The sequence below is a fragment of the Manis javanica genome, chromosome 12 (assembly GCF_040802235.1).
Source record: "Manis javanica isolate MJ-LG chromosome 12, MJ_LKY, whole genome shotgun sequence".
NCBI classification, from domain to species: domain Eukaryota; kingdom Metazoa; phylum Chordata; class Mammalia; order Pholidota; family Manidae; genus Manis; species Manis javanica.
Window position 1 is genome coordinate 60,747,422 of NC_133167.1, and position 72,089 is coordinate 60,819,510.

The following is a 72,089-nucleotide window of genomic DNA, read 5'->3' on the forward strand; positions in this document are numbered from 1 at the left end:
CCCAGATTTTGTTGTAATTTGCTGTGATCCCGTGAACTGCATTTGCAAAGGCACCATGGGCAAGAAAAAGAGTTTTAGGATGTAGCCCCCATTCTCATGAGGCTTACATCCTGGATAGGGATTCATAAGACACCACAGCAACAAGACAGGATATAACGAGGGCTAAACTGTGTGACCCCAAATATAACAGTTTAGCATTTAGCAGATATCAGGGAAGGCTCCAGAGAGAAGTCAGAACAGGAGCCAGAGCTTGGAAGAAAAGACTTTCCACTTGATGGGAGTAAGCACCTGGCACAGAGTAGGTGCTCAAACAATATTTGGTGGATTCGTGCAATATTTTTTTGAACACGGACATGCAAATGGGCATGAGCAAGGTGGATGTCTAGTAATGTCATTATACAAAACGCTGTTTCCGTGACTTCCTTCTGGTACGCCTGATCAACACCCTCAAGGAAAGGCATTCAAGGTAACAATTTCTACACACAAATGAAGAAGAGGCAGAGATTTGGGGAAAAAGCAGAAAAGCCCTTTTAGCACAGAGGAACTGATCACTCCTACCACGTCCTTTATAGTTACTTAGAAATAGACCTCCAGTTGTACACTTTCCAACTTGCACCATTTCATTAATGTTGGTCCCTAACTTCCACCAGCAGGCACTCTGGTTCATGCTGTTGCTCAGAGGAGCCTGTAAATCCTTAAAGTCCGTGGAATCTTTGTTAAAATTCTGGACAAATGTCCTCAACAATTAAAATGCAATCATTACATGAATTAAAAACAAAACAAACCCCTTGCAATCTTGCACATGAAAAGCAAAGAGAATGATGTGCACAGCTATTCCACAGATTAAGCAAAGCAGACAAAGATACAGAAGTATCCACAGGACTAGTGCGGTTTATAAACCAAATACAAAGACAGAGGAATATTGCCTCGTCTTCCTATGATTTTGGCTGTTCTAAGACAAAAGTCTGCAACATAAATGTGTGCTCATTTTCCCATCTTCAGAGCACACTTTTTTTAGGAACTCTGTATGTATTCCAATGGCTGCCATTTTCCTTCCAGCCGGGAACCACACAGATGTGTAGAACTGGAGGAATCATCACTTCACAGAAGAGGAAACTAAGGCCCAGAGAGGCTAGGTGACTCGTTAAAAATCACAGCATCAGTTAGATCCAGAGCCTCACTTCTGGAACATTGCTGCTTTACCCACGCTCAGCATTTCTCAAAATGTGCTTCCACAAAACACAAGCGCCTGTAATATAGGTGTACTCTAGAGAGGGGAAAATGTTCATGGTCAGATAAATTAAGGAAATGCTGGATTAAAGAGATTAAGTAGACTTTTCATTTGTTCACTTGCACTGCAGAATTCCTAGAGCTTGTAACAAATTTGCTTGCCACAAAGGGGGTGCGGGGTCGCATAGACAGTGTGTATCTCTCTTTCTCAAACCATGTGACTGCAGAACCTTTTGCCCCTACCATACCTGAGAGCTCCCTGGAAACAGCAATGTTCCACGCTAATCAGCCAGGAGAATGGTGCTCCAAGCCATGGTGCTCCTTGGATATTTTGTGACTGGAATGATTTTTATACTATCTATCTGCATTTGGTGGGGTTTCCTTCCTCTCTCTGTGGCAACTTCTGCACCAAGGACAGAGAACAGGGTAAGTGAAGTCTCTTGGCCCTCATACAGCTGCAGTGTAAGGGTTTTCTGTTTCTCCCTCCTAGGATCGCAGATCGAGAGCAGCAGGGACCCAGCAGTGACCCAGCGCTGATTGATGGCATGGAGAAAGCCAGTGCCTCCCCACCACAGGCAGCTTGTGCAACCTGGGGTGGTTCTCCCACTAAATGTACCTTGGAAGTGGCATATCAGACAGAAGTCCCTCCCAGAGGAGCAGAGCTGTGCCTGGGGACGGGGGAAGGGGAAAGAGGAGGTAGGAAGGGGCTTTTTCTTCGGTGTCCTCAGAGGACTTCAGTCACTTCCTCCTAATATGCCGCATTTATCCTGCCAGGGAGTCAGTTCCGTTTCTGTAAAGGGATGAACACTTTCCCTGTCCAGGGACGGTGTAAAGGTAGACCTCTGTCTCTGGTCCAGCGATATCACCTGTGGGTCTTGGCGGGCCTGCGTGACCGCACAGTGCTGAACCATCCGGCTTGGAAAGGTCTGCACCCGGGCAAAAGCTTTCTGCGCCCACTGCCAGGTTTCCGGAGTTAGAGCTCCCCCTGCCGGCCTCCGGAGCAGAGCTGACCCTGCCGGGAATGACTTCATTCCTGAAGAGTGCCTGAAACCCCTGATTGAGAGAGCCTTCAGTCAGCCACTTTATTCTCATACAGTGGCTTTTTCCAAGGATTTGAGGTGACATCACTTCTCAGCCATTTGAGATTTTCACTTCCCCGTGGCTATTTCCCCTTTACTGAAAGATATTCCAGATTGAATCAGACTCCTCCGGGCTGGGAATTTCCCAAATTAAAACATGGAGGTCCAAGCTTCTCACTAATAAAATTACATTTCTCAAATTCAGACCCTTTCCATTGCCCATGTAGATCAAAGAAAGAAGAAGAAAGGAAGGAGAGGGGGAAGGAACGAGGGAGGATGGGAGGAAGAAAGGAGGGAGAAGCTCTGCTCTCCTATCATGAGAAAAAGACATGTCTAAAAAACTGTTTCCCTTAATTGGGATCCAGGGAATGGAGGGTGGAAAAATACGTCAAGAAAGTTTCCCTTTGGAGTGAGGTCTGCGGCACAAACGTTGGGAATCTGGTTTCACTCTGCTCTGATTGCTAAGCCCTTCCTTACTCTAAGACCCTGCGGTTTCTGCCATGAAGGAGAATAAACAGCAAACCTTCCCTCACTTCCAGCTTCATCTTCAGAGCCCAAACTCTACAGGATCCCTGGTGGCTGAGCAATTTCATGTCCATCGCTTTGAGGAATTCCTGGTAGATAAAGCTTTAATCGACACCATCCTATTTAAAACTGACAACTCTGTGCATCTTTTTATTTTCCAAAGGGGAAGATGAAGGGACAGAACTGAGGCACTCTGAGATGATCATCCGGCCTTACAGTGCAGGATGGGGCAAGGTTTTCTGCTGGCTTTTTCCATCTGCCAATGACTCATTATGATCCTCTGGCACAGACTTTGAAGGCTCTTACCATCTTAAAATCAGAGAGCATGTTTGCTGAGTTTCCTTCATCTAAAGGTGGAACATGTGCCCATTTGGGAGCTCACTGAAAATAAGACATAGGAAGTCACCAAATGCAAAAATCTAAATAAAGGTATACCTCCTTCAACCCAGTGAAAAATTATTCAGACCTGGAAAAATGAATAATAAGAGCAAATCTTTATTTTACAGAAGAATACACCATGGGATTCTTTTACATTCCAAGTTCTCCTGATGCATAAAACATATGATTAGATTTACAAAAACTTGATTTACACTGTTTTTTAGGAAAACATCTTTGCAGAAAGATTAGGTATGATTAGATGCAAGAGCTCTTCTCTTGGGAAGGAAAACAAATGAGCTTAGCTAACAGGAGATGGTAGAGTTAATAACTAAAAACTCTTCATGCCATTTGGGAGAGTTGATTTCAATGCTGTGGAGTTCTTACAGAGATTTTTTAGGTAGCTCAAATGAAGACATACAGGAATGGGAATAGAACTCCTCTAAGAACTGCCTCATGTACCGGGTGGTATAGTTCCCTGAACTAATGAGTTTTAGAAAAGTCTGACCATGGCAGCTGGCAATGGTGGAGTCTGGCCCCCTGAGAGGCAAAGGGAATCTGCACATTGTCCTTGATGGCTGACATACTCCCCTGTCCTTCTGAAATGTTATCCTGCCATTGCTGTGAGGCAGCATACTGTCAGGAGAGAGAGAGGGAGAGAAAGCCTTTGGTGAAGGCTAAAAGAAGTGATCTGTTATTCCAAATTCATCAATCTGTTCCAGGGAGGTCTAAGAAGACTCTCAGAACTGGCAGAATAAAGCTGGTTTTTGTAGTTGTGATTTCCACTATTTGCACAGACCTGTGTTCCCATTAAGTCCTGCCAAGTAACGGGCCCTTGACAGTATGGCCAGGTAGATACTGTGTAGGATGATCCCTCATCCAGCTCCCTGAGTGACCTGGAGCCACTTTATTTTTTAATTTAAATTAAGGGTGATTAGCCATTCTAACCTTAAAGGGGAAAAAAGTCTCAGTTCACATACTGTCTTTTCTGATAAAGAAATACTACCCAGATTCATTCTGCAATGTCTAGGAATTTCTGTCACTTCATGGTATAATCTCTGGTCTGTTTTCCACCTTCTGATCTGGGCAGGAGCTGTGAGAATCTACATCCAGGTTTCTTTCTCACCTTTTATTCTGCTGTGGGCGGCACTTTAGGAAGGTTCAGAAAGGGAGTGTTATCTTTCTCTTTTCTCTCTCATGGACTCAAATCCACCATAATGTTGCAAACCAATGCAGATGTCCACTTCTGTTTAGCTTCCATTTCTGTTCCTGTGACGGTATTTGTTTATGGTTTTGCACCCGTTCTGGTGATGCAGCACATTTACAGCTCATGAATATTTGATACTGAATTAAACCATTTGTCATTCTATTACATAAATAACACAATTTAGTTCAGAGCAAACCATTTGTAAGAGAACTCATTATTATGATACCACTATTTGATTTTATTTTATTGGAGTGTTTTGATTGTTAAATAGACAATACATGTCTGTCTTTCTCTCTCTCTTCTAATTTTTTTTTTGTCTAAAAGATGAAACCCTGCCTTTTACTTTGCAAACTACATTGCTTGTTTTCATTTAAATAAGGGAAAGTGTTTTTCTAAAATATTAAATGGTTTAATTTGGGACAAATAGAATAATAATGTTTTGCCATGAGACAGTGCTTCAAAAATTAGAGAGGAATTATATGTCCTCTTAAAAACAAAAGAAGGCCATGTTTGCATTCAATAACAATTCAGCTAAAAGACAGTTCAGAGGACCAGCAGAAGCCCAGTTAGAATGTTTGTCAATGGAGAATCCGTAATCGCGTTCTGTGCACGATGTTTTAATGATTCAGATTCATTTAGGCACGCACTGGTGCATTATAAATGTTGGGTCGTGACCAGCGTGAGTGCTACAACGGAATCATTTGCTTGTGCATCTGACCAGGGCGCCCACCTCAAGCAATGATGAAAATACCTGGATTTGATAGGTGAGCTGGGCAGGCAACATGCTCTCGCTCTCCCCACTTTGTTTTGCGGTGGCTTCTCTCCTGCGTTTCTAGGGCTGAACTAGGTGCCAGGAGGAAAACTGCCTCAGGAGGGCCTGACTCTGCATGGCCTGTGCCCTAAGATAGAGACTGCCTGCCTGCCGGTGACTTCGGTTGTAACCAGTTCTCTGGTGTGGGTACTCATTGGTGAGGGGGTGTCCCCAATGGGTGGTAAATACAGGGAGATGCTCAAAGAGAAAGGTCCCTAACCACAGGGATGGGAAATCGTTCACGAAAGTGTCAAAGAGCTTGTGTTCCTCAGTGTGGCCATTGATTCCACTCCTATGGCTATTTTCCTATTTGATTTTTCTTTTCCCTCTAATTTGACCAAAGCAAGGCAATAAATTCAGCTTAAAAAAAAATAGCCAATAAAACAAACCAAGCTACATAAACCACTCTTTGAGATCCTGAAGACTTTGCCTTTATTTTCCATAATTTGTAAGACTTAGCCATGTAAGAAATTTTGTTTAAGGTAGAGAACCAGCTCTCAATACACCATATCAGTTGTAAATATTCCCAGATATTTTTATTTCTTCATTTTCCTCCCTATAAGAATGGTTTTTGCTGCCTTCTAAGAGTCAACTTTCTTTATAAAGGTCCCGGGCAATTCCATGTAATATTTGCTTATTCATATTCTAATATTGAGCATGGCTCTTTTTTTTCATCCAAATGCTTCATATTGTGTATAATTAGATGAAAGTATATTCAGGTACAATTTGGACAAATAGATTCTTGCATTCTAATTTGCCATATAAAAAACACCAAAAATATGTAGAATTCCTGTGTTTTCTTTATATTTGATGACTTCACTGCTTAATATTCTTTAAAAATTGCCAAAAGCATGGTCTATATCTGATATTTCCCCTAGAATAGCAGGTGGGTCTCTGTAACTTTCCAGAATCTAAAACAATCTTAGTCAAATTGTGCTTTCTCTTGATCTGTTTTAAATCAAAAGGCAAAAAGGCACTGTACATGTATTTGTGATGACTTTTCCTCACGATTAACTTTGTACGTGACAACATTATAGTAATCCCCTGTACACATCTACTTGGATCACATATAATGCCCAGAACATCACAATTTGTGTTTTTCTTTTAGTTGCCCATTGTTGACTAAAAGGTAGATTCTATTTCTTAAAGATCAGTGATGCTCAAGCTGAAGTCATGGAGCTGGCGGAGTGAAGCACTGTGTCTGCACCGCGGGGCTGTGGTTTTGGCTGGTTGCTCAGTGGGCCAGTTGTGACCCTCTGAGGCCCCAGGGTTCCCAGCTGCAAAGTCAGGACCTGGGTTATGTGATCTCCAGGTTTCTTACAATTCTGTTCCAATTTAAGTGTGGTTTATAAAACAAAACTTGGCTTTTTAGGGTAAAATAATTGAAACTCGTGCCTCTGTGTGGTGCCACCGGCCACCTGGTGTCACTGTCAGCTCACCTGGTGTGCATCACCGACCTTGGGAAGTAGGAGATGGACTCTGTTCTCTGGGTTTTGATGTTGTCTGGTTTTGGTTGTTGCTCTTTTGTTGTTTTTTGCTCAAGTAATTTGACTTCTTTCCTTGGCCTTCTTATTATTCTCTCTCTTTCTCTCTGTTTCACACATAGAATCTCTCTCCTTTTTCCCTCCACTATCCCTGATTGCTCTTTCTAGTTTGCTTGCCTCCTTAAATCACTTCAGATCTAGGCCCTCCTGAGAATTTCCTGGTTTGCCTCAATACTGCCAGGAGTCAGAGGGTTCCATAACCTATAATGGAATCAGGAAGCTGCCTAGGGTAGAAAAGGTAGACTTGGATTTTGTTTAAAGAATGTGGTTGGCCATGGTTGTTGAAGATAAAGAAGATCAAGAGAAGACAAGAAGATAAAATTGCTATATGGCTAGGGGCTCACACAGGTCCAGGAAGCCTTCTAAGTATAAAGATGTGCCCCAGGGAAAAGGAGTGAGTTTCTCTCCCGGAGGTCACCTGAGGGTGGAAAGACTCATACCTATGTCTGGCCTTGTTTGTGGGCCAGGTGAGGGCTTCCCAATGTCTTTGAAGGCACTAAATAAGTCACTGGCATACCCTGACATGGTTCCATTCCCACCGACCAGAAACGACACGCTGCTGGAGCTTGTCTTACTGCTCATGTGGCCCCCCCACCTCTGTGGAGGGAAGGGTCACGGCAGCCTCCCAGTCAGTCATCCTTAAAGGACAACTTTAAATGAAATCTCAACTATACAGGGATTAAAAGCTAATCACACCAAGATTCAAACTGCTTTAGGTCTCAGGAGAACATATGGCATTTAAAAAATACAGTGAAATAGGTCATCAAATAGAATGTCATATTAGAGGCCAGCACCCCCAGAGTAGCAAGAAACACTTTGTAAGAAATCAGAAAAACTTTCTCCATCGTTATATTGATTTTTAATACTGGCCATGTTTTCTACCAACACCAAATTGTGAACTGAATATTATTTTCCACCTAGTCGTGTTTACATAGCTGACAGGGCACAAATCTCAGAAGTCCTTCTTCTCCATCCCTACTGATACCTGGCCTTTCAGCTGCACATACAAGAACCTGTCTTGATTCACTGGGTAGTCTCCATCATGAAGCCCAAAAGCCAAGGTGAACTTGTGTGAGTGGAAAGCCATGGCAGAGATACTTGGCCTTGACTTGGGCATATAGAGCAAAGATCCAGGCTCAGTCAAAATCCTGTTCTTGAGATCCATGCTGAACAGAAGTCTCCAGAGCCCTCAGCTCCTCTGGACCAGCCAAGCTCAGCAAGCATTTGTTGAGGACCCACTCCAGGCCCAGACCCTGAGGACCCCAGAGGGTACAACCTGACCCAAGGATGAGCTCTTGAGGAGCCCCTTAGATCCAGAACTACCTCTTCCCAAGCCAGAGGAGACGCCCCAGCTGCTAGGCACGGCAGGAACCCCTCTGACAGCACTGTGGGGCTGGGAATGCTGATAGAATACATGATCAGCAAGGAGAAAAATAGCTGCTCCCTGCAGGCACCATGTGGTCCCTTAGGCTGTCAGAGCATGTTCCTCTCCAGATGCAACCTGTTCACGGCACTTCAATTCCCACATATTAGCCCTGGAAGCAATCCTGCCAAGACAACCTGAAAACACTGGCAGTAGGTGCCATCCCCATAATTAATGAGGGGTAACAGGGGCTACAGGTCTGGGTAAAGCCTCTCCAGGGGATAATTTCCTATTTGGATACACTCAAGTTCGTCTGGTTTGTTTTAGAACCATGATAAACGCTCTCCATGAATCCAGTATACAGTCCCCTGTTCTTGGGGCTGTGCTAGACTCCATGGTACCCTGTGTCTTCTTCCGCAAGCTGTCAGTGATCATAGTAAAGCAGCTAGGGACAAGGTGTATAATACTTAAGATTTCCCTCGAAGCTGTTGACACACTGGTTAGAGAACTTGCGCTGACATCTAAGATATCTGCAGGCACTTTTGTGGTTCAAACCAGCTCACTTTTTTAAAATAAACAAGCCTCAACAATTGTGGAACAGAGAGGTTTTCTTTGCACTTCACGATTTAACTACCTTATGGTGTTTTTATGGTGCCCTCCCTCCCATCCCCAGCCCACCATTTATCACGTCATCTTATCACAGTCTCGTTGGGAGACACAAATAGCACACTAATGTTTCCTTTTGTTAGGGTGAGTCGTCAATCTCTTCAGAAAGGGGCCAACTACAGATAGCTCTTTCTTTTGATAATCTTTCTAACACTTGCCTGAGCTGCGGATCCATCACACAGAGGCTGGCTCAGTAGAGAGGCACACGCGATAGTCAGTGTGGATGTCACTTTGTGTCCATCAAGAAAATATGCAATGTGAATGATCATGTATTTTGTTCTAGTAAATAGCCTTCCTTTTCCCCCTAAATCCTGTCTGTTTGTCATGGGCAGACAGTGCAAACACAAGACACAGAACTCTGCCCTTGTAACATACAAGTCTGGAAGCTGTCCTCTTTATGCAGGTGTTGACTTATTGAGGTACTCTGCTATTTTCCACACAAAGGACGGGGAACACAAACATGAAGACTTGAAATGCCAAACGTTTGGCTCAAGAGCACCTTTTAGAATTAGAAATACTGGCTTTAGTGTGAAATTGCTACTAAGTTGCTTTAAGAGGAAATCCTCTCATAGACAACAGTTGTCCCTTCCCAAAGGTAGACCAAATCAGAGAATTTGCAGAAGAAAACTAGGAATATAGAGCCAAAAAAATGTAATGCAGTCATTTCTCTTAAGTTTGTATATATCAGCCTAGTTCAAGCACAAAATATTCTCTTTGGACCTCTCTGTCCCTATCTGATGTTGGGATGAGGGGGCATGTGGGAGGGAGGAGTTGGGGGAGGCTGGAATGGGAAAGGGAAGAAGAGATTTTATCTTTACACTTACGTACTGAGTAGGCAGGCCAGTCACTGGCTTTGGATTGCCACATGCCCTCTTTTCTCAGAATAGAAATGGATTAAAAAGAACACCAACCACCAATTGTGACCATCTCTGAGCCTGGCTAAGATCTATGGCTAGAATTATAACTGGACATGTGAGACATTTAAATTCAGTATGTAAGCTTTTAAATAGAAAAATCTGTAGAAAAACTAGATGTCCACTGATAGAAAATGGTTAAAAAATTGTAGGAACTTATACAAAAGAATCTGCGCTTTCACTTAAGAATGAGGTAGGACCTTGTGTTCTGCTACCGGGGTGGGAAAATGTTCCCCTCTTCCCTTCTAGGTTCTTTGGCTGGTCTAATAATTAAAGTGACATACAACAGATGAACAGGAAAAAAATTTATTTTTGTACATACAGGAGGCCCAAAGATATGAGACTCAAGGGTCAGTAGGCAATTGAGACTTATATGCCATCCTGAGCTTGGGAATAGGAGAGGGGCCTGGGCATTCACAGGGGAGGAGCGCAATTCACAGAACAGAAGACGAACAGATGCTTGGCGATTAGAAGTCTGTCCGGCCGTATGGACACGTCCAGATACAAAATGTTCTCTCTGATAATAGCTCTTCTGGTATCAGCCCTGTACCTACATTTGTTTAGGCAGTTAAGGGAGGAGAAGTTTTCCTAAGTCTACTGGGTCTTGATTGCTCTCAGCTCAAAATGATCTACATGCCAAAGCAGCGTACTTTGTGGGGACAGGTTCTGATCACTGTCACTGCCATGGCGTGGAAACAGCTTTTTGTGTTATGATGTGAAAAGTGCAATCTCATATTTTATTTCTAAAGCATGATGCCAATACCAGTTATCAACAGTGATTAACCCTAAGGCAATGGGACTATGAGAGAGACCAAATTTTATTTTTTACTTTCAGAGGTTTGTTTAAATGTTTTTAAACAAGTGTTTATTTGCTTGGCTATTTCTTTTCAGCCACTAAGAAAAATTTACTTTTGTTCACTCATACATAATCTGCTGGCAGGAAGGGTTTTAAGAGAGAAATTTCATGTACCTTCATTGCTTTGAAAAAGAGGATTGTTTTTTTTTTCTGGGTAAAAAAATATTAGGATGAAAGAAAAACTCCCAAGCAGATGTTGCTCTTTTCTTGGCTGGGAAAATTAAGATTTTGGTGTGCTTTGCCAGTGTAAGTGAATTGAATTGAATTTGTCTAAATGAAAAAGACACTGGTTCTTACAGGCCTCCCACAAAAATCTAGCAGTCCCATGACAAAGAAATAGTAATCCCTGGGGCTTCTAGACTAAAAAGAATTCTGTAGAGTCGACGTAAACAAACATCCTAATAAAAAATCCCTTTTACTTGAAACACATATCTCTGAGAATTATTTTTTCTTGTTTTTTTGACTGAAAATGAAAAATGTCCTTAAAAAATGAATTAATTTTAAAAAATGAACCCTTAATCTGAAAATTCAGTGAATGTGCCAACCCACAGCACTGGAGTTTTGTATGAAAGACTCCAACTCCTAATAAAAAGCATGAAGTGTTACACCAAAAACCTGTGGCTTGGGGCTGAGAAACAAGGGCAGCAATATTCATGGATTAGAGAAGAAGAAGTGCACTGTGTGGATTCATGGAGGTATTTTCCAGTCAAGTGGAAGGGGTGACATTGCACCAATTTGACTGCATCAGAGGACTTGAACCAGATACTTTTTTGGGGGCAGGGGACAGGGAACTGAACTGAAAGACTAGAATGATCTGTGAAGAAATGAAATGAAATCTAATGGGAAGTTTCAAATAACTTTTAAACCTTATGACACTGTGTGTGGACCCAAACATACTGGGACTCCTGAATAACAACTACATGGAACACGCACACACTGTCCATTTTAGTACATGCTAACAAATGATTACATCCTAGAGAAAGAACAAATGTGAAACAAAGAGAAGGACAATATAAAAATGTAGAAGCATGTAAGAATACTCCTACCTAATGAGAGTAAAATAGGATTACAAAACATCATTTGTTCATAGATATTGCCCTAATGGCAATTTTTAAATATAATCACAAGAGAACAAGGTTAAATGTCTATCTAGAGGAAAGTAGTTTATAAATTATGATACATCTAATAATGACATGTAGCCATTACAAATGATGGTTTAGTTTTTTATTTATTGACACAGACATGTGCTATATAAATTGATATAGTTAGATAAACTATAAATGTATGTAATGTTAATGTGAATTTTATTGATATTGAATAAAATGATACACATAAATATTTTATCATATAAATATTATATGATAAAAGTTGACATTTGATCATACTTTATCAAGTGAGAGAATCAGATTGCAATATTCCATGAAGAGTTTGAGACATATTTGTAAAAATGTCTGATACATGTAACACAAAACATAAAAAGTGAAACAGAGAGATAACACAGTGTACAGATGGGATATGTGTGTTATATGTGCTGGGGAGAGAATTCTAGGAGGTTATTGACCAGAAGGGGACATGACAGAGTTTGCTACAGTACAAGAAATGTTTTGATTTAGGTGGTGGTGATGTGGATGTGCACTATTTTTAAAGTTCTTTCAAATGTTGACATATGCACTTAAGATTTATGTCCTTTTTTATATATAGTTTATATCTCAATGTAAAAAAGAAAGAAAAGCATAGGACCAAGATACTAATAACACTATCTTTGGAAAACATAGTTGATTTTTATTTTTTCTTAGTCTATCTTTCTCCATTACTTAAATATTTTACAACAGTCACATATTTCTTTCATAATCTGAAAAAAGAATAAAGCAGTTACTAAGAAAAAAATGAAAACGTCAGATTACAGTGATTTCTCAGAATCAAGACAGTGTCCCTTTGCCAGACTCATTTCTCAATTTGTGGTGGACATATATTATCCATATCATGTTTACATACATTGTAAAATTTTCCCCCAATCTCAACTAAATCAACAGTTTTTCACTTATGGTTAAAAGGTGTAAGTAACATGGAGACCTAATCCTCCTGCCTCATTAGGAAAATATCCAGCCAAAAGAGGTCGTCAACCGGAGCAGCGTCCAGCCCTGGTGGGAGTGAGTGAGAGAGGAGATGAAGGAGGCCCTGTCTCGGATTCCTGCAGCTCTGGCCTACAAGCTGAAGGGCTCCGTTGAGGTGTGTTGCTAGGTACATGCCAGGTTATGTTTATTTCATGTTCTGAATGATTCCTTTTTAACCTACCAAGTATTTATAGCCCATAGAAACTCAGAGATGAAAGTTTCCCAATGAGCAAAAGCCACAAATGACAAAATCTTGTTAGAGTGGCCGAAGCCAGGAGGGCTCTCAAGCCCATGTGTGCATCTGTCCGTCTGAAGCCCCATTCATTACAACTGAGCTTTTCTGGGCTGGTCCTCAGTGGAGAATGGGTGACCCTAGGAAACCATTGCACCACTGTGCTGCAAGCTGAAGGAGAGCCATTGAACACAACACAAAGGATGCTTCAAGGACACATTGCAGCACGATCAGAACCATGCCACAGGCTCTGATGGCTAGGAGGTGACAGCAGGAGTGACACAATTAGGGACAGGAGTGGTTCAGTTTAGGGGGAAAAACCAACAGAAGTATGCTGTTTGTGGGACAAAGAGGCTGAGTTCTAAAGTACCCCCAATAAGCAGCTTCCACAAAGACCTGACCATATGCATGTAGCAGGCTCTGCAGATGGCTCTTTAAGCCACACTCAGACCTGGCACTCTAAAAAGAGTTCAGGGGCAGCAGGCTTGCAGGCAAGGGAGAGTGGAGCTGCATGAGAATGTGCGTGTGCCCTTGCCTACCAGAGACAGTCTGGGCCGAACAAAGCTGCACTTGGCAGGACTGGTGCGTCTCCAGCCTGTTTCCTGCTCTCCTCCTGCGTCTTCCCCATTCTCCCCTCCCCAGAACTCCCAAGTTTATGCATTTTGAAGTGATAAGCCAGTTTAGAATTCCCACATCTCATTTGTTCAGCCATTTTGCTTATAAAGCTCAGTTAACCCATCAGTGAATGAATTTCCTCTAGACAAAAATTCTCAGAAAATAACAGCTTTATAATCTTCTGGAAGTACAGGTTGGAAAAAGCTGTCTTGCCTAGCAGGAATACTAATGCTGAACATTATAACTCAACGGCAATGACCTAATATCAAGAATAACTAGGGGAAGAGATCGATGAGGAAGACAAGTGGAATAATATGTGTTTCGCCAAATCATTTTCCTGTAATTCCAACTTCCCCAACAAAATGAATCTCAACCAGACTTTGAGGTGCTGCTGGGGTAGAAATTCTCTCGTGCTTTACCTTATCATGCAGCTCCTGAACTGGGGAAATAGGGTTCAGGAGTGTTTAAGACGCAGCTCTACATACTCCAAGCATTCATATCTTTGAGTTCTGGGGGAACTCTGGGTACAAATTTTTAACTTCTCTTGTAGTCCTTGTGGGCAAATTCTGGTCTTCAAGTATGAGTGCAGTTTCCAATACCGTGAGTAAGAGAGATGTACAGGCATCTTTTAGAAAAGATAAACCCTGTAAATCCTATCAGTTTTAGGAAGCAGACTTTCTGTAACAGTAGGCACAAGAGCAGTCTGCCTTGGAAAACATATAGATGTCAAATTTATCATTTTGCAGGCAAGGAATGTATTGGATTCAGAGCTTCTGAGTAAGGTCAGGCAGCTTGTATACTGAGCATATCTAAGGGACACCACTCAAACGATAATGTGCAAGCTAATCTACCATATTTGAAAGTGTTGCTTAACGCTAAAGGAGATGGACATTTACTCTGGTACTGTTTTCTGAACCAGTGCAAGTACTGCTCTCCTGCTCTTGTCTGCCTTCGACCTCAGGTGCAGTGATGATGCCAGGCCTTCACATGCTTTTATCTGTCTACCCAACCCTACTGAAGTATGTCTACCATGAAACATGTAGTTGCATGTCTTCACCAGCCTGCCCCTCAGTATGATTGCTTCCATGTGCTGCATTTCTGCTGTGGGCCAGGGCCTGTGTGGAGGGCTGCACTGATGGTGTTATGTAGTCCTTTACAACTCAGAGCGGTCAACTGGCCCAACTTCAAACTCAGGTCTGTCTGACCCAGAGGCCACTGCTTCTCTCCCATCCCTCTGACTGGCTGTCAGTTCCCACCAGCTCTTGGCCCGCTCCTACCCAGAAGGGCAGCTCCCTGGGCTGCAAATGCTCCCTACCACCTTTCCCATCCTACCTTTTCCTCATCCTTTGAGTGCTCAGCTTCCATATTGCTTCCTCAATATAAATGAGGCCTCCCCAGCACTCACCCCGCACAGTTTGCAGATGGACTTGTTCAGTGTCTGCACTGCCTCACATTGAGGCTTCCAAGGCAGGCCTGTGCCTGTTCCCTGTTCCACTGGGTGCCTGGTGCCTGGCGCATAGGGAAGTTCAGTAATAGCTGAGGAATGATCGAATGGCCAAAGAGGGTTAAAGCAAAGCAGATACTGAAATAACACTCTCCTTCAAACTGCTGCTAGTTCAGCTGCTTGCGGTTCCAATTGTGAAGAGAACTCACAAGTGACATTTACTCTTTCCTTCAAAACCTATTTTCAGTCAGCCTTCCTGCAGATCGCCTGGATCCTTCTACACTGATCTCCCTGGCACAGCCTTTGGCTTGCCCTGCTGCATCTCCCGCTCCAGAGAGGGCCTCCTGACCTTCCCTAGCTGATAGAATCCTGGGCCGCATCCCCCAGGGTAGCTGTCTTTCCTAAAGTCTCTGGTAAGATGCAAGGCTAGTCACCGTCTTTAATGTTCATGTGACTCAGTCCCACTACCAAGTACAACATTACTCATTAGTTTCATGTACAATGATCATATGATGGTGATATAATACACTGTGACAATCTTGGTACTTTAGTCTGACAAGCCAACAAACCTGACAATCTCGTTTTAAGGCATCTACAATTTAAAGAAAAAAATGTACACCCTAATGTCATTGCACCCTCCGCATGAAAGGAGGGGTTGAGCCCACTTGGAGTATGACATTCTAAGATGCTGTCAGAATTCTTAAAGTTAAACAAAAACCCTCCTGGTGTTACGAGTGAGAAGACAATAGCAGCTACTAGCTGAATAGATAGCTGTCACTCCAGAAGACAGGCTGGCTGCTATTTAGAGATACTGCTTTTGAGGGGGACACTCTGCTGAGGCTTCGGTGGGCATTCCTGCTCATTACCAGGTTCCACCTGCTGGCGGTGGCGGCCCTCACCTGGTGGAGCTGCTTCCTGAGGGGCTGCGGGTGTGTGCCTGGGGAACAAAGGCTACCTTTGAGAACTACCATAGTAGCCTTGTTACTACGAGCAAGGCTAGCAGCCACCATCTATATTAATCCAGAAAACTGCAGCACAAAGCTGTGTTAAGCCCTATCTTGTCAAGGTTTAATGTTGTCATTTAAGGCTGTTAATGTATTTCTTTTAAACTCTGCCCTCAGATCAATGTATTTTCTGGCTTTTTACATGGAGGCTCGCAATCAAAATTCATCACTTGCATCCTTTATAAAGCAACTTAGCCCCATGCTATAAATAGAAGAGCAAAAATTCTAGCCAGTTCTGAGCCCTCAAGGGAGGAAGAAACCCCCAAGAGCTTCAGGAGCTTGTAAAAACCATCAGCTGAGGCAGGCGCCACACTCAGGGGCTGGTTTTGAAAGCTTGGAGCAGAACCTGCGCCTCAGTGAAGTCGAGCCTTGGACTTGAAGGGCGGCCTGTGTCTGGAAGCATTTCCCAGCCTTAATAAGAAGCTCTGTCCTTGGCATGCATCGGATTAGTGCTCCTCTGTGACCCCAGCATGCCGGCAACTGCAAGTCACTGAGCCAGGGCTCACCTTCGGGGAAAAAATGCTCTAATCTTGGTCCTGTTGGAGCTGCAGGAAACCCCCTGGTTGCTTGGCCTGGGTCTTGTTTGCTTTTGTGATCTGGCTGCACTGATCCTTTCCTGCCCGGGTGAGAGAGCAGCGCGGGCCTGCGGGACACCCTCCCTCTCAGCCTCATCCGGGTAGCCGGCTTTTCAACCCCCAGCCCTTCTTCACAGGTAGGAAGCACATCACAACTCATTAGTAATTTACTGCTACAGTAATTTTTATAATTACTGCCAGGAGGCCTCATTAAATTTGATCTAATGAATAAATATTGTATTTTTCAACGTGATTACCAGAACAGCTTAAGCTGAGTGCCATAAACAATTATTTTCCTCCCTACTCAGGATGTTGGTGACTATTGATTTTTATTTCATAAAGAATTTACTGTAGTAATACCGATATAAATGACTTCAGGAATAGGCAACTAGAGACATACAGCCCCAGAAACAACTGAAGGAGACGGCTGGAAATCAGAAGGGAAGAAAAATTTGTCCAGAATAGAGGTCTGCTGAGTGTTTGCGGCCAAGGAGAAGCCAGGGAGCCGTGGGCGGGTGCTGCTCTGACTTCTGATTTGAGTCAAGATTCAACATGTGATTCCTGACACATGCGTGGGGAGCTGCTGGGCTGAACAATAATGCTGGCAGTTGATTTTTGCATTTTATAAAATAAGAGTCAATAAATTCCACTCAGTTACAAATTTCAAAGTAAAACATGAAAACCATGCTATAATAGAGGAGACTCACAGCAAACCCATACGTTATTAGTGTTTTTTCACTTCCACTAAGTATTTTGTGTTGTCCTTCCTTCTGGTGGGGGATGGGGAGGCAGCTTCTAATGTCCTGCAATGGAATTTCACATCTTAACTGGTAGGATGGGTATTTCTCTACATTTTCTGCTTTTTGCTCCAATTAATACCACATCTTCTTCATACCTAAGCTACTGTGAAACATGAAGGGATCCTCTGTGATTTTTTAGCCAAAGCAGCAGTTGGCTGCCCAAGTGACCGTCATTTCTGACTGGCTCACTGCTCCCAGCTACCCCAGAGCGGTCAGTCATTCTCAGCCCTGGCTCCGCATTAGAATCACCAGGGGATTTTTAAAACATGCTGATGTCCAGGTCCTGCCCCACAGATTCTGATTTAATTGCTCTGGGGTAGGGCTCAGCTATAACTCTTCCTTTCTGAATACATTAGGTGGTTCTAATATGCAACTAGGGTCTAAAAATCACTGCCCTGGAAGGTAAACAGATGAAGGCAGGAAGTAGATCAGTGAGATAGGAGATAAAGCTCCGGGTGCAAGACAGTCAGAATGTCCTGAAAGCAGTTGCCCTGGGCTGAACTGTGTCCTCCCCAAATCCATATACTGAAGTTCTAACCTCCAGCACCTCAGCATAAGACTATATGTGGAGACAGGGCCTTTCCAGAGATGACGACGGTGAGCTGAGGTCACAGGAGAGGGTTCAAAAGCCAATATGGCTGCTGTACTCATAAGACGAGGAGATTAGGACCCAGATACACACAAAGACCACAAGAAGACACAGGGAGAAGATGGCCATCTGCAAGCCAAGGACAGTCTCCAGAGGAAACCAAACCTGCTAACACTTTGATCTGACTTCTAGTCCCTAGAATTGTGAGGGAATATACTTCTGTCATGTAAACCACCCAGTCTGTGGTACTTACTATGGCAGCCCTGGCAAACTAACACATTAGTCTTTACAGATTGTGGAACCAAGTGACTAAACGCAGGTTCTAAAGGTTTCAGACCCAAGGCCTGCCACTTACCAGGTGTATGTGCCTTGTCTGGTTATCTGTTTCCATGTATCAAAGTACCTCAGAACTGGGTGGCACAGAACAACTCTTTGTCACTAACCGGTTCTGTGTGTCAGTTATTTGGACAGGGCGTTAGGGGGCAATTTGTTTCTGTTCTAATGTCAGGGTCCTCAACTGGAAGACTGGGAGGATGAAGGCAACTCAACAACGGGAGTCTAGAATCATCTGAAAGCTTGCTTTCTCATGTCTGGCAATGGATGCCAATTGTTCGTCAAGCCCTAAGTTGGCACTATTAGCCAGGAAACCTCCATGTAGCCTCTTCATGGGGCCTGGACATATCACAACATGGTGGTTGGGACCCAAGGACAAGATTCCTCAGAGAGAGAGAGATATTAAGAAACTGTTCCACCTTTGAAAACCCAGCTTTGTAAGTCATACAGCAGCAATATTTCCATGGCATTCTACTCATCAAGGCAGTCACAAAGGCTTGCCCAGGTTCAAGAAGAGAGTAAATAGACTTCAAAGCAAGGGGAAATGGCAGTATTCCGCAAAAGCAGATTCTGCAAAAACAGAAATACTGTTGTGCCCATTTTTTGGAAAATGAAATGTGTCACACTTGGACAAGTTTTTTAACTTCTTTGAACCTCTCTGTTTCCTCATTCCTAAACTAAAATAATGAAAGCAGATTCATTTAGTTGTTGTAAGGATAAAAAATGGCAACTTTAGAGCAGTCTCTGGTACACAGTGTTTAGAAAATTCTAGTTGCTCTCAATATCCAGGTCAATGTTCTTATTCTGTTCAAGCCTTGAGCAATAATGAGGAAGTGGGGAAAAGAGGTCAACTGGTCAATGGATAGTGTCTAAAGTTGATAAATCAAGAAATACCAGGAAAGAAATATTATTTGAGATATGAAGTTTTGCTTCGAATGTTACAAAAAACTGGAATTAAAAGTGGTTTCCCCCAGAGAGTAGGACTGGGGCTCTAGAGAAGTGGGGAGAGTCATTGTTGCTTTTCATTATGAAGCCTTCAGAAGTATTTGTTTTGATCAAATGCATGTTACTTTTATCTTAAAAAAATAAAAGGATCTGTGACAAAAATGCCAAAAGAGTGGTCCCAAATAAATGTAAAAAAATTACTATTATTTCTTATTTCTCTAGTGTATTTAAAATGATGTCTCCTAACAGTGAGTCATTTTTACATAATTTAACTGTAAAAAAGGAACAATAAAAATTATATGAAAAGAGGATTCAAGATGGTGGCATGAGAGGTGAGACAGAGAATTCCTCCCAAAACCACAGATAGTATGAAAATATAGTTAATTGCTACAACTAACCCTAAAACAGCAACAAGAAAGAAGGCAGAACCAGACTGTATATAGACCTATGAACAGAGCAGATGTCATGAACACAGGTTAACGTTCGAAAGCCTTAATCAGGTGGGACCCAAGCCCTTCCCCCACCCCAGCTCACCAGCAGGAGGAAGAGAAACGGAGTGGGGGAGGGGTGGAAGCCTAGGACTGCTTAACACCCAGGCCTGGAGCTCTGCTTTGGGAGAAGAAACCTACACTGTGTGGTGCTCTGGATGTTGAGGAGTTCACACAGGTGGAGGGCTTAAAAGACAGATTCCGGCCGTTTGTGGAGGAGAGGATCCACACCTGGCAGCTCTGGAAGAAGGGAAAGGCAGGTGGTCTGAGAGGCTTCCTAGCAGCGAGAGGGCTGCTGAAGGGGTGGGGTTTGCACGGAGCTTGCTGCATGGGGGAGGGGAGAGCTGGACAAGGTTGTCTGGGTGTGCTCTGCTGGTTGGGAACTTTGAGGAGCTTCAGGTGCCCTATACCCCTGGCTGCCTACTCAGCTCCGAGGCCCCCCACTGTGACATGCAGCCTGCTGCACCTTCCTCCTAGCCAGCCGCACTGGTTCGCAAACCTGCAGTTCACTGTGCTGGCATCAGGCCAGCCAGAGGGAGGCCCCACCTACAACAGCTAGAGACACAAAGCACAGATGCTTACACCTGTGAGACAGGCACGGCAGACAGGAATCAGGAAACATATATTTCCTCCCACCAGGCACCAGCACCACTCCCCTATGACCCCCAGCCTCACTCTAGGGGCTGAGCAGCTCCAGAGACTGGAGCTTCTGGGCAATAGTGAGCACCACACATGAAATATGAAACATCAAAAGAACATGCTACAGACCAAAATCTCACAAACCCCAGGAAAAGGGCCTAATGAAACTGAACTCACCAATCCGCCTGAAAGAGAATTCAAAATAAAAATCATAAACAAGCTTATGGAGGTACAGAAAAATATTCAAAAACTCAAGAATGAATTTAAGTCAGAGAATAAATCATTAAGAAATTCCGTATCTGAAATGAAACATACAATGGAGGGATTTTAAAGCAGATTAGCTGTAGTAGAAGAGATGGTAAATGGAATAGAAATTAGAGAAGAGGAATACAAAGAAGCTGAGGCACAAAGAGAAAAAAGAATCTCTAAGAATGAAAGAATACTGAGAGAACTGTGTGACCAATCCAAATGGAACAATATTCATATTATAGGGATACCAGAAGAAGAAGAGAGAGAAAAGGGGATAGAAAGTGTAATTGAGGAGGTAATTACTGAAAACTTCCCCAGTCTGGGGAAGGAGATAGTCTCTCAGGCCGTGGAGGTGCTCAGATCTCCAACACAAGGGACCCAAGGAAGACAACATCAAGACATATAATAATTAAAATGGCAAAGATCAAGGATAAAGATGACTTTTAAAAGCAGCTAGAGAGAGAAAAAAGATCAATACAAAGGAAAACCCATTAGGCTATCATCAGACTTCTCAACAGAAACCTTGGAGGCCAGAAGGGAGTGGTATGATATATTTAATGCAATGAAGCAGAAGGGCCTTGAACCAAGAATACTATACCCTGCAAGGTTATCATTTAAACTTGAAGGAAGGATTAAACAATTTTCAGATAAGAAAAAGCTGAGAGAATTTACCTCTCACAAACCACCTCTACAGTGCATTTTGGAGGGACTCCTATAGATGGAAATATTCCTAAGGCTAAATAGATGTCACCCAAGAGACTGACAAAGAGCATAGAATATGATTCATAACATACAAAGAATGGAGGAGAAAGAAAAAGAAGGAAAAAAAAAAGAACCTTTAGGTTGTGTTTGTAATAGCACACAAAGTGAGTTAAATTAGACTGTTAGATAGTAAGGGAATTACCCTTGAACCTTTGGTAACCATGAATCTAAAGCCTACAATGGCAATAAGTACTGTCGATAACCACCTTAAATGTAAATGGTCTGAATGCACCAATCAAAAGACATAGAGTCACTGAATGGATTAAAAAGCAAGACCCATCTATATGCTGCCTACAAGTGACTCACTTAAAACCCAAATACATATACAGACTGAAACTAAAGGGATGGAAAAAGATATTTCATGCAACTAACAGGGAGAAAAAAGCAGGAGTTGCAGTACTTGTATCAGACAAAATAGACTTCAAAACAAAGAAAGTCACAAGAGACAAAGAAGGACATTACATAATGATGAAGGGGTCAGTCCAACAAGAGGATATAACTCTTATAAATATCCATGCACCCAACACAGATCACCTACATATGTGAAACAAATACTAACAGAATTAAAGGGAGGAATAGAATGCAATGCATTCATTTTAGGAGACTTCAACACACCACTCACTCCAAAGGACAGGTCAACCAGACAGAAAATAAGTAAAGAGAACAGACCCATAGACCAGTGGAACAGACTAGAGAGTCCAGATATAAACCCAAGCATATATGGTCAATTAATATATGATAAAGGAGTCATGGATATACAATGGGAAAATGACAGCCTCTTCAACAGCTGGTGTTGGCAAAACTGGACAGCTACATGTAAGAGAATGAAATTGGATTATTGTGTAACCCCATACACAAAAGTAAACTCAAAATAGATCAAAGACCTGAATGTAAGTCATGAAACCATAAAACTCTTAGAAAAAAATATAGGCAGTAATCTCTTGGACATAAACATGAGCAACTTCTTCATGAACTTATCTCCCCGGTCAGGGAAACAAGAGCAAAAATGAAAAAGTGGGACTATATCAAACTAAAAACCTTCTGTACAGCAAAGGATACCATCAGTAGAACAAAAAGACATCCTACAGTATGGGAGAATATATTCATAAATGACAGATCCAGTAAAGGGTTGACATCCAAAATATATAAAGAGCTCATTCACCTCAACAAACAAAAAGCAAATAATCCAATTAAAAAATGGGCAGAGGAGCTGAACAGACAGTTCTCTAAAGAAGAAATTCAGATGGCCAACAGACACATGAAAAGATGCTCCACATCGCTAGTCATCAGAGAAATGCAAATTAAAACCACAATGACATATCACCTCACACCAGGAAGGATGGCCACCATCGAAAAGACAAACAGCAATAAATGTTGGCAAGGATGTGGAGAAAGGGGAACCCTACTACACTGCTGGTGGGAATGTAGACTAGTTCAACCATTGTGGAAAGCAGTATGGAGGTTCCTCAAAAAACTCAAAATAGAAATACCATTTGACCCAGGAATTCCACTCTTAGGAATTTACCCTAACACAGCAGTCCAGTTTGAAAAAGACAAAATGCACCCCTATGTTTATTGCAGCACTATTTACAATAGCCAAGAAATGGAAGCAACCTAAGTGTCCATCAGCAGATGAATGGATAAAGAAGATGTAGTATATATACACAGTGGAATATTATTCAACCATAAGAAGAAAACAAAGCTTACCATTTGCAACAACATGGATGGAGCTAGAGAGTATTATACTCAGTGAAATAAGCCAGGCAGAGAAAGACAAGTACCAAATGATTTCCCTCATCTGTGGAGTATAACAACAAAGAAAAAACTGAAGGAACAAAACAGGAGCAGACTCACAGAACCCAAGAACGGACTAACAGTTGCCAAAGGGAAAGGGACTGGGGAGGATGTGTAGGAAGGGAGGGATAAGGGGGAAAATGGGGCTTTCCGATTAGCACACATAATGTAGGGGGTTGGGGACATGGGGAAGGCAGTATATACAGAGAAGACAAGTAGTGATTCTATAGCATCTTACTACGCTGATGAACAGTAACTGTAATGGGGTATGTGGGGTGGACTTGATAATGGGGGGAGTCTAGTAACCACAATGTTGTTCAAGTAATTATGTACATTAATGATATCAAAATTTTTAAAAATAAAAAATTATGTGAAGATTATGTTAGCAATGTTAACAATACTCTTGTTTGGCAGCCATGAGTAACCCAATTTTTAACTATGGTTACCTTTGAGTGGCAGGATTATGCATGATTTTAATTATGAAATTCCAATTTTATATAATAAGTAATCAAGATATTTTGATAACCATCAGAATATATTGAACAAAAAAATACAATAAATAAGAATGAATTTGAAGATATAATCAATGTAAGCTTATCTCCTATCTCTCCTTTTTCTCCTCTCCTCCCCAACATTTCAGTCACCATTTTCAACAAAGTATTATCTGTGGTTAACTTAAGAGCAGGGACTTCTTATTGTTAAAGCAATGTTGAAATGCTCATATCGTGATGGGTAAGACTAAGGAGGATGATAACATCCTTCAGCGTTTAGAAATACTAAGGGTCAGAGAGTGGCTACTAAACCCAAAGAATTAGCAAAAGTTCTCAAGGACACACAGTGGCAAAAACAATTCCCTTAAAAATAACAGTAACTTCAAAGGGACTGGGGAGGATGGGTGGGAAGGGAGGGATAAGGGCGGGGAAAACGAAAGAGGGCATTACGATTAGCATGTATAGTGCATGGGGGCACGGGGAGGGCTGTGCAACACAGAGAAGACAAGTGATTTTATAGCATCTTACTATGCTGATGGACAGTGACTGTGAAGGGGTATGTGGGGGGGACTTGGTGAAGGGGGGAGCCTAGTAAACATAATGTTCTTCATGTAATTGTAGATTAATGATACCAAAATTTTTTTAAAAATCTGGCACGGACCCGGACTAGGGGCGCTGCAGAGGAAAGTAGTCCCCACGACCACACAGAGGCAGGAAACAACACTCATACATTCAACAGTTACATATTCTATTCCTGTGGATAAGAATGAGCAGGTGCAACAGAGTGGTTCGATTAATTTCCCTGTTCAGTTGAAGGGTTTGTGAAAAATAAAAAAATAACAGTAACTTCAACATAAAAAAATGAGTTGTGTTTCTATATATGAATAATAAACAACCTGAAAATGAAATTAAGAAAATAATTTCAGTTACAGTAGCATTAAAAAGGATATAATACTTGGGAATAAATTTAACCAAGGAAAGAAAAGACTTGTACATTGTAAACTAAAAAATAATTGTTGATAGAAATTAAAGAAGACCTAAATAAATGGAAAAACATATGTTCATGGATTAGAAGACTTAATATAGTTAATAACACAATACTCTCCAAATTGAACTACAGATTCAATGCAATCCTTCTCAAAATTCCAACTTCCATTTTTGCAGAAATGAAGCAGCTAATCCTTAAACTCATAAGGAATTGCAAAAAACCTGGAATAGTCAAACAAATATATTGGAAAAGAAGAAAGTTGGAGGGATCTTACTTCCCAATTTCACAACTTACTACAAAACAGCAATAATCAAAACAGCGTGGTACTGGCATAAGGGCAGACATAAAATCTATAGAACAGAATTGAGGTAATAATAAATAAACCCATACATCTATGGCAAATCAATTTCCAACAAAGATGTCAAGTTCATTCAATGGGAAAAAAGTCTTTTCAGCAAACGGTGCTGCAAACAATTAGATATTCATATGCAAAAAATGAAGTTGGATGCCTATGTCAAACCATATACGAAAATTAGATCAAAATGAATCATAGATCTGAATATATAATTAAAACTATAAAACTCTTAAAAGAAAAACAGGTATAAATCTTCACAATGGTGGATTTAGCAATGGACTCTCAGATACAACACTAAAAGCACATGCAACAAAGGAAAAAATAGGTAAATTGGACTCTACAAAAATGAAACTTTTGCAAAGCAAAGAGCACAATTAAGAAAGTGAAAAGACAGTCTCAAAGAGTTACTAAAACAGTTAAAAGTTTTATGTGACCCAGCAATTCCACTCTTAGGTATATACCCAAGAGAATTGAAAGCAGGTGTTCAAACAAAAGGCTGTAGACAAATGTTCATAGTAGCACTGTTCACAATAGCCAAAAGGTAAGAACAACCAAAATATCCATCAGCTGATGAATGGATAAATTCTGGTTATATCAATAAAATAGAATATTACTCAGCCACAAAAAGTAGTGAAGTACTGATACCTAACTATGAGGCTGAACCTTAAAAATGTTATGCTAAATAAAAGAAGTCAGACACAAAAAGTCACATATTAAATGTTCCTGAATGTCGAGAATGACAAATCAATACAGCCAGAAAGCAGATGGGTTTCCATAGGTTGAGAAAAGAGAAAATGGCTAGTGACTAAGTAATGAGAACCTGGTTTCTTTTTGGGGTACTGGAAGCCACTGGATTGTACATTTTTAAAAATAACTAAAATGGTAAATTTTGCTATGCGAATTTTACTTCCATTTTGTTTTTAAGTTAAGAAAAAAGTAACAAAGAGCTAAACAGTAGGCAAAGACCCAACAAACTTGATATTGAATTCTTTCCAAAACACAGTTCTCTGGTAAAACAAAACCGAGTTGCAGTAGAACCTCTCCCTTAACAGGGGCAGCTCTCCAATTCAGAGTCCCACATGTCACCTTGCTGAAATCAATTAATAGAGATCTTTTGTCTGCCCTAATTGTCATGCAGATAAAATTTAGTCAATATCCTTTCTCTCTCCCCAATACTGAAAAATAAGATAAATAGAATCTATCTCCATAATTTTACTTAGTCATTTAGTACAGTAGCATCTGTTTACCATGATTTACAAGAATTTGGCTGGCAATGAGAGTTGCAGGAAATATTTGCATAAAGGAATTTTATTTACATATTTTTCCTCCTTAAGCACTAGGATTCTCAAAATGGTCATGACTTGAAAATTCAGGCAAGCTCCAGTGGTGATTATTACTTTTTTAAAAGCTGTACTGTATGGTCTTCAAGAAATTAGAAACATTTGCAGCTATCCAATTTAGAAAACAAACTGGAGGATTAGTCTATTAAACATGTAACCAAATAAAAATACGAGGAATCTGAAATACTGGTTCCTGCTGATACGGCTTGCCTACTAAGCATTTGAGAAGAGAATTTGACTTCCTGTGAGCACAAGCTCATGAAACAGTCTGTTCTTCGCTGTTTGAGGAGAGAAAACCACTCCCCACAGTATTTTTCTCTGAAACTTTTAAGGCTTAGTTCCGTGTTCAATTATGTGAGTATATTTCAGAATTCATCATATAATATTCTATACATAATACTCATAATAGGGAAAGATTTAATAATCCTGATATCCTGTGACTGGTAATTGTTTCAGTACATATGAATCATCCATATAAACAAATACTGTGTAGCCATTTAAAGTGCTTTGACATCCTTGATGTTAAAGAAATTGTACATATACTATAAAGGCTACCATATAAAACAAAATACAAGAGAGATTGAAAAAACCAAAACATTAGTGACTTTTATAAGTGAGGTCTCCTTTGTTTCTTGATCTTCCCTTCAAAAAAGTCTTTCATCCTATATGGGTGAATGTTCAAACCATTTTTTTTTTAATGTGTATGTGTTGTTTATGTGAAACCATCATAAGATTGCATATCAATGATACTTCAAAAACAAAAAAGTCTTTCATTACCTAGTGTGGGTAAAGTTGCAATATTTTCAGAATCTCTCACCTGGCTTTAGCGCATCTCCATATCAACAGGCGTTTCCAAGGGGTGGAGAGAGGTAGCCATCTCCATATTAATGGATAATTACCAGGGCAACCAAGGGCTTATCTGACCTGACAAGTGGGGGAGGCTTCGCTCACTTCTGCTGCAGCAGGAGAGAGTGAGAGACACCGGATGGCTTTTTTGTAAGCAATAAATGGGTTTTAAACTTTATTTCTCCCTTTGATTTCGGTTTCAGCTAGTTATTTTGCCCCGGGATTTCCTCTCCCCGAGTTACAGCTGGCGGTAGTCAGCAGGGGCTCTGAACCCAAAATCCGTATAAATGGGTGCGACCTTTGGGAAGGCTGCCCCTAGAAATGGTGGGGAGATGCCCAGAACCACTCCCTATGGATAGTGGGGAGGCCCCAGTGGATGCAGCGGCAGAAGGTGCAGCTTCACCTGGGAGCCCATAATTCGGAGCTCCTAGTAGGGAATTGGTCTAGGGTAAAGCACATCCCAGAGGGGTGGGGCCTTCCCCAGGACTGGGGAAGGGAGACACGGAAAGCTGCTCAGTTAGCCCTCCGTGAGATAGATGACTGCTTAGAGGCCCTGAGTGGCCATGTAGCAGCTGGCATTATAGGGTCTCTTAGCCTCGAGATAGTGGAAAATGTTACTGAGGAGAAAGAGAAGGTTATCGAGGAAGAGAGGGACTTCAGCAGGAAAGAGCACACTTTGGCATCACTTGGAGGAGCTCGGCCATGAGCTATGGAATGCCCTCAAGGAAGAGAGACAGTTATTGAGAAGACAGGTCGCGGTCCTGCAAGATTCCTTATCAGCGGTGAGGGAGAGGCAGCAGGAGAAGCCGTGTTGCAGAACATTATGGGGGAGGAAATAGCGGTGACTTCAGCCCCGGAGATAGTGTAGAAACTGCGCGGAAAGGATGAGGAGGCGGAGCCAAGGGTCATCTCTTTCAAGGCCACTGCCCGAGGCACCAGCATCTCCTGTATTAAAGGCCCACTTGGCTGTAATAAAAAAATTAAAATGAAACAACCATGGGCTCCTCAGGGGGAGGAGCCACCTCCTCCCCAGGTTGTGGAGCGCTCCATGCTCCGCCCCTATACCCAGGATGAGCTGGTGGACATGAGCGTCCGGTATCGGCAGAGGCCATGGGAATCTGCCTACATGGATTTTACATCTCTGGGATATGGGGGTGGAAAACATTGCTATGTCGGGTACTGAGATGAGTAGACTGGCTTCCCTGATGACTCACCCTTCCCTCCAGCAGTGCTTGCATAGTGCCGGTCACGCCTCAGGGAATCAGACACTTCTGGATTGACTGACAGCTGCCATCAGGGCAGTTTGATCTTATCAGGGTGGTTTACCATACTTACCCACTAGCTGGAAAACATATGAGTGCCAATAGGCATTGCAGAATTGGGCATGAGAAATATTATCTATAATATGGACCCCCAGGGCCCCGATGAGTTGTTCATGGTAGGAATGAGAAATATGGTGCTGCATACAGGTCCCACATCTCTCTTTGGGTCCCTAGTGACTACTCTTGCCCCCCACATAGGGCAACCCATAAGTGAGGCTACTCGTACTTTAGCAGATCTGGGGGAGGTTGAAACAATAAGGGCACGGAAGGCAGTACAGGCTACGACTGAAAGGAGAGGTGCAAAGGGCCCTGGGAAGGTCTCGAGGACCCAGATGTGAGTTGATTTGATAAAGGTCAGGGAAGTGAAAGAAAAACTTGATGGGCAGCCCAATAGGATCCTGTTAGAACAGTGGCACCAATGAAGTCAGAGCAGCAGTTCCAGCCACTGAGGTCCAGGGCACAGAAACTGTAGTTAAGGTCTGATGTCCGGCCTGTGCCTGTGCAAGACTTCCTGGGGGAGAGTACTCAGGATTTGCCTGAGTCCTCACCCCCACAGGAGGATGATTGGGCATCACGGTTTGACTGACAGGGGGTCAAAGTCCCCCACCTTGGGGGAGGTGATGGGGACTGGAGGCCACATGTAGAATTAGCAATTCATTGGTCCCCTGTGAATATACAATGTGTCCTGGTGCTGGTGGACACAAGAGCTGAGTGTTCTCTGATTTATGGCAACCCTAAGAGTTTTCCCAGAACTATGGCTGTAATAGAAGGCTATAGGGGTAAGGCAATTAGAGTGAAGAAAGCCCAAATCCCATTGGGGATAGGGTGTTTACCCCCAAAGGAGTATACTGTGTATATTTATCACATTCCTGAATATGTTTTGGGGGTAGATATCCTGCAGGGCCTGTGGTTACAGACCTCTCTCTGCAGGTGAGTTCAGACTCAGTGGTAAAGGCAGTTCTGAGGGGACATGCTAATCACCCACCTGTAGCTCTGCCTGTACCTCAGTGGGTGACAAATACTAAGCAGTATAAATTTGCCTTGGGGGGCATAAGGAAACTGAAGAATCTTTACCGGAGTTGGAGAAGGTGGGCACCATAAAGCCCACTCATAGTACTTTTAATTCCCCAGTGCGGCCAGTGAAAAAGCCAGACAGCTCCTGGCGTATGACCATGGACTACAGAGAATTGAATAAAGTCACACCCCCTTTGCATGCTGCTGTCCCCTCTATAGCAGACATTATGGACACCCTCAGTCATGAACTGGGAACATGTCATTAGGTTGTAGACCTTGCTTCTCTATTGACATAGCATGGGAAAGCCAGGAACAGTTTGCCTTCACATGGGAAGGCCGGCAGTGGACATTCACTGTCCTTCCACAAGGATACCTCCACAGTCCCACCATCTGTCACGGACTTGTAGCCCAGGACTTGGCCACATGGAAGAAACTGCAAACGGTGCAGTTGTATCACTACATTGATGATATTATGCTCATGTCTGATTCTCTTGCAGATTTAGAAGGGGAAGTTCCTAGACCGCTGCAACATGTACAGGAAAAAAGGATGGGCTGTGAACAGCACCAAGGTTCAGGGACCTGGTTTGTCTGTAAAATTCTTGGGGGTTGTCTGGTTGGGTAAAACCAAAGTTATTCCCGCAGCAGTCACAGACAAGGTCAAGGCTTTCCCTACCTCTTCCACTGTCGCAGTATTACAAGAGTTTTTAGGTCTTTGGGGCTACTGGACAGTGTTTATCCTGCACTTGGCACAAATTCTGAGCCCCTTTTACTGGTTGGTATGAAAAGGCATCAGCTGGGACTGGGGTGAGAGATATGCAGCTGCTTTTACTGCTGCCAAGTGGGCACTCAAGGCTGTACAGGCTTTGAATGTAATGGACTCATCAAGGCCCTGTGAGCTAGATGTTCATGTAACCAAAGATGGTTCTGGATGAGGTCTTTAGCAGAGGCTTGAACGAACACACCAACCTATTGGATTCTGGTTACAACTATGGAACGGACAGAAGTCCAGTACATCTTGATAGAGAAACAACTGGCTGCTGTGTACCACACCTTGCTGGCTACGGAGCCCATCACCAGACCAGCTCCCACCAAGGTAATAACCACCTATCCCATTGCTGGGTGGGTGTGCGACTGGACCCAAAAGCCAAAGAGTGGCGTGGCACAAACACCTCCACTGTCCAAATGGAGCACATATTTACAGCAGCATAGCACCCTCTCTACCAGCCCCTTAAGTGGAGAACTCCAGCGCTTATTGGGGGCAGTGACCTATACCAGTGGAAAGCAGAAAAAACTTGCTTTTGAGCCATTGGTAGCTCACAGTCCTTATTAGGAGGGAAAATCCCCTATATCTGAGGATGCTTTGTGTACAGATGGCTCCAATCATGGGCAGCCCCCAAAGTGGAGGGCTGTGGCTTTCCATCCTAAGACTGAGACAATGTGGATGGAGGATGGAGAGGAGAAGAGCAGCCAACAGACTGAGTTGTGGCAGTATGCCTTGATCACCCAGGAGCCCTCCCCTAGTTGTCTGCACAGACAGCTGGGCCATCTATTAGGGCTTGACCCTGTGGCTACTGACATGGTACCATGCCGACTAGATGGTTGGTCACTGGCTCCTTTGGGGGCAAGAGTTGTGACAAGACCTTTGAGCCTCTGGTCAGACTAAGACTGTTCCCATATATTATGTGACTGGCCATTTGCCTTTGGCATCCCCAGGGAATGAGGAAGCAGACACAGTGGCCCAGGTGCACTGGCTACAAGGAAAGCCTGCCTCTGATGTAGCCCAGTGACTACATCAGCATTTGTTGCACTCTGGGCAAAAGACAATGTGGGCTGTGGCCTGTCGGCAGGGCTTGCCATTGACCTTTGAAGAAGTCAGCTGAGCCCAGGAGTGTACTGTGTGCTCCAAGAGGGACTTACACCGAGTCCTGCAGCAACATGGGACAATAGTAAAGGGGCTGATACCCCTTATCAGGTGGCAGATAGAGTATATTGGGCCTCTGTCCACATCAGAAGGGCATTGGTATGCCATGACACATGTGGACACAGTTACTGGACTGTTGGTTGCTTTTCCTGCATGTTGTGCAGATCAGCAAGAGGGGCCTAGAGCATCTCTTTGCAGCCTATGGTCGGTCGCAGGTGACTGAGAGCAATCAAGGCACCCACTTTACTGGACATGCATTACAAGGATGGGTGCAGCAATTAGGAATAAAGTGGAAGTTTCATGTGCCATATAATCCTACCGGGGCAGGCATGATAGAGAGGTACAACTGTTTGTTGAAATCTGGCCTGAAGTCAGACACCAAGTCTAAGGGAGTGCTGTGGCATTTTAATGAGAAGCCTCGAAAAGGAGCCTTGAGCCCTGTGGATATGCTCACACACACTGCTGCTTCTCCTATACAACTGTATGTGCAAACCAAAGAGGAATTATTGAAACCAGGATATGGCCAGCAGAGCAGCATCCTGCTGCCAGCCCCAACTGCATTAAACCCTGGAGACACTGTTGAATGGACGTGGCTCTGGACATTTCAACACATGAGCCAGTGATGGCTGGCCTTTCTGACACCTTGGGAAAAGGGCTGGAAGCTGGCCTAATGTATATTACTGGAGTAACAGCAGAGTGGCCCCCAAAGGTCATGGTAGTGTACCCAAAATGTCCAGGAAGTAAGAGCATCTTATGGGGAACTTTTGTTTTATCTTTATTGCCAGTGCATGTACCTCCCATAGCCCTATATATTGACCCATCCCTAACTCCCACAAGGAGGGGGTGAAATCCCAGGACGATCCCATTCCTACCATTGTTCTATCACAGGACCACTCTCTTGCATGTATTCTACCTGTTGGACAAGATTTGCCTATGCTGGTGTCACTAAAACATGTATCTTATCACCCTTAAGGTTTTCTCCTACAGTCCTGGTGGCCTGGATGCACCCCCTGGCTACAACTGCCCTGTGATGACTGCAAACACCTGCCTGTGGAATGTTTGAGCTATGGACCTACTCTGCTTAGGACTTTGAACCTAGCTGAATCCTCTAGCTTGAGGATTGTCACGATTTTATTGCTGTTGCTATTGTTGTCATTAGTCTGGTTACAATCCTCCATTTTTCTTGCCCAGGGACCATTGCAGAAGATGGGGAATGAGTAGATTGTAAATAGAGATTTTTGGAGGGGTGGCCTGTGGGTAAAATGGCAATATTTCCAGAATCTCTCACCTGGCTTTAGTGCATCTCCATATCAACAGGCGTTTCCAAGGGGTGGAGAGAAGCCTCTCCATATCAATGGGTAATTACCTGGGTGACCAAGGGCTTATCTGACCTGAGAGATTAAGGGGAGGTTCGCTCACTTCTGCAGCAGCAGAAGAGGTGCCAGATAGCTTTTTGTAAGCAATAAACGGGTGTTAAACTTTATTTCTCCCTTTGATTGGTTTCGGTTTCAGCTAGGTATTTTTCCCCAGTATTTCCTCTCCTCAAAGTTACACCTAGATATATTATAGTGGGTAAAGGCCTCTATCTGGGACATACCAGTTTCTCTGCAACCCAGAGTCCGTTCTTTACACATTCCCAAGCAAAGGTCCCAGCTCCCTGCTGCAACCCCAAGCTTTAGTCAACCACGTGTTGTCTCATGGCAACATCTCCTTCCGGAGTTCATGCCCTACTCGCATCCTTCACTTTCCCCAACCCTGTAGTTACCTAGTCTTCTAACCACAGGACTTTAATGCCCTGCAGTGAAAAGCTTCGGAGGTGTCCAATACCTATGCTAGATGATCCAGGGCTGTGTTTCCAAACATCCAACCCCAAGCCCTCCTGACCACAGCAGCCCTCAGCCCCTGAGATGCCATCTCAGCCAGTCTTCCTCAGCACCCAGGATGCCCTTGTTCTCACTGATAGGCCTGATACACACACCCTTCCACTCCTTTTGACTCGAGGCAGGCGAGCTCAGCTTGCTTTAGATAAACAAAAGGTCTCTCCCTGGAATGGTCTTAGTTCTGCTGCATTGGGCATTTTTCCAACTTCTCTGGATTCCCTTCCTTATCCTTGAGATACTACCCTAGAAATATGTGGTCAACATTTACATATAGTGACATTCGTTCACCTTTTATTCCTCAGGATTCGCTACCGCTCTCCTCTTGGAACCTGAAACTATCCAGCCACACTCCAGGGCGCCAATCTTAGTCCCCTGGTATGCAAGCAGCCCAATCGTCTACCTGACCACAAGCCATCAGGTGCTCTCACTTTTTTCAAAGCAAACTAAACCACAAATTAACCACTCCCACAGCTCCAACTATGCCTTTCCCCTTTTCATTATGAAGCTTGTCTATTACAGTCGTTTCATTTTTCACTTTTAGTTAGTGGCCTAAAGGCAGACACCATTTCTGCCTAGGAGAACCCAGGTTGGAGAGCCAAGTATAAAGGTAATTCCTGCAGTATGACAGACCCACCACCACTTTTTACACCTCACTGGCAAAACTTGAGTTCTCTCAACACTAAGGATGGTGTTTGGAGCTTGGCAGTGGGGTGTGGGAGAAAGCATGAGCTCCCCACAATCACAGCTGAGACTGAGCAACCTGTGTTCCCCTCTTGGAAGATGAGTCATTACAAAATCCACAGACCCATCAATGATGCAAAATGTCCAGTAATGAGAAAGTGCCAAGGACTTTTCCTCTTCATTCCTACTCAGAATGTTTTCAGGTTTTTGTCTTAGTATCTCCACTAGACTGTGAATCCTTCAAGGGCTAGGCCTCAGAATCACTGTTACTAGTCAGTTTCCTTAATGAAAACTATACTAGTTACACTACATATTAAAACATGGTGACACCAAGAATGTTCCCAAACACCAATTTTGATGAAAAATAAAGCTTCCCTACTATATTCATAAGAGTTGGATTACAATTTGGGTTTATGAAATTGAAGAGTTTATGAAAAGGAACACCCATTTCTTTTGGATCTCTATAGAATACCAGTTGTGTGACTTCATCTACCTTGGTCTTCAGAACCCAGATGAGTATGTGTCAGGTAAACATGGTTTCTCAGATGAGTCTAGTGCAGGAGTCAGCAAATTTTTTGTAAAGTACCAGATTGTAAGTATTTTAGGCTTTGTGGGCCATACTGTCACAAGCTTTTTTTCACAACCCTCTAAAACTGTAAAAAAAAACATAGTTTATGTGCCATTTAAACGTAGGCTGCAGCAAGATCTGGCTCACAGGCTGTAGACTGCCAACGCCAGCCTAAAGAACTAACTGGGTTGAGGGCTTTTAGATCGGCCTTTTTTGTCTTTTGATTCTCAGTCCTGAACAGTCCTCACGGCACAGCATACTTTTAATGAGTTTTGGAATGGCGGATAAAATCAAGTCAGGTACTGTGAAATCACTGTCGGTTCTTGGGTCGGCAAATGGTAAAGGAAAAGAAACACTGTAAAAATCATGGGCACGTATTCTTTTCTATCTGGCAATGTAGCCGTTTTCGTTGATTTTTTTACTACAGCTGTTAGTCGTATCACCAACCTAGGCCCTGTTCAAAAGAACTGGCCCTTGACCTTCAGAAACTTAAGCCAAAAGGGAGATTCTACAAAAGGCATAAAGTCTTTTGTTTAAATATAAGAAAAAAAATTAGGATTCAATGCAGGAAGACTGAGTATTAAAGATAAAAAAGAGACAAGAATAAAACATTTTATTATTAAAATAAAAACCTTTGTATAAAAGCATTACAGATCAAAAGCTCTATTTACACTTACTGGTTCAATGTCCAATTATGCAGCAGACACCGAATGAGCACAGCAACAGACTGCTCATGAAAAGGAAATGGACAAACACACTTAGATCCCACCCCTACCGAATGATTTGATTAATGCAAACAAAGGGGGAGAGGGAGAAGACCCATGAAATCTGCCCAGAAATCAAACTGGTAGAGATGTGACGTTAATCGATTGTTCAAAGTCACCCATCTCCAAAAAGGCACTTCTCACTGTTATAAAAGTGCTTAAAACCTGAACATGAACCCTGTGTCTAGCTTATTTAAGAAAGCAAAAACTGCAACAAATTATAGACTATTAGTATCAATTTTCCCTGAAAAATGCACAAGAATTTGAAATACCTTCCATATGAACTGAAATAAACTTGGAAAACTATAATTACACTCCAGTTGTATACCAAGAATTCAAATCAGCTTATTCCTGAAGCCTCACCATCCTAATTCCCCAGGACATCTTTTCTACAATGAGTAGAGCACCGCACACAAAACTCTGGGTCCTGACCGTGTGAGCCAGAGGCACCTTTTAGCCTCATGGTGAAAGAAATCAACAGCAATTAAGTCTCAACTGTGACAACTGGTATAATAAGCACAATACACAGAATATTCTCATCAGAGGCACCCAAAGTAACATATTCTGCTTTCCAACAATAACCTAATTTTTCCACATGGTTTTAAGACTTTTGTGCCTTGATTGTGTTAAAAAAATTTCAACTAGTAAGAACACTAAATCATTCCCATTGTTTTCATGTAAACAAGTTAAAGGGCTGGTCTCTGGAACTTGACAGATGAAGTTAGTTAACAGTTGTACTGTGTTTCTAAGTGCTTGGTTTTATGGGTGGATTCCAGGCTATTTCAACATCAATTAAGTCAAACATGCTTTCATAAAATTATCATTTTAAAAGAATTCAGAAACTAAATGGTGGGAAAGAGCCACTGGAAACAGGGTGAGGCATTAGGGGAAATGCAGGAAGAACTGCAGGAGGGCCTGTATAGCTAGCAAATACTCCTCAGGATGCTCAGAAACATGTGTGCCTAATGAGATTAACTTGATTAGAGTTTCCTATAAAACTGACTGATCACCAAAATTCTTAACTTGGGCTCTGATCACATGACAAAATTGAAAACTTTAACAAGATTTGCAGAGTGGAATGCAGGAGTGGATCTTCCAAATACTATGCTTGCATTTCAAATTCCTGTTTTAGACTGAAAGAGAAAAGGGAACATGTCAAGATAGTTTTTGACCTAAGAATTCTCTTTTGAAAGCCTAATTCACTCTTCTAAAAATGTTTTTTATTGAGTTTTATGGCCTAGTGCACATGCCTTAAGTGTGCAACTTGAATTTTTACACATACACAGGTCACCACCACCCAGAAGATATAAAATGCTTCCAACACTTCAACACTCCCAAATGTGTTCCTTTTCCAGGCAATACCTTTACCCCAACCCCTGAGAGTATCACACTATTGTGACTTCCATCATTTTTTTTACTAAGCCACAAAAATGAATGTAAGATTTAAGCATGGGGGAGAAAAAAAAATCCATTTACCTTTTCAAGTAAGCATGCACATTCCCAAAGCCATGGTATTTGGCTAAATACACAAGGACCCCAGTTGCACACCGCCCATCTCGCTGTCGACAGAAACTGCAGTTGCAGATTCTACGACAAGGTGGGCAATGCCAGTTCTGAGGGAGAATTGTGAAAAGGCACAATTAAATCAAACTCCACTTTTCCCCCGTACTTATCTATTTTCTATTTAAATTCAAAGGTATCACCAATTGCATCTAAATTTTTGAAAGAAAAAAACCTATACATGGTTAATATGACTTCTAATACATTGGTCATAACTTGCATTCTCTTAGGAAATCTAACTACACAGCAACCACACCAAGGGTAAATGGACTATCAACTCACCCTGCATGGCCCTGTCCTAAGCACCAGGAAGGGGTCCACACTTACCCAGCACCAACACTATGAATTCATCTGCCTCCCTTGAAATGAACGCTCCACAACGCTCAGTCCTTACACCAAGGCCCTCTTTGTGGCCCTTTCACCTCGAGGCTGACCTCCAGACCCACAGGACCATCCCCATCCCTTCAAGGAACTTACTGGATCTAGCAGAGCATCCTTGACCTCTTCACCGTAACGGTTCCGAAGGCAGGGACCACAGAACTGGCCTCGAACGCCCCAGCACTCTGGGTTTCTGCAGTTTGTTTTGGTATCGATTGTTTTCTGGCGGCACTGATGACAAGTGGATCCCTACAAATAATAATAAAAAAGAAAACAACTGCTTTTTGTAGAGAAAAATGGTATGTTTAAAGAATGCCATTCCCCGTGGATAGAGTCTGACATTGTCTTTGAATCCTATTCCACATCTACATATGCATGTATATGCCAGAGCATGAAAAGTATATCAAGCATGGTGACTTCACTCAATTGGCAGACACAACAGTTAGTATTACCAAACTACTTTTCTTCAAGAAAACAGCTTACGCAACAAACAAAAAGCCTACCCAAGTCCTTTTTTCTTTAGCAAACCACCATATCCTTGCACCTATCTATGTAGACATATGTAATCGATACACAGTGAATATATGTTAAATGAGTCAATTCTAAACTAAAAGAAAGGATTCAGTGCTAATGAAGACTTACTAAAAGCAAATACTACTACTATTGACTGACTAGGAGGGCTAAATCCCAAGGCTACAAAAAACTCTTCTATGAAAAACACTCAGGCGTACATCCCATCTGCTAAGAACTTTAGGACACTAGCAACACCCCGCGGAGAGAGACTACCCTTCCTCTCTCTCAGACGTTCACATTTTGAGACATAATTTTGAGGCTTTTACCAATGAACGGTTATATATCTTCTCTCTAGAGTTATTGCAGATGTTCTCCAGCTCTTCCTCTGTAATTTCGCCCACCGGGCGAATTACATGTGGGAGGCTCATGGATCCGGGGCGACGACTTCTGCGCATGTCACCTTCCTGCAAAACGAGAAGCGGGGAACAGTGTTATTACTGGCTCTCCCAAACTCTGAATCTCAGATATTTCTTCACAGAGAATGCCCCCTGGAAATCTTTCTGAAAGCTTATGGAAGGCGGGGCAGGCCCTAAGTTTACTAGGGATAATGGAATGACAACACCATGGAAACAAGTCCTACAATTAAGGAAAAGCCAAAGAGCCTGCTAACAGAAATTATCCAATATGTTTATGTGTCATTAACAATTCTGGACACGTGAGAAGAGCATTTAGTATGGATCATTTGGTGTTGAGACTGTGTGTGTACCTGCTTCATCTAGGATACTGGGCTACAGAAGAGCGAGCACAGATGTGGAGAACTCACGTTCACACAGCCATCCACGGCCTTCCTCTTTCTCACCAACACGAATTTATCTTCCTCCTCCTCCTCCTCCTCTTCGGGTAGGGCGCTAAGGGACCCAAGCACCCGGGACCGTGACCTGGTAAGAGGTCGAGCTCTCTGGTCAGAGTTTCTCCTGGAAGCACCACCTGGGAATGTGCGCCCTCGGGGCGTCTTTGATTGCTAAACAAAACACACATGACAGAGCCCACTTATTCCAGAATGAAGAGAAGTGACACCTTCTCCGTAAGTATGTTTTCAGCTAAATAAAAGAGAGAGCTCCATTTCCTGATTTTCTTTGTCCTTTCCTATAATGCATGGAAAATTAACCCAAAACCCATATAGTCAGTACAATCTGCTTTTGTAACACGGAGTCCGCTTTCTCTCAAACTGAGACAGGATCTACTATTCTTACACCTAATAAAGATGTAAGAACAGATTTGTCTTAAAAAGAAAACCTTTTCTACACTCTGTCGAGCCCTGAAACATACTCACTGTTTCTATATTAGACAAGAGAGATGTATGTATGGCTTCCCTTCTTCACTTCCTTCCCTTTCTCCTCAGGGAGAGGTGGGAGAAGGCAGGCTTCTCTTTTGTACCACAGCGGACACCAAATTCACCTGAGATCACCAGCTTAGTTCCTCAGAATATAACTGCATACATTAGGCCATGACTTGATGAAGAAATCGTTTTTTCCTTCTTTTTTTCTCAGGCTCAGATTTTTAAAACATGTATTATTTATGCGTATGCCATGTAGGAGGAATGTGTTAATGCCGGGGATACAGAAAAAAAATTTTTTGATCTCTATTTCTGGCCCTTGAGGGTCTTAGTCTAGTTGGGAAGGAGAGAAAACACCAGTCAAAAGCGGTTTGAGCATCACAGAAGAATGGCACAGGGACGCCTCCCCGGGATGCTGGGAGAGCTCCCAGAGCCTTCAGCTCCCCGCAGTCTCCTCTTAGCCTGTCTGTAAGACTACAGGGAATAAGGAAACCGGATTTTAAAATACCGTAACAAATCTACCCCAAGCCTACCCAAATACTCCTCTACAAACAAGGATTTACACTTACTGAACGAGAGCCTGGTAGGGAACGCCTTCCAGGGAATGAGCCAGGGAAGCTTTCTAATTCTGACATTAGTTTTGCAAGCTAAAAAGGGAGGAAATTAAACCAAAATGATTAGTTAAAATAACTGTTACAATGATCAACTTATGGAAATTATAGTAGCACATTTCAAAGATTTTTCTGAGTCCCCCCATGCATTTACCAAGACTTTAATAGATTAAAAGAGAAACATTAGTGTAGGGAAAGAAACATTTTAAAGCACAAATTATGAAGTCTTCAAAGCTACACTGAAAATAATTCTTAGAGCACAAATATAAGCCACAAGTGGTTTAGAGAAAAGCTGGAAAGAGCTAGTTCTAACACATTCAAAGCCAGATACCTACCATTGCTTTGTTTTGCTTTATATTTAAAGCCCTTTTCTCCAAAAAATTCATGCCATTTTCATCTTCTGAATCAGAATTAGAATCGGTCCCTGAATTCTGTGAGGGCTCGGGAGTTGCTGCTCTTTGGTTGGCTGCACCCCTGGTGTTTCGAGCCGGAAACTTCATGGCCACCCGGAGCGGGCCGGCCCGTCGGCACTGACTGCGGGTCCGACAGCCAGCGTGCTGGGACTGCAGCCTCTAGGTAATCAGAGCAATTCAGCTGTTAGCAACTTGTGGACTCCCGGGCAGGCCATACCAGTGTGACCTTCTGAACAAAACACTCACATCAGATATACTTCAACTCAACACTTTAATTTTGTCAATTTTGGAATTACAAATACAGCAACCAAACAAAGTGTTAAGTGTAACTCAGGTAGCCTTTCTGGGGCACACTGTTTATAGGCCATCTCCACAGCTCCCAGGCCAGCTGCTTCTGAGCCACTTTCTAAAACGTGAAAGTCCCAGCTCCCTTTTTAATTTCTTCAAAAATAGATCTCTATGTATTTTAAAAGAACACCTACAGGAATAAATGTGTTCTCCCACAGACACTGTTTTAATGCTTATGGCAATATTAAGCTACATTAAAGATGTCTCAATGCTCTAATCTACTTTTTAAAAATATCTGTGGTAAAAAGAAACATAAACTTTACCACTTTAACCATTTTTAAGTGTATAGTTCAGTGGCATTAAATACAACCATCACTGCCACCTGTCTCCAGAACTTTCTCATCTTTTCAAACTGAAACAGCAGCACACCCATCACACTAACTCCCTATTTCCCCCTCCCTCAGCCCCTGGCAACTATCATCCTACCTTTTGCCTCTATGGATTTGCCTCCTCTGGGTAGCCCTCTAATCTACATTTTATAAGCATAAAAAAAAAATCAGATTCCACAAGTAATAGAGTTTCCATCATTAAAAATGTATCAGCCATTCGGGAAAAGCAAAACAAAATCACAAGATACCACTTCATACCCACTAGGGGAAGACAAGTATGGCGAATGTATGGAGAAACTGGGACCCCACAGACTGCTGGCAGAAAGGCAAAATGGTGTGGCCGCTTTGGAAAACAATTCCTCAAAGGGTTAAACATAGTTATAAGACTGGGCAAGTCCACTTCCAGGCATACACTCAAGAGGACAGTCCACCTGAAAAATCTGTACATGAATGTTTACAGCAGCTTTACTCGTAACAGCTGAAAGATGCAAATAACCCAAACATCCATCAACTGATAAACGGATGAACAGGAAGGGATACAGTCACACACTGGAGTATAAGTCAGCACCAAAAACATACCAAATAGTGGTACATGACACAACATGGAAGAATCTTGAAAACATTATGCTAAGTGAAAGAAGCCAGTCACAAAAGACCATGTATAGAATGGTTCCACTTATGTGAAATGTCTAGAATAGGCAAATCTTTAATGATACTGGTGGTTGCCAGGGACTGAGAGTGTTGGAAAATGATTCGAAATGACTGTTAACAGACACACGGTTTCTTTTGGAGTGGTGAAATATTCAAAAATTGATTGTGGTGATGGTTGGGAAAAAACAAAAAACAAGACAGGAAAAAATATTACTCACAAAGTCTCAGAAATGAAGACCTATTTCTTAACATTCAAACATTTCCTAAATCCCCACAGCTTTTGGCACTCTTTGTGTGCTCTATAGTGTGCACAGATTGAGAGAACATTAATGACAAAAGAATTGTTGAGTTCTTAGGATATCTGATTTCTTAAGACATTTTATTAATTATAGCCAATAACATCTACCAAGAACTGAAACACTGCCCAGAAATGGTTCAGGCTATAGAGAGTGTTTGGGTCACATCCAGATAGGCAGATCAGGCCCCACAATAACTTCAAGACACACTGATTTGGAGCAACATTACTTACTAGGGAACTGTTACTTTACTGTGAAGTTTGACAGTGATAATACACTCCTCGGCCGGGTGCTTTCACTACATCAACGTCACTTAAATGTGGTCCCGGTAGTAGACCTGTGTCCCAGACCACAGTAAGCTGAAAAGCATGCATCTGACTGTAAATCAACACACCGCTCCTTTGCTGAGAAAGTCTTGCTAGCAAGAATGCATCTGCAGAACTGCACTGTATGCTCTGGGAGAGTGGGACCCAGGCAAAGCAGTGGCACAGGGGAGGCCAGAGCAAGACCAAAGAGGTTAAGGGTCAGGCAGTGTGCACAGAAAGAGCCCCGAGGAGCAAAAGCGCAAGCAGGAAAGGCCCCTCCCCAGGGTTATTCCCCACCCCGAGCTCCCGCATGTGAGTTATCTCACAGGTTCTCCAGAGGCAGGCAGCAACCACAGTGGGGACCGACATTTACCAGAGGCCTGCTCTGTGCCAGGCTCTCGGTGGGCACTTGGACTGAATGAGACCCAAATGTAGCTAATCTTGGGGACGTGTTTGCTTCCTCTGATTAGGCTGGAGCCCTGTGGCAACAGAAATCTGGAGGTTCGCCAATTTTATCTTTTCAATTTCTAAGATTTTTCAGACCCTACAAAATGCCTTACAAGTAAGACTGTATTGGTCAAAACTGCTTTACTACATGAAGAAAATACTCTTAAAATTTTAAAAAGACCAACAAAATCTTCTGGCATGACTACGGTGAAAATTACAAGAAAAAAAATTATTTCAAAGCAAGTATTTCATGCCTCTAAATGTACCTTACTTCTTGATATTGGTGAAATTCTCAAACTCACCATTCCATCTTGTATCTCACTCTCTGAGAAACCGCGAAACGATTCATCGTCAGAGTCGGCATGTAAAATACTGGCCAGTTCGTTACTGATATCTGGCCTTGGTTTCTGTAAAAATCCACAATGGTCTAACACATCTTGCACCTCACTTTCTGAAAAGCCGCAGAAAGATTCATTATCAGAGTCCTCATAAAAAACATTTGCCAGTTCTTCACTGATATCTGACCTGAATTTAGGTTTCTGTAAAATAAATAAATAAATGTGGTTGTGCTTTTTTTTCCTTTTTCAAGAACCAATTTTCCATAAACCGTGCAGAGAGCAAATCACATTTACAAGTGCACTACAAGAGAATAGCTTTTGTTACAAAGAAAAATGGTTCAGAGGTTTACAAATGATTTCTGAGTTGTTATGGCAAATCATCAGGCATGTTAGGTTAGGCGACATTTCAAAAGGATAGAATAAGTAGCTAATCTACCTTCAACAATTACTACCTAGAACCACGGCAAAAAAGTGAAATGAAATTACAATGCATACTGTATTTTCATAACGGCTGTATAGAAATGTAGGCAAAAAGCAAGCAGTGTTAATCACGCACAAAGCATTTGGGGCACCTTCAGCACTGCAGACTCAATTCTGTTTATTCTCAGGCAGCACTTACTGTGTTTGCAAAATTATCAGAAGCAAAGCTGTCACAACTGTCATCAGAGGATGATGAGGTTTCCATGGAAATCAGCTTCACGTATCTGAATTTCTTTAAGTTCTTTACTTGGCGATCCCTTTGCTGGAAAGGGAAATGACAATACTATTAAGTGGGATGCCTACTATGGTATCTAACTAAAATGAAGACATCATTTTTAATCCAGTAGATTCACACAGCTGAGTAGATATGTTTTCTTTCTCCTCTGTAGAAAAGAGGATTTGCAAGTGCTACAAAAACATCTTCAAATCCAGATAAAATCCTAAGAGATCCTCTAAAGGAAAATTGTAAGGACATTTATCAATTTATTCAAACATCTGTAGAGCTACCCCTTTACCCACCTTAAGAACCTCCAAGCTCCCAAGGACTTTAACGCTGCCTAAAATCTGCCCTTTTTTAAAAAAAATTAGACTGTACTTCTGAAAGGAAATTTCAAAAGCATAAAATGGTAGACTTTTTTCTCTCCCTCAGCCAAAATCAAGCTAATGAGGTCATGTAAACTTTGGGCTATTTACTGTGATGCTAATTTCTCAAACTACAAAAACTGGACAGCACCTCTACTTGACCATGGCAGGCTTTCAAACAGGCGTTTGCTCCAGTCAAGAGGGGTATAGCGATTTCAGCACAAGTCCTTACAAACCAAATGTAACAACCTGGTGAACAAATGTACAAGGAGCCAAGTTAAAGAAAGGTCAAACAGCACTCTAAACCCAGGTAGAATGACTGAGAGCACTTCAGCACTCTATTAGCCCAGCCTGATATGCAGTCTTACTAAACAAGCCTTAAGTTTTAGAGGTCCTTTCATAAGGCATAAATTATTTGTAGACATGAAAATGTTTCCTTCATTCATAGCACTGAACAGCCTGGCACTACTCATTAGAATATGCAATTGGCATCTATCATATAAAAAAAACATGAGTTTCTGCCATTTCTTAGTATGTAATGATATTTCTTAAATATACTAGTGTATTTTCTTAAGTATGGCTACGGAATAGCGGAAGTGACTTCTTACAGTGAGAACTTTCAAAGGGCAAGCTCTGCTATGGGCCTCACAAAACAATGCCAAGATGTGAGGTGCTGGGTGAACAGAACACTCTTAGCCTTCTACACCTGACACGACACATTTCATTTCAGTCCCCTGCAAATTCCATGATGATGGTACCCAACCACCCTATGCTCCTAAATTGACTTCATTCCATCACCTTAGTAAGTTTTCCTCTTTTGTCCTTTTAGAAAGGTGGGAAACGTGACAAAAAGTAGCGCTACTACTTATTAAAAGGGATCTCAGAAACGCAGTTTTCTAGATGTGGAAATTCAAAGCTTCAAGGTGGTGAGGGAACTGCCTAAGATCGTCAGGTTGGAAGGCGACCCAAGTCTGCAATCTCCTAAAACAGCAGCGCTCCACGCATTACTGCTGAATTGTTACCATTTACGCATCAATCTACCTGCAAGTAGTCAGAGGCCCAAGACAGCCTCAGGGAGGTATTCTAAGGGAAGCTGTCAGAGATATCTATGCTGAGGTTTAACGAGTCAGCACACGCCATGCCAAGGAGGTACTTAGCAGGCAAATGTATGAGAGGGGGCAGGGGACACGTTAAGAAGGCAAATGGTCACAGCTAAAATAAACTTTTTTGGCAGGCAGATAGTAACTAATACCATTTAGTAGGTGTTTTCTGTGCCAGGCACTAAGTATGTTTTCACACTATGTTTAATTCCTTGCAACAAAGGTGCTATTATTATTCCCACTTAACAAAGGGAGAAACTGAGGCTCAGATATATGAAATGGATTATTCAAGCCACACAATGGCCCGAATTTGAACCCAGGCACGTAAGATTTCAACCTCAGCTACACAGGACTTTGTTCATCCTTAAAGTTATTGTTCAGTTTCACCCGGGAGAAGATTTCTCTCTGAAACCACGCCCCCAGCACCAGCCTCTTCCCGTGTCCCTTACCCCAGATACTTATTTTAAACATGTCACTCTCTTTCTTTTCACCCAACCCCCACCTTCTCAGCTTTCCTGGGGCAGACCCTTTAACGGTTTCCGTTAGAGCAAAAAGTAACGTTCCAAACAGGGCATCAACGTCTGGTAGCCGAGAATAAGGCTGGGGACAAGGGAAGTGGGTGGGAAACGAACAATCGGTAGGCCAGCAGTTCGGATACCAGGTCCTTCAACTGCATTTCATCACCACCTGGTACTAGACGCTTCCCGAAGTGTGCACAACCCAAGTTCTAAAGACAACGGTTTGCAAGACCTTTAAACTTCAAACCCACGTACGTTCCAGACCCTCAGCGATTAGAAGCGGCTGGCTACGTAGCAGGACAAAAGCGGGCGGGGAGTGCTCCTCAGGGCCCCCCAAGGCGCGCGGATGGAACGGGTACCCACCCGCTCGGAACGGCGCGAAAAATGGGCTAGGAGGCTGCACGGCAAATTCCCAGGGAACCGGGAGGGCGGACACAATGGGGGACCAGTCAGCCCCAGCCGCTGTCCTGCCTGGCGCACGTGCAACTCGGGCGCACGTGGCCTCGGGCTCCCCAGAGCGGGCAAGTATCCTGCAAATAGCTCAAATCTCTGAACTGATGCTCAAAGCCTGCGGGACTGCCCGTGGCTCCGACTAACCCCGGAGTGCTTAAAATCTGCGGCTTGCCTAAACGGGCGCCGCCCAGGCCAGCCACCAGTTGATAAGCAGCACTCCAGCGGCGGAGTTGGAGGGAGTCAGCCGGCGCCCAGCACCCACCGCGCCGCCACCCCCAAAATCCCCCGCCCATCCCTCACCAGCACGCGGCGAGCGTCCATGCTGGCGGCAGCCGCCCGGGCCGACCCTGGGAGCGGGGAGAGCGGAGCAGACGAGCGCGCCGCCGTCCCACCGAGCAGGAGCCGCAGCCGCGCGGCCGGCGGGCGGGACACGCAGACCCGGGCCCGAGGGGCGGGGCGCAGGCCCGCTTTCCCGCGTCGGGGCGTAGGTCCTGCAAGCTGTGGTAACGCACCGCCCATGCACGAGACCCCTCAGTCCTGGGGAAAAGAAAGACCCCAAAATATTCTGAACTCATATGGTAGCCTTGGAAGCCCCCTAAGGCGCGCCTTGGAAGAGTGGCCTTTTAGGGCGCCAACGCCACCCCTTTTTACAGTGCTGCACGGTCCTGAGAGAAAGGCGCGAAAGTGGCTCGGATTGCCCAGGGGTTAGCAGGCTGATTTGCATGAATTCCTGGGCTGGGAGTGGAAAAGTGGAGATGGGGGGCAATGGAGAGCAGTAGGAGTATCATGCCGGTCTCCGCACTCATCCCTTTCTTTGGGGCATGTGGTTGACATTAAAAATACAAATGGAAGAACCAAACACGAACTGCACCGTTTATTAGCCCAGCCACTGTGTCTGGGTGTAGCGCCTCTTACTTACTAACCACACCACTATCTGGAAGCAATAAAAGGAGTTAACTCCTGATCTTGTGTTCCAGAAAGCACAAGAAGTCGAGCTGCGGCTTTTATTTAAGATTTGTGGTTTTTAAATTGGGGAGAGGGGGAGGCGGGGGAGCAGGGGCGTTGCTATGAGTTAAGACTTGTCAAAGGGATATTACGTCTTTAGAGATGATCTGTTGGGGATAGAAGCTGTGTTAACGTGGCTTGGCGAGATCCTTTCTCCCGTCAGAATTTAGAATTGCATGAGAATGAACGTAAGATTTTTTCATCGTCCTTTTGATCAAACCTGACACACGACAGTAGGACTTCGCGTTTTGTTTTGTTTGTACAGAACAAAAGTTGTTTTTAGAAGAAAAAGTAAAATAAATGGGGTTGCTTTTAAAGACCCTAATTATTACCATACATTCAAAACAAGTGCTTGAAATGAACACATCGGCGTTTCCCCTTTAATTAAAAACTTTTCTCTCGGGCATAATTCTTTTGCAGTAAGAGAGCATTCGTGAACACCACCTCTGGATGTACTGAATGCAAAAAGTTGTGAACAAGTAATGTATGAAAACAATGGCCTGGAAGAAGGAAGGGACTCCATGGGAGTCTTTGAGCCTCTCTTAAAACAAGCCTGCCCATGGCGACTCTGCCACAGTGCAAGGGACGAAGAACTCAGGATCTGGAAGGCAAGCGCAAGGAGAAGCTATTGGCCTGTCTGGAAAAATTACTGACTGTAAGAAAACAGTAATTTATCCTCCATTTGCCCCATGGTCCCAAGCACATAAGCCGGTGAGAATTACGCCTGGGCTTGCCTGGACTTACCCCGCCCTATCTCTAAACATGCCGACCCTCCCCCAAAGCAACAGGCCGAGCGGATCCGCCACAATAAAAGGCACCACGCTGCTGCCCTCTCTCTCTGTCTCTCTCTCTCACTCACTGCTCTCTCTCTCTGTCTCTCTCACTCTGCTGCTCTCTCTCTCTGTCTCTGTCTCTGTCTCTCCCTCTCGCTGCCCTCTCTTTGTCTCTGTCTCTCTGTCCCACTGCTCTCTCTGCTGCTCCCGCTCTCTCTCTCTCTCTCTCTCTCCCCACCTCCCCTCTGGGGCAGCCACTCTCTCCTTCAGATAATAAAGTCTCTTGCGTGGGCCCGTGTCTCCTGAGTCATTCTGGGTAAGGAGGGTCGCAGCGAGATACCCTTTCACTGACAGTGGTGGGAGGTCCTCAATAAATATTTGTTGAGTAAATAAACAATTATATGAATGGTGAATGAACTAAAATTGTTAGTGCTGTGTCCTTAGGAATACAATCTTGTGCTGCTAAAATTAAACATTTGAGAATATGGAATTGTGAAATAGATAAAGAGGGGAAGATGAGGTCACTTGGGCTCTGAAAGTTTCTGATACAAAAATTCTTAGTTCTCCAGGGGCACTAGAAAATAATTGAGTTTGCATATTTTTTGAAGGTTAGTTAAATCAGCCTTTTTAGTAACCATTTTTGTTTAAATGCAAATTTAAACAAAGACAGATTCATGCAGACTGATGAAAATTAAAAAGCCTAAGACCAGGTTTTAGGTGAGGAAATACCAGCAATGATGTTAGTAGTATAATTTTTTTGCTTTGGAGGGCAGTTCAGGAATATTCAATAAAACTCAGCAAAACCACTTTCAGGTATATATCCTAAATCAAGTTTTTCACACTGCAGGTTAGAACCCATTGGTGAATTGTGAAGTCAGGTTAGTGGGTTGCAACTAGCACATTTTCTTCTTCTATCTTTCTTGCTGAAATAGAATAAAGAATATAAGAGTAGTAAGCGTGAGAATTGCTTGCTGAAACTTTTATGAGTCACCTTTGTGTTTGTGTGTTGTAGTGCTGTATAAAATGTGTATTTCATACTGTGCTTCACCATCAACAGGGCTTTCAAGATACTGTCCTGGAGAATGTGTGTAATGAGTCTTGTACTGACGCACTCTCATTTATTCATCCAGCTGAGAATTTCCAATGCCTATTACACCAGGCCCTATTCTGAGAACTAGGGACACAAAGGCCAGGGGGTTTACATTCTAGCGGAGGAGCCGAAGTAAACAAGATAATTTCAGGTGTGATAACTTCTGAGAAGAGAAAAGCAGGCTGAGGGATAGGAGACGCAAGCAACACTAATTCAGATAAAACAACTGAGAAAGGCTTCTCAGAGGAGGTGTCATCTGATGAGGAACCTGAATGAAGCCAAAGGAATATGAAGTGCTGACTTCAGGCAGAGAGAGAACAGCTGGTTCGAAGGTTCCAAGGCAGTGACCAGAGGAAGCCCAGAGTGCTGGACCATAGAGAGCTGGGGAGAGATGCCGGAACACACGCGACCTTCCTGACCATGGGGTGAGCTTTGGATTTGATCAAGTATGACGGAGATGATTTTGATAAAGGAGAGATCCAATCTGACCCCACGGACTGTGTGAAGTGTAAAGTGAAGGGAAGCAAGAGTGAAAGTTTGAGACACTTAGGAGCCCCTGAAGGAGAAAATGATGGCATGAACTAGGGTAGTTGCAGGATCAGGAGAAGAGGTCAGATTTAACATACATTATTTTGAAGATAGAGGTAACGGGACAAGCAAGGATGGATGGTCCATTCATATTGGCACTGTGTGCTGTAGTAAAATATTGCAAACATCCTAAATGCCCCTCAGAAGGGAAACAGATACATGAACAGTGGTACTATTCATACAGTGGAATTTGAACAGTAGTTCAAATGAATGGAATAGCTTACTTGCCAACATTGAATGAAAAAGCAAATTGCAAACATTTCTGCAAAGTATACCCCTTATGCAAATTTTTTTTTTTTTTGAGAGAGCATCTCTCATATTTATTGATCAAATGGTTGTTAACAACAATAAAATTCTGTATAGGGGGTCAATGTTCAATGCACAATCATTAATTCATCTCAAGCCTAATTCTCATCAGTCTCCAATTTTCTGAAGCATAATGAACAAGTTCTTACATGGTGAACAAATTCTTACATAGTGAATAAGTTCTTACATGGTGAACAGTACAAGGGCAGTCATCACAGAAACTTTCGGTTTTGATCACGCATTATGAACTATAAACAATCAGATCAAATATGAATATTCGTTTGATTTTTATACTTGATTTATATGTAGATCCCACATTTCTCCCTTTATTATTATTATTATTTTTATTTTTAATAAAATGCTGAAGTGGTAGGTAGATGCAAGATAAAGGTAGAAAACATAGTTTAGTGTTGTAAAAGAGCAATTGTAGATGATCAGGTGTGTGCCTGTAGACTATGTGCTAATCTGAGCTAGACAAGGGCAATAAAACATCCACGGATGCAGAAGCTTTCTCTCAAAACATGGGGGGGTGAGGTTCTAAGCTTCACCACTGTTGTTCCCTGATTTCTCACCTGATGGCCCCCCTGCGACTGTGCCTGTCTTAGGTTGTTCCTCCCTTGAGGAATCTTACCTGTCTCTGGCTAACCAGTCATCTTCTGGGGCCATACAGGGAAATGTAAAGTTGGTAAGTGAGAGAGAAGCCATATTGTTTGAAAAGGTTAGCTTTTTACTTCTTTGCAGATTTATGCCCTGTGGCTTCTATGCCCAGCACTTGTCTCGAGGTATCTTTACCACCTGGAGGAATTATGATGCTCGGTAAATTCGATATGAGGCACAAATTCTATTTAAGGGTTGTAATTAGGAAGGAAGAAGAAAAGCTATAGAGGTAGCATATGGAAGAAAACATGGGAGGATTGATTATTTCTTTGACATATCTTCTTGTAGAGTACCTTAAGCATGTATAGGTTTTAAACTACTAACTAATTTCAATATACATATTAACATAATAGGAATACAGTGACATAAACACAGCAAATCTATAATTACCATCCATCTCCAGTGAAGCCAAGAAAACCATTTAGGCACCCTAGGCATTTGTGAAAATTTGTCTATGATATGATGGATATTGTCCAACTGTACTTGAACAGTCTGAGAAAAATCAGACAGATTAAAGCAGCTTATTTCTGGGATCTGTTCACATCCCATATGTTCTTTTAACTGTAGATAGTCTATAGTCATAAGATTTTGGAGTGCTACAACTTGCACCCCTCCCAACTCCTGGTTGAGTTCCAACAGTACAGATCCGGTCAAATTCGTTGTCTCACTGTATGCACATGCCAGCCTAGACATCTCCCTCCTCATTCCAATGGCAAGTCCAGGAAATGGTGGGATGGACGCAACCACAACTGCAGCATCGCCCGGATCCCTGTGGAGGCTTTTTGATGATCATCCCCCAGCACGGGTCCTCCAGAGAGTGCTGATGCCGGAAGCTCCTCCTCATATCGTATCTTAGTTCATTTTCTGGGTAGCCAAGCTAGGCCTTGATCTTCTGCATAGAAACAAACAGACCCTTTGCCCACACTTTGACATGCCCTCTATAGCACTGTGTAGAACTCATTGGAGGTCAGCACACAGGAACTGCTTTTTTTTTTTTTTTTTTTTATTAAGAGAAAGGAATATTATCAGAAAAGAGTACCTCCATAGCCGATCATCTGACACCCTTTAAGTGATCAAAATTAAGGATATTTAAAGCATGCATTAATCTTTGATTTACCAATAGTTTTATCCTATCAAGGAGTAATCCCCCTTTTCTTTCTTTCTTTTTTTTTTTTAATCTTTAATCTACACTTACATGAAGAATACTATGTTTACTATGCTCTCCCCTATACCAGGTCCCCCCTAAAAACCACATTACAGTCACTGTCCATCAGCATAGCAAAATGCTGCAGAATCACTACTTATCCTCTCTGTGTTGTACAGCCCGCCCTCCCCTTTCTCCCTCCCCCCCCATGCATGCTAATCTTAATACCCCCTTTCTTCTTCACCACCCTTATCCCTCCCTGCCCACCCATCCTCCCCAGTTCCTTTCCCTTTGGTACCTGTTAGTCCATTTTTGGATTCTGTAATTCCACTGCTGTTTTGTTCCTTCAGTTTTTCCTTTGTTCTTATACTCCTCAGATGAGTGAAATCATTTGGTATTTCTCTTTCTCCGCTTGGCTTATTTCACTTTCACTGAGCATAATACTCTCCAGCTCCATCCATGTTCCTGCAAATGTTAGGATTTTCCCTCTTCTTATGGCTGAGTAGTATTCCATTGTGCCCTTATGAAAATTTTAAAAACATAAAATGTACATAAGTTGTGAAATTATAAGAATATGTTCAAGCAGAATAGGATAGAGGTCAACTCTGAGAAGGGAAAGATGGGGAAGTAGAGAGTGAAACCTTCAACTCTAAGGTTAATGATGCTTTCTTTAAACATTAATGGTATTAGGCAAATATGTCAAAATGTTAAATGTGGTTAAATATGAGTGGTAGGTACATGAGTGGCTTTTTTATTTTTACTTTCTGTGATTTTTAAAAAAAATATTTTAAAAAATATCTGAAATACTCCCTAATCAAAAGTGTTTAAATTTTGAAACACTTGTCGTGTCAGCCAAGATACATATATTTGTAGTGTTAAAAATGTAGTCCCTGTACAGGGTCCTATAAGTGAAAATTCAGGCTCATCTTGCAATTTAGGTGCCTCAAAGAGGTTTTAAATCACTATGTTAATCATATACTGTTGAATATGTTCATTTTGAATGAAAAACCCAAAATGAATAAGAATAAAATTCAGTGTGCAGAGAATGAGGAGAGCCCAGGCCACAGCAACAGGTAATAGGGAATGAATGACATGTCATAAGCACACACCTGACACAGATAGGCAGTATCTTGTAGAGGGCTGTAAATACAAGAGGTACTAAGTAAATGCTTATTACCAACTAAAATGATTGTAGATGGAATTTTAAATCTGTAAAATATCCTAAAATACCAGTGTCCTGTTAAAGAGCTTTGAATTCCATAGGCTATTACGAACTTTTAGGTTGGTGTGTGTTGTCCTATAGCTTTTATTCACCTTGCACAAAGAATTCCGTTTCCTATCATAAGTTTGAAACTTGACTCTGAGGCTCTGACCTCAGCACTTGTATAAGGAGGTGAGCCAAACTTGAACTCGAGATGATTGGTTTTAGGGCAAAGAATGCAACATACAATAAGTTGTATCATTTTTAGATGTGATTTCAAAACAAAACTAATGTTTTATAGATGTGCTGCTCTAAGTCCCACACACCCTTCCTTTTCTCAGGCAAGGTAACACGAACCCAAGCGGCTCTGTAAACTAGACCTTCAATAGGCCATACACACCCGGAGACAAAGGGCTGGAAAGAGTTTGCACTGTGTTTATGGATACAGAGAGGTTGCAGTCTGTCAGCTCACAAATCTCTATTTGAAATAACCCCCTAATTATAGATTTACCTCCCTGGAGCCTGCTTTCAGGATGCACAAAGGCAAGAAACCTAAAAGGCCTAAAGTTACCCTTCTATTGCCAGAAGCCACTCTGTGGGAGGGCCCAGCTCATTACTACCCCAGTTCAAATTAATCCACAAATCCTACCTCTCCAAACTATATTGGTATGTTTGCTTTTGATCATACATCAACACTGCTTTAAATAGGTTAGTTTGTTGACATCTGATACCTGATTAGAGAAAGGAATGTGAAACATGAATACAAATCTGGCCGTTTTTTGGCAAAAACAAGTATTTGTTTTTTCATGGATAAGCAATGTTCATTGTGAAATATTTAACTGCTAATATGAAAGCATCATTAAATACTGGATGAGATGGAGTCAAGTTTCAATTAATATAGCAGTCAGTTCCCATATCATGGAAGCTGAATTATAACTAGAACCTAACTGCTTACATTTTACCATCAGCAACTCCCCTCTCACTTGTTCCCCTTCTGTAACTTCTTTTTTTAATTTGCACCTGGCAATATATTTTTTTATCTCTTCGAGATAGTGATTTCATTTCCTTTGGTCATTTACCCAGAAGTGGGATTGCTGGATCACATATAGTAGTCCTATTTTTAATTTTTTTGTGGAACTTCCACACTGTTTTGCATAGTGGCTGCACCAGATTACATGCATGCCAACAGGGCACAAGGGTTTTCCTTTCTCCACATCTCTCTGATGTTTGTTATCTCTTGTCTTTTGGATGATAGCCATGTAATGATGACTTTGAAAAACACAGAGAGGTAGTACTCTTGCTGCAGCAACGGTGAGTGGGAGCCACAGCAGCCGGGACTCAGAAGGGAATCCCAGCAGGGATTATTTTAAGAAAATGGCACACAAGCCAGACATGGGGGATATTGCCACCTTCCAAAAGGCCAAGCTTTAGAAAATAGAGATGCAGGAGAACACCTTGCTGACCAAAGAGACCACTGAGCAGATGAAGCAGAGTGAAAATTCCTAAGAACCTGGAGGATTCTCCACCCCCGTCATCTTGGAGACCCGTCATGGTGCCGAGAAAGAGCCAACGGCAAGCGGACAGGAGTGACAAGCTGCACTGGGAACCCGGGCACTCTGCACCCGCACCACCAAGCTGGGGGTCTCTGAGGGGGCCAGTCACACTGCCAAACCGTTCCTTTTGTCCTGGGTTACTACAGAAAATTATTTGTGTGATTTATGAAAACAAAAAACACACCTCATGGCAGAAAAACAAAAACAAAAACAAAAAAACAAAAAAACACATATACAGAAGAGAAGAAAAGAAGACCAGAAAGATACACGGCAACTTTTTTGTTTGTTTACTTTTCGGTTTTTCTCAAATTATCTAGAATGAGCACAAATTATTTTGAAAACCCCGGAAGAAAATACAAGGGGCTCCCTGTCCTTAAAATAACAAATGATGCAAAGGAAGAGGGCCTGAGACAGTTATCATGATTGGAAGAGGCTAACAGACTGGGGGAGCAGGTGTGTGAGGGAGCAAGAAGGGAAGATGGGGTAAGGGAAAGTGGGGCCTATTGCTGGGGGCAGCCAGCCATGAAGGACTTCCCAGACACCCTGGCGGCCCTCTGAGAGGGTGCCTTGCCCAGCCGGCGGCCCTGTTGTTCTTGGACCAAAAGCAGAGGTGTCTTGCTGAGCAGCTTTTGGCCTTATAGGCACTGGCAACATTTTTATTTCTACTCAAGAGGTTTTTGTTTGCTTTAAATCTGATCATCTTCCCCTCTGGAAACAACAGGAGTATACCAAAAAAAGGTGTGACAATCTCTGTCCATTGCAGAGACAACTGCTTCTAAACTGTCCTGGTAATCCATTTTCCACTTCTTTGTTAGATCTGTTCCTCAAGCAGTTTTTTGGAAAGAGAATTGTTGCAGAGAGAGGACACTTAAATATTAATTAAGAGGAGACTTAGGGATTTGCTGTAAATTGGTTAATTTCTAGAGTGAACAAATTCAAGATACTGGTGCAGGGGCCCAGGGAAGAACCTAATCTGCACACTGACCTACAGAATTCAAAACTCATCCACAAGCGGTCCTCAAAAGGCTAAAGGGTAAATGTTGAATTACCTTATGCTCCATCGACTCAGCTGGTCAAATGTCAGAATTGTAGCTTTTTTCTCTTTATCTTTCTGAGAGTCCCCATAGTAATGGCTTATCTTAATTCAATTGTGTTTAAAAGCATCTTTCCCCAGTCTTCACATATAAAGCAGACAGTGATGGATGATAACTTTCTCTACCAGTCACTCTGGAATTTCATGTATTGCAACCACAGAATTCATTCAACAAAAGAAACACTGACAGAAACCTGGGAGCTCATTACTCTACTCTATCTTTCCTTAGGCTTTCAGAAAAACGGTTGGGACTACACTCAGAACACCTATAGTGGGTGGAAAAGTGTCCCCCAACCAAAAACAAAAATTCCTTTCCTAATACACAAACTGCATAGATGTTATCTTATTTGGGAAAAGGCTCTTTGCAAATACAATTAAGTTAAGGATTGTGAGATGAGACCATCCTGGATTACCCAAGTAGGCCCTAAATCTCATGATAAATGTCCTTATAAGAGACAGAGAGGAGAAATCAGACCCAGAGGAGGTCGTTTGAAGATGGAGGCAGAGACTGGAGTGACAGCCACCAGCCAAGTGAGGTCTGCCACCAGAAGCTGGAAGAGGCAAGAAACAGTCTCTCCCAGAGCTGGACGGGGCAGTCCTTCCGATACTTTGATTTCAGACTTCTGGTCTCCAGAACTGTTGTAACAGAAAACCTGGACTGGATCCCTGAGGAAGAACCAAGCGGCACTCAGAGGTCTTGGAAGGCTGAGGTTTGCTTTACGCCTGCGGGCCCAGAGGGGGGTGATCTCCAAAGGTCTGAGCCCAGAGCATAGCAGGGCCAGGCCTTTTACACATTTACTACAAAGCTAAGGGGACAGTCAGCACCCAGAAACTGTTGCTGTTGGAGCTATTAGGTCACTATAGGTGTATTCAGGATGCTAGTTATATTTTAATCCATTTTTGTAAAGGTTACCTGGATAGCGTCTTATAAACTAATGGGCTTCCATGACTACGATTAACAAACTGTTCCATACCTACTGAGTCCCAGTTGCGGGGGTGGAATACATTGTTACATTGTTTTAATCCCAAGCACCCAAGCACCTTGTGATTCCTCTATATTCCTCTATATTTCCGAAGGCTCAACAGACACCCTGTTTCCTTGGCTTTCTTAGCTTTCCTGGCTTCCTACCAAACCGGGAGGGGGGAAGGGATTTGAGAACTTTCTGTATATTTCCTCATCACTGTGAGGGAATAAATTTCTATTTTTTTTAAGCACCAAGTTTGTGGCCATTTTTTATGGCAGCCACAAGAAACTAATACAACACCATTGGCTTTCAGTCTCTAATCTGAAATAAAGGAATCCAGACAGAGCAAGCTCTAGGGGGCTCTCATCCTCCGATGACATTGCCTTCACAACTCTTGCTGCAGCCTGGACTAGATCTTTCAGGCTTTTACTCTTAAAGACAGTAACAAGAGTAACAAGACTTTTTCAACTTCGGACTAGTATTCATGACTGATGGAGCTGGTGCGTAGACTGAAAATTTGTATCCCCTAGGTTCACATATTGACATCTAATTCCCAGTGAGGTGGTATTTGGGGATGAGGCCATTGGAGGATGGAGCCCTTACGAATGGGATTACTGCCCTCATAAGCAGAAAAATGAGAGCTCGCTTCCTCTCTCCCAGCTCTGCACTATGTGAAGATACAAGAAGACAGCCTTCTGCAAACCGGGAAGCAGCCCTCACCAGACAACAGATCTGCTGGCACCTGCACTGCACTGTGGGCCTCCCAGCCTCCAAGTGTTCCCGGAGATAGCTAACAACCTGAGTATCCTGTCAGAGTCCTCTCCTTTCAAACAGGTGGCACTCTCCAGAGGATGAGGAGGTGAGGTCTCCCGAGGTGGGAGCCCTGTATACCTAGACCGATGGACAATTCTGGACATTTTCTCCTCATTTCTTTCTGACAGCTCATGAAGTGAGCACATGTTTGTGGGTGTAGAGAGTAAGTGCCATGATAATGAAAATTATTTTGATTTTGATTTTTTGAATTGCAACTTCTAAACACTCTTGTAACAAAAAGGAGTGGTGAATTATGATGACTTTAGAGACTATTATTAATTCTATCACATTTCCAACAGGAATTTCTTCTCCTTTCTGGGAATCTGGGAGAGGATGAGGTGGGAATATGGTTCTCCTCACTCTCACCACTTTTATCTGACCTCACATGTCCTCAAGGAATCAAGATTTCTGGTGGACTGTTGTTTTTGTTTTTGTTCTTTTATTTTGGTGAAATATACATAAAATGTACCATTCCAACCATTTTTAAGTGTACAATTCACTGGCATAAAGTACATTTACAACATTGTGCAACTATCACCACTATCCATTCCAGAACTTTTTCATCATTACAAATAGAAACCCTGTGCTAATTAAGTAATAATTTCCTATTCCCTACTCCCTCCCAGGCCCTAATCACTATTCTACACTCCATCTCTGTAAATTTGCCTATTCTGGTACTTCATATATGTGGAATCATGCAATATTTGTCCTTTTGTGTCTGGCTTATTTCACTTAACATAATGCTTTCAAGGTTTATCCACATACTAGAATATATCAGGATTTTATTCCTTTTAAGTCTGAACAAACTACTACAATTCACCCAATATGAAATAGATCATTTGAATAGCCCTATAATTATTAATGAAATTGAACATATAACTTTAAAATTCCCCCAAAAAATATCCAGGCCCAACTAGTTTCACTGAAGATTCTACCAAACATTTAAAGAATTATGACAAGCTTAATTAATTAAGTTTAATTAAGACAATTTCAAAAGAAAATATTTACAAACTGCATATCTAATATAAAGAACTCTCAAAACTCAATAGTTAAAAAAGCAAAAAACCTAATTTGAACATGTGCAAAACACATAAAGAGACATTTCACAGAAAAAGATATGTATATAATATATAAGCACATGAAAGAACATTTAGTATAATTAGCTATTAGGGAAATGCAAATTAAAACCACAATGAGATTATCATTATATGCTTATCAGAATGGTTAAAATAAAAAACTGTGATGCCACCAAATGACAGTGAGGATGAAAAGAAGCTGGATCACTCACACACATTGTTAGAAGGAATATAAAGTGATACAGCCACTCTGGAAAACAATTTGGCAATTTCTTAAGGAACAAAGAATGCAAATACCACATGGCCCAGCATTTGCACTCCTGTGCATTTATTCCAGGAAAATGAACACTTATGTTCAGACAAAAACTTACATGAATTTTCATAGCAACTTTACTTCTAATAGTGAAAAACTGGGAAAAACCCCAGATGTCCCTCAAAACTACTCAGCCACAAAAAGGAACAAACTACTGATATATATAACCTGGGTGAATTATGAGAATTATGCTGAGTGAAAAAAGGTTACATGTTGTATTATTCCACTTATATAACATTCTTGATGTGACAAAATTACAGAAATGGAAAACAGATTAGTGGTTGCCAAGGGTTAAGGAGGTGATGAGGGCAGAAGGGAAATAGGCTGTAAAAGATGAGGAATCCTTGAAGAGTTGGAAGTGTTCTGTATCTCGACTGTGTCAATGTCAGTATCCTGATTGTGAAATTGTACTGTAGTTTTGCAAGTTGACATTGGGGGAAACTGGGTGAGAGGTACAGGGGGTCTCTATTACTTTTTATAACTGCATGTGAACCTACAATTATCTCAAAAAATCAAGTTTATTTTTTTTTAAAGTTGTTAAGAGTAAGAAATACTGAAGCTATCTATCTATAAAGTAAAGGTCTAAAGTAAAGATACTCTCCTTAAAGCAGGCCAATTTTTTTTTCAGAGATAGAAACAAATTAAATCAAATATAATAAGAAAAAAAAAGTGCTTGTGAGATAGGCTCTGACCAATAGTAGTGCAGAGGCTCCCATATGACCAACACTCTTGGACAAAATATAAAATAATTTGCCTGAAGGCATTTGAGTAAGTGACCAAAATCAAACAGGAACTGTGGAATTAGAAGAAGAGACCAGCTCTGTGTGAGTTTCCCATTTTTATGACTTTTCACCTGAGGGCAGTCCTCCAAAAGAAAACTCCAGAAGAAAACTTCAGTCTTACTGGCTTGAGAACCAGAGTTTGAAGTGGCCACAAAAGCTGGAAACTGAGGGGAAATCTCAGAAAGAGGAAAACTGTGGAGGGGTAATTTCAAATTCTGTATATAGATTCTGCTCAAACCTTACCTGATTCCTAAACTACACATGCGCAGGACAGATTCCAGAAGTTCATCCGTGACTGAAAGAAATAAACAGAGATTTCAGCTGCTGCCAACTGCAGAGGAGTCTGAGTTAAGAGTCTGAAGCAGGCCTAATGGGGCAGAAAAGATATTTGGAGAAATAGCTGAAAATTTCCCAAGTATATAGGGAAAAGAAGCTCAATGAATCCCAAGCAGAATCAATACAAAGAAGACCACAACTGTGACATCCTTAGTAAATTTTCTGAAAACCAAAGATGAAGAGAAAAATCTTAAAAGCAACTTAAAAAAATGTGTTATATACAGGAGAGTACAATACAAATGACCACTGACTTCTCATCAAAAGTAATTAGTTTTTTAAATATTCCAAAGTCTGTGTTTTAGTTTAATTCAATTTTAACATACTTTCAGCTGGAATGGACATATGTCAATGATTCCAGGCCCTTAACAGAATTATCAGGAATTTTTCTTCAGTGCCATCCTTCAAAACAGACCAAAGAACCAGTTACTCCACAGCTCACTAAAATCTAGTTACATAAGAAAACAAAATGTGCCTTCATTAAATAAATAAGTATTATTACCAGGATGTCATGTCAACCCTTGAAAAGCCAGGGTAGAAAGGACTGGTTAGCAGGGTTTAGAAAAATGATTGCTGATTAAATTGGTATCATCCTGACAGCCCCTTCTTCTAATCTCTAGTCAGTACGATCTCCCTGGGGTTTTATTTTCTTTATATTCTTTGGATAACAAAAGTGTTACTTCTCATGTGATATTGACCTGACCTGGGACTAGAGTCAGATGACTTAAAATGAAATCTTATAACTCTCCTTAAGATCAAGATCAATGTAGAAAAAAAAAAGGGTAGTAATAGATATTTCTGAAACTGAATTTTATCAGAGACATTCAAACAAATGAACTTGCAGAGGTGTGTTAAAAGCTAACCTTCACAATGGTTGGAAAAAGGAAGCAAAAATCAAATTTAAAAAAAGGCAGAAGTGGAATTGAACATGTTATACTGATTTTTATAAAACTTAACAACCTGTAAGGATAAAAACATTTTAGGGAACCAAAGACAGAAGCTCTTAGAATGTCTGTATTCTCAGCAATATTTTACACTAAACTTATAAAACTTGATTCTAACAATGGCACTGGACTAAAGATCTACAGTCTTTGATACTGTAATCTCTGTATTTCTGGTCCTGACTTCTCTTCCTAATTCTAGGCTGCCATTCACCACCATTTCATCATCCCAGGAAGTATGTTACTGAACAGTATTTTCCTAACTCCAGTCATCCCAGCACTGTTATCTTATGTTTTGCCGTAACTGTACAACCTTTGTACCATTAGTTCTTAATAGTTGTTTTTACATTAGCTCACATTTTTTTCTTTTATAAAACTTAAAGTCATAGCTACAAGTGGAAAAGCAATATAATTTAGCCATGAATAAAATAAGAGATGGATAAAATATAAAACATGATTATTAGATTCTAATTAGATGTTATTGTCTTCCAAAGCCTGAGATCTGTTCTCTGTTAGATAAAACAGAAAGCATCTGATGTATAACATTAACATCAGACTAAGGCTTTCTCCTTGGTATATAACAAGAAAGATATTTAAAGGATTAAAAGCAAACAGAGTTCTGGTGTTGATAATGGCAGTGTAACCAGTACTAGAATAACTCTCCCACAGATAACAATTAAACTCTGGACAAATTATAACCAAGCAACTATCTGAAGACACCAGAGAGGGACCAAGCACTGGCAGAAACTGGAGGAGACCTCAAGTCTTAAAAGAAGGAAACTACACAGTAGATGAGACCCACGTTTATATAGATATTCCCATGACTATGCAGTATGGGGCAGCTGGAACTCAAGCAAAAATCTGAAGTCTTTTTTTAATTAAAGTATCATTGATTATACAATCTAATATTAGTTTCAGGTATACAGCACAGTGGTATCAAATCCTCATCCCCACTGGTACAGCTATTATTAACACAGAAGATGTTACAGAATCATTGACTATATGCTCTATGCTGTACTACTATCCCTGTGACCAACCTACATTATGACTGAAGATTTTTGTGCCCCTTTATCCCCCTCACTCTCCCCACCTACCCACCCCAATCCCTCCCAGTGGTAACCACCAGTCATTTCTCAGTGTCTATGAGTTTACTGCTGTTTTGTTCATTCTGTTTTGCTTTGTATTTATATTCCACAATTTAGTGAAATTATATGGCATTTGTCTTTCTCTGCCTGGCTTACAGAAATCTGAGGTCTTACTGGCTTGAGGTGTCAGAGCTAAAAAGCAAACATAGGGATTAAGATTAAATACTAAAAACTATTTGGTTTATCAAACAGGACAATGGAAAGGAGAAATAGAGGAACAAAAATCAGTTGAGACAGATAGAAAATAAACATCAAAATAATAGAATTGAATTCAACATACCAATTATTACACCAAATGTAAATGAACCTAAGTCCAACTAAAACACCAACTGTCAGACTGAGTTAAAAAAAAGAACGTTTAACTATGTGCTATCTAAAAGAGACTCACTTTAGGAGTGGCTATATTAATATGAGATAAATAGACTTACGATTTCAAAATAGAAGGTACTACCAAAGAAGAATATTTTATAATGATAAAAGGATTATTTCACTAGGAAGACATATCAATCCTAAGTATCTATGAACCTAACAGCAGAACTTCAAAAACTATCAAGAAAAATCTGACACAAAGGGAGAACTAAAGAAATTCAGAGTTGGAGGCTTTAATACTACCTTAAAGCTTGATAAAACTAGGCAAAAAAAAAAAAAAGGAAAACACACACAAAACAAAAACCATGATATGAAGAATTTGAAAAACATTAAGCAACCTTATTCAATTAATTAAATAAAACATTTCAACCAGCAACTGTAGAATAGCAGATACATATTTTTTCTAGTGTTTTTCATGAAGATACACCTTATTCTAGATCATGAACTAAGTCTCAATAAATTTCAGAAAAAAAATTGCAATAGTACCTACTATGTTCCCTGACCATAAGAGGACTAAATGAGAAATCAATAACCCTAAAATTATCTAGAAAAGCCTCAAATATTCAGAAATTAATAGCACACACCTAAAAAACTCATGAGTCAAAGAAGAAGTCACAAGGGAAAAAATATTTTGAATTGGATGAAGATGAAACTATGGCAGTAGAAATCAGAACAGGGACTGCCTGTGGGATGTGGGGATTAAATGAAAGATCACATGAGGGATGACATGTTTTGAAATTAACAAAGATATGACTTTATCAGACTGTTTTTGAGGAACAGATAATCAGAGCCCATGGGTGATGGAGCCGTTATATCCTATAACTCCAAGTATTATTATATCCACCCAAGACTTTTCCTCTGAACTCCAGACTGATGTATTAAACCAGCTACGTGATGTCATTTTGAGTATAACATATCAATAATGGATCTCTTAATTCCCTCCTCAAAATCCAGTCATCTCCAAATCTTTCTATCCCAGTAAATGGCATCATCATCTACCCAGTTGCTCAAAATGAAACCCAAATGTTATTCTTGATTCCTTTCTGTCCCTTATTTCTCTCATCCAACCTGACCAAATACTGTTGATTCTACTTCCACAAGCATATCACAAGTCTATCCATTTCCATGGCCATCATTCCAGTCTCAACCACCATCATTTTTCTGGATATTCCAGTGACTTCCTAAATTATATCTGTATTTACATGTGTATACATATGACAGAAGTTTTTCAGAAAATAGATTTGGATTTTATCATTCTTCTTTTCAAACAGTTCTTCCTTAGCTTTCTACTGCTCCCAGTCCTGCATGCTCCAGCCCCTACCTCCTCCATCTCATCTTGTACCAAAGACCCCGTTGCTCAGTGTGATTCAGCCACAGGAATCTGACTTATGACCACCTTGCACCCCATGTACATGCTGTTTTGTCTGCATGAAATGATCTTTGTACTCTGATTCCTTCTCAGCGTTTAAGTCTAAGTTCAAATGCCATCTCCCCAGGTCTTATATTACATTCAAAGAGGCCACCCCTATATTATATTCTATCTCAGGACCCTATTTATTTTCCTCACAGTTTGACTCACCTGAGGGTTTCAGCAGGAGGCAAGTTTACTATGAATTTGGTGAGATCAAAAAATGTCAATGAACTTTGGGGGTATAAAGGGCTCATAGCAAGCTTTATTCTCACGGGGGCAGGTCAAGCATCAAAATCGCATCCGCCTCTGCTCTAGCAAGCCCGTCTCAGTCTCTACTCTCTGCTCCCCAGTCTCTGCACTCTTCTCTAGGCTTCACTCTCCTGCTTTCCCCTTAGCACCAGGCTGAACTCTTCTCATAGCAATACAGGCAGTCATGGCTTATGGCCAATGGGTATGCAAACATGCACCTGCGCAGTAGGCTAAGTGTTACTTTACTGCACATACACAGCGGGTATCAGGTGAGGATCCTGGCCATGGAACTTCCATTTTTCCTACACAGCTCCTCTCAAAATCTGAAATTTTCATGGTTATTTGTTTACAATCTGTTTCTCTAACACACACACATGCATAAACACACACACACACACACACACACACACACCACCTAGAATGTAAACTGTAGGAGAGCAAAGACACTGTCATATGTGTGGCTCTCATCTTAGTAACTTGGCTGGTGTAAGGGCTCAGAATATATCATCCCAAAATGTCACTTTGCTTATGGTTGTTTTGAATTAAAAGTGCATGAGAATAGCCAGTGTAAGGACAATCTGACCCTCCTTTGTCCCCCTGGAAGTAGGAGATAAATCTCCCACGTGAATGGTAGAAGCAACCTTATCAGCAGAGGCAGGGATTGTCGGGCTTAAAAGGCTGTATAAACAAACCATGTGACTTCATCATTCCACCACCCTAGTCTAAATCCCTTTGTCTTGTCAATTCTTCACAAATGTATTGTTTCTTTGTCTAAAAAGTCAAAAAGTTTCCTGTTCTGTTCACTTTTTTTAGTCTCATGTCTTTGTGGGGTTCCTGTTAAGTATGAGCATAATTAAATTATTTTTTCCCATTAATCTGTCTTTATTACAGGGCAGTCTCAACCAAGAACCTAGCAGCGTAGAAGGAAAATTATCTTTCTTCTCTTACATTGGAATATAGTAAATGATAAATGAATTAAGAGAAAGAGTATCTGGGGATGCCAGGACAGCCAGCTGAGAGTTTCTTGGTTATAGTACTCATAACATCCCTGTTCTAACAGTCTCTTTTTGGTTAAAACCTAGTAAGTCTTTTCTTTTGGTGAGAATGAGGCTAGGCTTGTCACTTCCATTTCTCACAACTGTAAAAAGGTAGAATCAACCCACATGCCTGGGAGGAAAAATGTCTCTGGAGTAGGCCTTTCTAGGCTCCTGCGATAAAGGGATGATGGACCAAGGGTGAAGAAGTATGGTGTAGCTCTCCGGGGGAACGTGTTCCCAGCCTGGGGCAAATAACCCTCTGTGACAAATCAGTCAAGGGAAAGGATAGACTGGGAGAAACCCTTTTATTGCTCACCTTGCAGCCGGGCTCCATACCCTCTGGGGCCACTCTCACCTGCAGAAGGCCTCTTGATGCTCTCCCTTTCCTGCAACTACCTGGGGGCTTGCTTCTCCACCCCTCTTCTGGTAGGCATCCTGCAGGCAGGTCCCAGGCAACTGATGGGCGCCGGGCCAATTACGCAGTGGAGGGGAGGAGAGAACAGCTTGTCCCCGCCCCCTGCCCCGGAGGCTGCAGGAAGCAGCAGCACATGTAAATGAGCTAAATCCAGGTGGGAGATTCTGGATTTACCCCAATTACGGAGAAGCTGAATCCTCTGCCTGCCTCTTGTGTCACCACTACCAATCCAGCCACACAGGTTCTTCTCTGCCAGCTACTGTTTTTAACACACGCAACAATAGAGCTTCCCTATTTGAAATTCTTTAATGGCTCTCCATATGCCACTGCCCAGTTCAGTTACTTATTGGTCTTTATTTTTTTGTCCTCTGCAATGACCCAGTCTGTTTTTCATTCTTTCTTAAAACCATCCCCTGCCTATTCTATCACTTCGTGTTTTTTCCCTTTCCCAAGACTGGTTATAGGCCACACTTCCCTAGGAACCCATGTAGGCCTACCTTTAGGAGCAATCACTATTTGCTTGGAAGATGTCACTTCCTCTGCCCCCTCTAAAAGGGTTGGTGTTCTTTGGTATTTTGTTCTACGTGTTCTCCCCTACCCACACTCTCCGGGTGATCAAGTCCAAAATTACAGCCTGTGTTCTCTCCCCTTTCAACCCTTGTTTGGGCCAAGTACTTAGAATTAAGGTGTGTCTTCCTCTTTAAAAGAAAGGCTTACAATTCCAAAGGCAGAGTGAGGGTAAATGACGCCTGAGAGCAGCTATCTGTTTGTGCCCCGTCTTTCCACCAGCCCGAATGCCTTAGAATCTGCAGACACTACAGTCTTTGCTGTGCACCACAGACTAGAGAGCTGAGCAACAAACATCTCCCTCTGGCCCCCTACTCCTTTCCCTGAGCTCCAGGCCAACTCCTTTTTTCAGAAAGTAGGCCAGAAATAGCAGCCAGTGAGAAACAATAGGTGCTCTTTGTCTTAAGTGGTTTATTTGCATTTTGAGGACTTCCTTGTAGGAAATACATGTCTCAGAGCTTTTGCTTCGCATAGGAATGTCCTCCGAGATGGCATTTCTGTCATATTCTCTAGACTTAGCTGTTCTTTTTCTGAGCCCCCATCAAGACCATTTCCTCCCCTAGATTGTCCTCACCCTAATCATCAAAATCCTTGAGAATAGGGACTTAGTGTTCCTGATGCGCAGCACCGCAGGGGTAGGGAAGTGTCACTTTGGAGCGTACACTCACTGGTTGGCAGTGACTGCCTGGAGGGCTGCCGTGGCTGTGATCCCAAAGCAACAGAGGAGAACAGCAGCCCCCCAACTGGGGCTGGATAGGAATGAAAGAATCAGTGAACGAATGGTTGAAATGAGACAGGGACGGTGGGTGCAGTCAGAGTAGGGTGAGGAAAGCAGAGTATGGGGAAAAGGAAGGCAGAATATTTAGTCAGAGCAGTGTAACAATGGGCAAAGAAGTCCCTATTGAAAGTCTGTGCTAAGCATTATGCAAAGTCAAGGTCACACTAATTCTCTAGGGAAAGATACCTAAGAATATAGATATCTTCAGTGAGACCAGGTAAAGGTCAAAAGGCCAGGAGCAACTTGGCCTGGAATGTTTGAGTGTTCTGCAAGGGTATCAGCATAACCCATGACCCCGCTGTCACCCCTAGCAATCAGGCTATGACCCAGCCCACCTTGACAGGACAGGTGATGCAAGTTCCCACCCCTAAGTTTTTTTCATGTTCTTGAAAAATCCTCAACTGCCTATAAAACCCCTAGACAACGCACCATCACGGGCTCTCTTGTCCCCTCCTGGCGTGAGCCAGGAGCTCTAATCTCTCACTTTATTTCTAAATAAAAGCCTGTACCTTGCTCTCCTAGCTTGAGTGTTTGCGAAGCTCATTCTTTGGCTTCGTGAACAAGAACCCCAGCATCAGGAACAGTGAGTCAACATCCTCCCTGTGAGCCTTTGGGCTGAGGGACAGCTGGGTTTCTTGTATGTCAAAACAACTCTGTGGACCTCAGGCTCTTCTGTGGGAACTCCAGTTACCCTCCAGACCCACAGGAATGACCTGAGTGCAGCCTTCAGCACCTGTGACTCCTGTCAGGCCTGGCCCTTTATCACAGCCACCTGGCCGGCTCCAGCGTCTCCAGATGACACCCATCAGCTTCCCACACCTCAGCTCACAGAAGCCGGTTTTTGAGTTCTCCTAGCATTCTGTGGCTCATTCAGTTCATTAGCCACCATGCAAAAGCCTTTTGAGGCTCCCGCTGAATCTGCCTTTAATCCCAATACCCTCTTGCATTACTGGCACGTAGCAAACTTCCAGGTGACCAAGGAGTTGTCATTACTCTCAGTAATGCTAGTGTCATGCACATAGGTCACCCTCAGACTCCCTCATGCCGATTCTAAAGCTCTCGAAATTCTCCTCATACCTCAGAACAGACTGTGCCGTGGGCAGAATGGTCACCTCCAATAACGTGACTCGAGAACCCTCTCTCTGGTCTCTGGTCTCCAGCCTTCTCTCACTTGCTTACTATCCAAAGCCTGCTTTATATTCCATCAAAAGCTGCCACCCTTTTGACTGCTCTTTCTTCTCTTAGCACTTGCATCTCAGCCTAGACCTCAGTCCATTGCTTCAGTCTCTCTCACCAGCAGCCTCAGCTCCTGACCCTACAGGTGCAGCTGCTCTACCCAACCTGTAGGCCTTCTTGGGCAGCTGAACACTGTTGTAAAACATAATACTGAGAGAGGAGCCGTGGGTTTAGACAGAGTAGGGTGAGGGCCTCCGGAGAAAGAACCCTACCAAAACTCCATGTTAAACAATTAAGCAAAGCCAGAGTCACGTTAATTCTCTAAAATAAAAAATATCAAACTAGGAATATAAACATTCTTCAGTGAGATTAGTTAAAACTAAAAAGCCAGGAGCAACTTGGCCTAGATGTTGAATACTCCCCAGATAAAGAAAAGTATCTCAGCATAGCCTATGTTTTTACTGTGTCAATTAGAACATATCACTGTAAGATTTACTTTAGCCTGCTCAAAGGCCCAGCTTGTTTAGAAAAAATTCTATCCTAAAGCTAGGATTGCATTTTAATCAAACAATAACTCAGCCCGTCTTGGAAACAAGGCAGGCAGTCTTAATTGATATGCTCACAGATCAAAAAGTGGCTATCCTGGGAAAAAATCAGAGCAGTAAATTTCTTCTGTTAAGCTAAGTTTGCAAAATACCCCACTGATAAGAAACTTAGTATTTCTTACTCTTCAAAAATAAATATTTTGAGACCATCTGGCAGGTCTGCATCCCTAGCCCTTGGTCTCTCAACCATCTATAAATCCCCTAGACAATGCGCACCCCGGACTCTTGACCCCTCCAGCGCAAGCCAGGAGCACTTCCCTCTCACTTTCTCTCTAAATAAAAACCTCTCACTTGCTCTCTTACTTTGAGTGTTTGCATAATTCATTCTTCGACTCTGTGAACAAGAACCCTGGCATCAATATGACGATGAACACTAGTATCATTCTAGATCAGAGCCTTCATTAAATCCCACCCAGGATCACCCACACCATTCATCCCATTCTTCGCACCCTTACCTTCATTTTTTGGCTGAGGATTCCACCTCCTTTTTCAGGCAGAAATAAAGATGCGATTTCTCACATAACTTACCTCCATATCTTTTCTTGTTCAAGACTATTTTTCTCTGTGATTTAGATCAGTGTTCTCCAAGTGTGGTTCTGATTGTAGCAGTGCTATCAATTTGTGCTAAGGTTGTGACTTGGTCCTCATACATGCTTGGCTGGAGCTCAGGGAACAGACAGCAAACAGGGTGCATCATGGGTTACTGGCTCAAGGAGATAGAAAGCTCTCTCTTAGGTGTATCTAAAGATATGAAATTATAATACTTATATGAATATATTTTTAACTCAAAAAAGATACAAGTAATTCACCCTCATTTTTGAGGTATGAAATAAATAAACAAAACAAGGAGAAAATTCAGAGTACCTGTTATCCTGCCACCCAGAAATAAACATAGTTGATATTTTATTGTATATGTTTTCAGACTTTTTCTCTCTCTCTCTCAAACATACACATAGGTGTGTGTGTGATTTTTTTACCCAACTTTTTCATGTAATAATATCAGATTAGAATCTTAGGAATCCATTAAAAGTTACAGAATTCTATTCAGTTTACCCTGCCACCATGGTATTTAATGTTTAGGAACACACATACTTGTACAACCGCATCTCTGATATACAACCCTTTTTAAATAGTCAAGGCCTGGAGGCAATAGGTGTATTTATTTTGGTGGGTAATCTGACTAGGTTATAACATTTAAAGAATTTAAAAATTGATCCACTACTAACACAATATCCCTAAAGCAATATAAAAACAATACAAAACAAAGGGCTGGAAAGAACGGTTTAAACAAAGATTAGATCAACAAAAAGTCTAAACCACTTGTGTAAGTGTTCACCTGGGTGACAGAGTGGAGCTTTTCCTTCTATGTCAAGCCCGGCCATTTAAATTTGTTTTAAGATATAATAACATAGTAAACAATAAGGATAATATCTGTAATTTATTGAGCCTCTAGCAGGAGCCAGGTGTGAAGTAAGCACATTACATGTATACCCTTTTATCTTTTTTAAAGATACTTAACTTACTCTTAATTTTGGAGTAATCTTAGTGAAATAGGGCTCAGCTCTATGCTTTCCAAGGTGATGTAGGGGAGGAAAAATAATTTTCAGTCTACCATTAGGAGTTCTTGGGCTGTGACTAACCTCCCCATAATAAAATACAGACTAACAAGAGAAAAACTAAGCAATTTTACTTATGTAAGTTTGTACTGGAGCCCCACAAAGATGAGACCAGAGGTAGACTGCCAACTGAGACTTACACCATCCAGAGCCGAGCACAGTGATAGACCCAGGGGCTCAAAGCAGGGACGAGAGCCATGTTTGGTAAACAAATGTTGCTGCCAAGCAGTTAAGCCTCTCAGGTGAAAAAGTTGTCTGGTAACAGCTCTCTCCCAGGCCTCCTTTCTAATGTAAATTTCCTTTATAAATGTAGATTTCCCCTTACAAGGGTAAATTCTACCGTTTTCAGAACTAATGCATCTGCAGCAATGATAATTGTAATAATCAGCTCCAAATAATCCTTATACCAAAGAAGCATATTTTGGGGTGGCACCTTCAGCTACCCTTCAGTAAGAAGAAGAATGACCTTTTAAAAAAGACAGAGGACTTAATTTTGTTTAGTTTTAGTCTTCTCGGTTCTGTTTGCCTTGGTAACAAGCCAGCACTTTCAGAGGTGCATCCAATGAGGAGCTGACCTCCAGTGGGCTCCTTAGCCTCAACCCAGCATGACTTGGCAAATTTACAAATTTGCCCACTGAAGGGCCCCCACCAGTAAGATGGCAAACTTCCGGCTTCTCTTCGGTGGGGGGGGGGGGTCCTCGGTTCCCGCCGGCGCCACCTGAAGCCCAATCACCTCTCGCTCCCCTCCCAATCCCAGCACCTAGCCAACAGCCACCAGCCCCGTAGAAGTGACACCTCAATCAATTCATGCCCCTTCCTATATAACCCAGCACCTTTCCCTAATAAAGCGGAACTCTCCGGTGAATTGCTGCTATGTGTCGCTCCTTTCCTTTCACTGGTGCCGAAACCCGGGAGACGGGACACCCCAACTGGGCCCCGTCTTCCCCCCGACACCAGCAGCATCTTACCCTCGTCCTCTTTTTCCGGCGCTGGCTCATCACACTCACCACTCCTCTCTGGCCTTTAGGTAAGTTTTCCCCCCGGAGTGAGCCACTCTTCCCTGAGCTATCGCAGTGCCATTGACCGTGATCGTCCGGCAAGGCCCTGATGCTCGGGGACGAGGAGGGAACTCTCCCCGCCTCAGGCCTTCACAGCTGCAGCAGACTCTCAGGCACCCCCCTCCAACAGCCATAAACAAGGTGACTCCTTTGTGGATGAGAACGCTCCCTTTTCCCCCCCTCCTCCTTCTGCTCCGTCCCCCGAAATCTGTTCTGTCTGCCGAAAACTCCTAGCGCTAGGTACCTCATGACTCCGGCAAACTGCCTTCTTAGGGAAGTCTGGGTGACGACCCACACTTCCCAAGAAATTCCGACTTGTATAGAGTTTCCGCAGACCACCAAGGATCATCGGGGACGCCCTTTGTCTCCTTGCGGTCTGCTTCCAGTCCGAAGATCTCCGTTCGTCTTCCCCTGTTTGTCTCCTTCTCTGTCCTTTAGCCATGGGAGCCTCCTCATCCCTCCCTGAAAGTTCACCTCTTGAATGCCTGCTTAAGCATCTGGCTACCCTCTCCCTGACACCTGATATAAAACCAAAACTTCTCCATAAATACTGCTCCCAAGATTGGCCGACATACCCCCTAGACAATAACAACCAATGGCCTGCAGGGGGAACTCTTGATCCTAACATCACTCGCGATCTTTTTAACTACTGCCAGCGCCTGAAAAAATGGAAGGAGATACCCTATATGGAAGCTTTCCGCCTCCTCCTCCCCCCGCCCCCTCCCAAGTTCTCCTAGCCTGCAAGCCGCTGCCCCCACAGAAGCCTCCCGTTCACTCCCTTCCCCTTCTTCTCTTACAACAGCCCTTCTCCCTTCCTCCCCCACCATCTCCTCGACCCCATCTCACCTCCTCCGCCTTCGTCCCCCGCAGATTAAGCCTGAGCCTTTCAGCCCTCCCTTTAACTAGGTCCCAAGGGCCTCCTCCATCTTTGCCCTCATCACCTGTTTCTCCCCTGTTAGGGACCGCCTTTGTCTTCTCACATGTTTATAGGGAGAATGGGAAAGCACCTTCCCCCATATCTGAACGCAGCATGGGAAAGTACAAGCTAG

At 42.4% G+C, this 72,089-nt stretch overlaps 1 protein-coding gene and 1 pseudogene across 2 annotated transcripts; one reads left to right on the forward strand and one right to left on the reverse strand.

Moving 5' to 3' along the window:
• Positions 1-35,139: 35,139 nt before the first annotated feature.
• Positions 35,140-46,438, reverse strand: CDCA7 (cell division cycle associated 7). 2 transcript variants are annotated; one of them, XM_037027256.2, is made up of 10 exons: positions 46,282-46,438; positions 43,468-43,590; positions 42,813-43,049; positions 40,057-40,293; positions 39,680-39,757; positions 38,598-38,795; positions 38,101-38,238; positions 37,361-37,510; positions 36,800-36,936; positions 35,140-36,456 (listed from the first exon to the last, which is right to left on the reverse strand). In XM_037027256.2, exons 1-10 carry the CDS (start codon positions 46,300-46,302, stop codon positions 36,426-36,428), a joined length of 1,350 nt encoding a protein of 449 aa, XP_036883151.1. In that variant the 5' UTR covers positions 46,303-46,438; the 3' UTR covers positions 35,140-36,425. The 2 variants fall into 2 exon arrangements, with proteins under 2 accessions (XP_036883151.1, XP_036883152.1); XM_037027257.2 differs by lacking the exon at positions 42,813-43,049.
• A 7,681-nt stretch (positions 46,439-54,119) lies between these two features.
• LOC108405500 (thymosin beta-10-like) lies at positions 54,120-54,251 on the forward strand (annotated as a pseudogene).
• The last annotated feature ends 17,838 nt before the right edge of the window (positions 54,252-72,089 follow it).

Coding starts and splice junctions, on each gene's coding strand:
- CDCA7 (XM_037027256.2), bottom strand. CDS start 46,302: ATGGACGCTCGCCGCGTGCTG. Junction 38,796..39,679: donor CCCTACCAGGCTCTCGTTCA/GTAAGTGTAAAT, acceptor TGTTTTGTTTAG/CAATCAAAGACGCCCCGAGG. Junction 36,457..36,799: donor GTGCATGCTTACTTGAAAAG/GTAAATGGATTT, acceptor TTTCTCTTTCAG/TCTAAAACAGGAATTTGAAA.